The sequence below is a fragment of the Carcharhinus amblyrhynchos genome, unplaced genomic scaffold (assembly GCF_965287045.1).
Source record: "Carcharhinus amblyrhynchos unplaced genomic scaffold, sCarAmb.v2.hapA chromosome_267, whole genome shotgun sequence".
NCBI classification, from domain to species: Eukaryota; Metazoa; Chordata; class Chondrichthyes; order Carcharhiniformes; family Carcharhinidae; genus Carcharhinus; species Carcharhinus amblyrhynchos.
The window spans coordinates 140,905-208,319 of NW_027650007.1; the positions used below are offsets into that span (position 1 = coordinate 140,905).

The following is a 67,415-nucleotide window of genomic DNA, read 5'->3' on the forward strand; positions in this document are numbered from 1 at the left end:
ACCTTCTCCCTACTGTCTGCCTTCTGCTCCAAGGCCTCCAGAGCATGTGGTATGTTTCAATCACATTCCTAATTGTTGCTTCAATAACATATTTGATTTGAATTAATTCTTGCAGCATTCTTTGTTCCTGCAATTGACCTTTGTTAACAGAAACTGCAAACACAATGATCCATAATTACAACCCTCCTACAATTATTACACCTTATACTTTCAACCAAAAGAGTTCCATGGATGCTGCGCAAAATCCCTGTGTATTGTTTCTGACTAGTTGTAGTGCTGTGTGTAAATAGTTGTGTTTACTCCAGAGGAAGGAAGAAGTGGTGAGTTCTGTTGGACGAGGAGCAAATTTGACTCAAATTTCGACAACTTGCTGATGCCCATCGCCTGGGCTCATGTGGAATGAGGTATTGATGCCAGTGCAACCATACCATAGCAGCAGATTGGCACCTGGAAGACAGGAAAACATTGAATGGAAAAATAGACAGATGCCATTGCAACCTTACCAATTAAAGTTAAAACACATAGGCTTGAGCATATTGGTGTACGGGAATAACAAACAAATACCATTGGTTATAAAATTTCAAAGTTTCCCTAATCTGTCAGTACACAGCCATCTGATGAGGAAATTAAAAACTGCATACAATACAAAATGGTTTCTCTGAAAAACCATTCACATATTTTGCAACAGGCAAACTTTTAGGTAAGATCTTCACCAGGTCCAGTGTGAGTACCTGGAACTGGATGTTGTTAATACTTCTTTATATCTTGTTTTCTGTTTGCTGCTTATCTTCTCTTTTTGGTTTTCACATGAACTAACTTCCCATCAGACCATGGAAACATTCAAATAGGCATCACATCTTAACTGTTGCTACAATTTTTTTCAAAAATGTTATCTCACCAAGATCTAAAGACTGCAATAAGGCAGGAACATTACAAAATAATCATGTTACAAAATCCAGTAAAAACACCCCCTATCACTGAAGCTTTCGACACGGTTCTGCGTGATGCTCTATGGAAGACACTTATAGACTTTGGGGCACCCAACTGTCTTGTGTTAAATACAAGAGCTATCCAGAAGTGAAGTGCTTCAGAAGTCATCTGAGTTGGAGATGGATTATACAAACCTATTCCAGTTTGAGAAAGGAATCAGGAAGGGATGTTTTCTGTCATCCATGCTCTGGGAATGAAGATAACGAAGATGCTATAGGAAGAGTTACCAGAGAGATATGACTATACCATGGGAGGTTGTAGCATATGGAATCTCAGATGTGCAGATCACATCACACACATAACCAGAACAAAGGAAAGCTAGAGACAATGGTAAAGCCCATTTGAAAGACATAGTCACTGGAATTCTACTGCCGCTCTGCCATGGGAATTGGAGTGGATGAGGGGCGGATAATGGGAAGGTCCATTGACCTCGGGAGGGATGTTCCAGCCTTGGGTTGACTGAGGCTGCAAAATACCACCAAATAAACACCAAAGTTACATCCAAGAATGATATCCAGGTTAGATTAATTATAGCAAGAAGGCATGAAGACATTTGGAAATCTCAAACCATCGGCACATAGCTTAAATAAACATCCAATGCAGTCGCTATTGTGTACACTCTAACTACGTGAGAGTTGCATTCGCGATGCGAAGTGGATGAAATGTGGGTATGGCGGAGGGTGCTCAGAATCAGCTGAATGCACAGAAAAACAAGAATTGAAAGAGAAATTGAGGGTGGAGGAAGAAAAATTGAACAAATGGAAAACATTGAATGGTGGATACCAAGTGGAGGGAGTCAAAAAGAAGAAAGAAGTGCCTTGCCTTCAAACAACCACACAGCCTCAAATAGGTTATTGTCCACAGCAAACTACCCAACCTTCAGGAAAACAATGACCACAACACCACACAAGATGTGCCAGATCATCGACACGGATGCCATCATCTCACATGAGGACACCATCCACCAGGTACATGGTACATAGTCTTGCAACTCGGCCAATGTTGTTGACCTGATACGCTGCAGGAAAGGATGCCCCAGGGCATGGTACATTGGGGAGGCTACGCAAACGCTACCACAACAGATGAATGAACACAACTTGACAATCACCAGGCAGAAATGTTCTCTTCCTGTTGGGGAACACTTCGGCGGTCACGGGCATTCGGCCTCTGATCCTCGGGCAAGAGTTCTCCAAGGCGGCCTTCATGACACACGACAATGCAGAATCACCGAACAGAAACTGATAGTCAAGTTCCACACACGAGGACGGCCTCAACCGGGATGTTGGATTTGTGTCACACGATCTGTAACCCCCATGACTTGCTGGAGCTTGCAAAATTTGACTAACTGTCCTGTCTGGAGACAATACGTACCTCTTTAACCTGTGCTTAACCCTCTCTCCACTCACATTGTCTGTACCTTTAAGACTTAATTACCTGCAAAGACTCACATTCCAACCATTATTTTGTAAATTGAGTTTGTGTCTTTATATGCCCTGTTTGTGAACTGAAATCCCACTCACCTGATGAAGGTGCAGCGCTCTGAAAGCTTGTGGCTTGTGCTACCAAATAAACAGGTTGAACTTTAACCTGGTGTTGTGAGACTTCTTACTGTGCTTACCACAGTCCAACGCTGGCATTGCCACATCATGGCAATCCACCTAACCCACACTTCTTTGTACAGTGGGAGGAAACCCACGCAGACATGAGGAGAACATGCAAACTCCACACAGACAGTGACCCAAGCCAGGAGTCAAACCCAGATCCTTGGCGAGGTGAGGCAACAGTGCTAACCACTGTGCCACCGCTCCGCCCTATAGAACCAATCTGCAGAACATGAATGTACTCTTTCAAAAGCATTTTTCATACTACTCATTATGCAACAAAACCTCTTAGTGACTCAATCTTAAAACTCCACAAAGTAATAGTTATGCAATGATGATTAAAAATTCTTGCCTATCCAACTTTCTCTTGAATTGAACTGAAAGTGAAAATATGAGTGAAATGCATAGAATTTATTCCACTCATACAGCCTTTAAAGAAAGAACTGGCAGCCAAATAAGTCCAATGACATGTTGGAGCATCATAGAATCAAAGAATCATAGAAACCCTACAGTACAGAAAGAGGCCATTCGGCTCCTCGAGTCTGCACTGACAACAATCCCACCTAGGCCTTATCCCCACTACCCCACACATTTACCCCACTAATCTCTCTAAATACATATGCCAAGACACTAGGGGTTAATTTAACATGGCCAATCAATCTAACCCGCACATCTTTGGAGCACCATGTACATAAAACTGCTTAACACGCAGACACTACCAAATCATCCAGATGTCATACATCTATCAAAGTTCAGGCTTTGTAGAATTTGATAAGCACTTAGAGTAAACCTGTTTAATTTACAGACCAAAAAGTCTAGCCTATTGTGTAGCAAATCCATCCCCATAAGACTATAAGACACAGGACCAGAATTAGCCACTTGGCCTATCAAGTCTGCTCTGCCATTCAATCATGGCTGCTATTTTTCTCTTCACCATTCTCCTGCCTTTTCCCCAAAACCCCTGATCCCTTTATTAATCAAGAACCTATCTATGTCTATCTTAAAATAGAGAATGACCTGGCTTCCACAGCCTTCTGTGCCAAAGAGCTCCACAGATTCACCACTCTCTGGCTGAAAAAAATTCCTCCTCATCTCTGTTTTAAAGGATCGTCCCTTTAGCCTGAGGTTGTGTCTTCTGAGTTTAGTTTTTCCTATTAGCAGAAACATCCTTTTCACGTCCACTCTTTCCAGGCCTTGCAGTATCCTATACGTTTCAATGAGATTCCCCCTCATCCTCCTAAACTCCAATGAGTATGGACCCAGAATCCTCAACTGTTCATCATACAACAAGCTCTTCATTCCAGGGATCATTCTTCTAAACCTCCTCTCAACTCTTTCCAAGGCTGGCATGTTCTTCCTTAGATACAGGGCCCAAAATTGCAAATGGGTCTGACCAGAGCCTTGTACAGCCTCAGAAGTACATCTCTGCTCTTGTATTCTAGCCCTCTCGATATGAATGTTAATTTGCCTTCCTAACTGACAACTGAACCTGCACGTTAACCTTAAGAGAATCTTGAACAAGGACTCCCTAGTCCCTTTGTGCTTCTGATTTCCTAAGCATTTCCCCATTTAGAAAATAGTCTCATGTCTCCATTCCTCCTTCCAAAGTGCATAACCTCACACTTTTCCACATTGTATTCCATCTGCCACTTTGCCCACTCTCCTAGCTTGTCCAAATCCTTCTGCAGCCCCTCTACTTCCTCAATACTATCTGTCCCTCTACATGTCTTTGTATCATCTGCAAACTTATTAACAGTGCCTTCAATTCCTTCTTCCAAATTGTTAACATATATTGTGAAAGGTTATGGTCCCAGCACCGATCCCTGAGGCACAGCACTAGTCACCAGCTGCCATCCTGAAAAAGACCCCTTTATCCCCCACTCTTTGCCTTCTGCCAGTCAGCCAATCCTCTATCCATGCCAGGATCTTACCCTTAACACCATGGACTCTTAACTTATTTAACAGTCTCCTATGCAACGCCTTCTGGAAATCTGAATAAATCATGTCCACTGATCCTCCTTTAACTTCCTTGTTACCTCCTCAAAGAACTCTGACAGACATGACCTCCCATTGACGAAGCCACGCTTACTTAGTCCTATTTTATCATGCACTTCCAAGTATTTCACAATTTCATCTTTAATAGTGGACTCCTAAACCTTGCCAGTGACCAAAGTCAGGCTAACTGACCTATCATTTCCCATCTGCTGCCTCCCTCCATTCAGTGATGTTACATTAGTTACTTTCCAGTTCTTTGGGGCCCTCCCTGCCTCAGATGTAAAAGATGTCTGTCTTGAAGTGGGAAAGGAATGCCATTTCTATTTTCACGCTGGTTCAGTTTCACATATTGGGCTGCCCCATCACTGAAACAAAAGGATTTCTTTTTCAGCTATAGTTAGTTGAGTAAATTTTTAAGTGATTTTTGTAGCCCTGAATTGCAGGGATCCAGCACCCACTTTCAAGTGTTTTGATTCTAATTGAGATCTGAGCTGTATATTTATAAAAGTGTATGTTGCAGCTATATAGCCCATTGTTCAAATTATTCATCCTGGCCTTCAATTATCTCTTCCATTATTCCTCAGCATTCTTTGGAAGTTCAAAGTGCTGAATATTTGAGTGCAGTGTAGGCAACTTTTCTCTTCCTCCTCCCCCGGCATAGCCATGCCGAAAAGTGCTATGTTTTCTTTCCTTTCCAACATAATTACTTGGGCTGTGTTGCAATTGCTGTCCTTTTTTCTACTTTTGTGTTTCTCCCATGATGACCTCTTATGCGGTAGCGCAGGTAACAATGAGCAATTCCCTGCACCCAACTACTATCATGCAAGTAATGAGTTTGAGAAAGGGTCACTGGGTATGGCCCTTTTCATGTGATAGAATCACTACAGTACAGAAGGAGGCCATTCAGCCCATCAAGCCTGTACCAACCACAATCCCACCCAGGCCTTATTCCTACAGCCCTACTATTTACTCTGCTAATCGCCTGCCGCTAGGGTCAATTTAGCATGGCCAATACACCTAACCGACACATCTTTGGACTAGAGGAAAATGGGGCACCTGGACGAAACCCACACAGATACGGGGAATGTGCAAACTCCACACAGACAGTGACCCGGCCAGAATTGAACCTGGGACCTTGGCGCTGTGAGGCAGCAGTGCTAACCACTGTATCACCATGAATTTCATCCCACCTCCTATCTTTTTCCATTTCAATCTACCAACTTTCCATTGACTTTATTCCATTTCTCTTCATACCCTTGTTTAGCTTACCCATAAATGCATCTATACTATTTACTCCCATCACTCCCAGTGGTGACAAGTTCTACATTCTCACCACTCACTGGGTAAAAAAAGTTTCCTTTGAATTCCCTACTGGGTTTCTTGATGATTATCTTACATCGATGGCCTGTAGTTTTCCTCTTCCCCACAAAAGGAAACATTCTCTCTATAACCAATCTGCCAAACCTTTCATCATTTTTAAAGACCTCTATTCGGTCAACTCTCAAAATTATTTTTTCAAAAGAGACACAGCATGTCATAGAAACATGCAACATAAAAAATAAGGGTAGAAGTAGACCATTCAGACATTTGAGGCTCCTCCAACATTCATCAAGGTAGCACCATGGCACAGAGGTTAGCACTGATGCCTCACAGCAGCAAGAACTTGGGTTTAATTCCAGCCTTGTTTGACTGTGGGGAGATTGCATGTTCTCCCCGTGGATTTCCCCCATCTATGTGGATTTCCACCAGGTGCTTCAGTTTCATAAGAACATAAGAAATAGGAGCAGGAGTAGGCCATCTAGCCCTTCGAGCCTGCCCCGCCATTCAATAAGATCATGGCTGAGCTGTCGTGGCTCAGTTCCACATTCCCGCCCTCTCCCCATAACCCTTAATCCCCTCTCTTATCAAAAACCCATCAACCCGCTTCTTAAAAATATTTAGCGAGGTAGCCTCCACCACTTCAACGGGCAGAGAATTCCAGAGATTCACCACCCTTTGAGTGAAGAAATTCTTCCTCAACTCCATTCTAAACCGCCTCCCCTTTATCTTGAGGCTGTGCCCCCTAGTCCTACTGTCCTTTCTGAGCAGGAAGAGTCTCTCCACCTCTATCCTATCCATCCCATTCATCATCTTATACGTCTCAATGAGATCTCCCCTCATTCTTCTAAACTCTCATCAGTACAAGCCTAGTTTATTCAGCCTCTCCTCATAGCTCAACCCCCTCAACTCCAGCATCAGCCTAGTAAACCTCCTCTGCACTCCCTCCAAGGCCAAAATATCCTTGCGTAAGTACGGCGCCCAAAGCTGCACACAGTACTCCAGCTGCGGCCTCACCAATGCCCTATACAGCTGCAGCAAGACCTCCCTACTTTTATATTCAATCCCCCTCACTATGAAGGCCAGCATTCCATTCGCCTTCCTGACCTGCACCTGCAAGCTGGGTTTTTGCAACTCATGCACAAGGACCCCGAGGTCCCTCTGCACCGTCGCCTGCTGCAGTTTTTCACCACATAAGTAATAATCCTTCCTACCATTATTCCTACCAAAGTGGACCACCTCGCACTTGCAAACATTAAATTCCATTTGCCAGTTCCTGACCCATTCGCCCAGCCTATCTAGATCCTTCTGTAGACTCTCCACACCCTCCACGCAATTTGCCGTTCCACCAATCTTGGTGTCATCAGCAAATTTCGACACCATACACTCGGTTCCCTCCTCCAGATCATCTATATAAATGGTAAATAGCTGAGGCCCCAGCACCGACCCCTGGGGCACTCCACTAGTCACCAACCGCCAATCCGAATAGCACCCATTGACCCCCACTCTCTGCCTCCTATTTGACAACCAATCCTCTATCCACGCTAACACCCTACCCCCAACTCCATGTCCTCTGACCTTCTGCAGTAACCTCTTGTGAGGTACCTTGTCAAACGCCTTCTGAAAATCAAGAAAGACCACATCCACTGGCTCTCCTCTATCCACCGCCCTAGACACATCCTCATAGAACTCCAGTAAATTTGTCAGACACGACTTCCCTTTAACGAAACCGTGCTGTGTCTGCTCTATCAAGCAATTCCCCTCAAGATGCCTCGCTATTTCCTCCTTGATGACGGATTCTAACATTTTACCTACAACAGATGTTAAACTAACCGGCCTATAATTCCCTGCCTTTTGCCTGGCACCCTTCTTAAACAACGGTGTAACATTAGCCGTTTTCCAATCTTCCGGCACTTCCCCGGAATCCAGCGACGTCTGGAAAATAACCACCAAGGCATCCACTATCACCTCCGCCATTTCTTTCAGAACCCTCGGATGCATTCCATCCGGTCCTGGGGACTTGTCCACAATCAGTCCCTCCAGTCTGTCGAGCACTGCCTCTCTAGCAACAGTAATGTCATTGAGACCCTCCAGTCCTACCACCTTTCCATCGCTAACACCTGGCAAATTATTCACGTCCTCCTCCGTGAAGACCGAAACAAAAAAGTTATTCAAGACCTCAGCCATATCCCCATCCCCTACCACTAAGTCCCCCTTCTCATCCTCTAAGGGTCCAACGTTCACCCTAGTCAGCCTCTTCCTTTTTATATATTTATAAAAACTCTTGCTATCCTTTTTTATATTAAGCGCTAGCCCAGCTTCATAGTTTCTCCTACCCTTCTTTATCAAATTCTTTGTCAATCTTTGTTGACATTTAAACCTCTCCCAATCCTCTTCTCGCCCACTACTCTTAGCTACTCTAAACGCCTCCACTTTTAATTTAACACTTTCCTTCACCTCCTTCGTTATCCACGGCTTATTACCTCTCCTCCTACGGTCCTTTTTGACCATCGGAATAAATTTCTGCTGAGCACCAAGAAAGATCTCCTTAAAGATCCTCCGCTGCTCCTCAGCAGACCTACCTTCCAATGCGCTCCCCCAGTCAACATTCGCCAATTCTTCTCTCACCCTTCCGTACTCCCCTCTGTTCAAACAAAGGACGCGTGTCCGGGAACCCACTTTCTCCTCCTCCATCTGCACCAGAAACTCCACCATACAATGATCACTCTCCCCAAGAGGATCCTTCACCGCAAGGTCCCTAATTCTACCCGCCTCATTACATAATACCAGATCCAAGATAGCTCGCTCCCTCATCGGCTCCAACACACACTGTTCAAGGAAACTATCCCGGCAGCATTCCAAGAACTTCTCCTCGAGCCCACCGCGTCCATCATGGGTCGACCAATCAATATGCAGATTGAAATCCCCCATAATTACGGCCGTCCCATTCCTGCATGCTGCACTTATTTGCACGTTAACAGCCCGCCCCACCTCCAGATCATTATTTGGGGGCCTATAGACGACACCCACCAGCGTCTTCCTCCCTTTGCTGTTCCTAATCTCCACCCACAATGATTCCACTTTCTGTTCTTTGGTTCCTATATCATTCCTTGCTACCACCCTGATGCTATCCTTAATCAGCAGAGCTACGCCCCCCCCCTTTTTCCTCCCGCCTATCCTTCCTAAACACTTGATACCCCTGGACATTCAGCTCCCAGTCCCTGTCACCTTGCAGCCACGTCTCTGTAATGGCCACCAGATCATATCCATTTGTGCTGATCTGCGCCACCGGCTCATCCACTTTATTCCGAATGCTTCGTGCATTCAGATAAAGTGCCTTCATCCCAGCCTTCACCTGGACCCTATTTGCTGGAACGCCACCAACCATACTCACGCCCCCTACTCCCTTTATTACTGGGACATCCTCGGCCTCTTCCCTTACCTGTACCCTCTCCTTAACTTTAGACCCCGTAATGTCACCTACCCTCGCACCCTCCCCCCCCTAATTAGTTTAAAGCCCTTTCTACAGTCCTCTTTACACGATTCGCCAGGACTCTGGTCCCAGCACAGTTTAGACCAACCCCATCCCACCTGAACAGGTCCCACCTACCCTAATACTGATGCCAATGCCCCATAAATGCAAACCCATTCCTCCCACACCAATCCCTGAGCCACCCATTCACTTCCTTAATCCTATCAACCCTATGCCCGTCTGCACTCAGTTCAGGCAGTAGCCCAGAGATAACCACCTTGTCGGTTCTACTTTTTAATTCCATTCCCAGCTTTTCATACTCCCTCCCCAGATCCTCACTTCGCATTTTGCCTACATCGTTGGCACCCACATGTACCACAATGACCGGATTCTCACCCTCCCACTCCAGGTTCCTCTGCAGCCCAGATGCGACATCCTGGACCCGAGCACCAGGCAGACAACACACCCTTCTGTGCACTTTGTCGTTGTGACAAAGGACAGTGTCAATACCCTTCACCCCACTATCCCCAATTACTACTACATTCCTTTTCACCTTCTCTATGCCTATGCCCTGCTGCATCACTGTACCGTGTGCAGTTTGCTCACTGACCTCACCTCCCTCGTTCTAGTCCAGACTGGAAGCAAGAACCTCAAACCTGTTATGCAGATTGAGAGGCTGAGGCCTCCGCTCCCCACCCCCCTTCCTCCTCTCCTCAGCCCCCTCTTGTTGCTGACCCTTAGAGTTAGCCAGTCTAGGGGGGGTGGATGTCACTTGCACCCCATTGACAATGGCTCCCTCTCTCCCCATTATGAGCCTCAGCGTCCGTAGCTCAGAGGCCAGCTCATCTACCTTGAGCTGGAGCTCCTCCAGCAACCTGCACTTACTGCAGACATGGTCACTGGGAAGGACCCTGGGGTCCACCAGTTCCCACATCATACAGAAACAACACATCACATGCCCCTCCATTATTCACTGTAGTAGTATTGAAAATTTCCACACGAACTTACTTGGCCCTTTTTCTCTCAAGCCTTTTTGATCTTAAGCCCTAGTAGCTCACTCTGCTGCCCGCTCCAACGCTGCCCGCTGTCTATACCAGGCCTCCTTTTAAACCTGGCGCTGATTTAAAGCCTGCTGGCCCACAACTCCCTTCTAACCACTCCCTCAGAATTGTTAAAGCGGTAAATACAAAAAGCCCGCAAAAATGCTTTTAAATGATTTAAACAGTTCTACAAGATAAGTTCTTACTACAAAGTGCTTTAAACTTATTTAAGCAGGTTTTTAACAGGTAATTTCTTATCTGGCTCTCTGCTCCTTCTCGTCTGCTCCAGCAAACAATGGAAGGCTTTCCTCCCACACTCCAAACATGTGCAGGTTAAGTGGATTGGCCATGGTAAATTACCCCTTCGTGTCCCAAGATGTGTAGATTAGGGGGATTAGCAGGGTAAATATATGGGATTATGGGGATAGGGCTTGGGTAAGATTCTCAGTCAGAGAGTTGGTGCAGACTCGATGGGCCAAAAGGCTTCCTTCTGCACTGTAAAGATTCTATGAATCTATGACTATGATCTTAGCTGATCATCGTAGCCTGATCTCACCTTCCCCCATATTCTTTGATTCCCTTTTGCTTGAAAACATACAATGTCAATCCTTTCGGATATGTATATCCAGATATTACTGGCATCGCCCCTGTACCTCACCTCCTACAGTGCCTCTATGTGCATTTTTCCATATGGCAACCAGAACTGCATACATTGATTTAAGTATGGTCTAACCAAGGTTTGATACAGGTTTAACATAACTTTTTACTTCTATTCCACTAGAAATAAGGCCTAGTTTTTTATTTGATGACTTTATGGTCTTGCTTAACTATTGTGTAGCTTTTTAGTGGTTGGCGTATTTATGCTGCGAGATCCCTTGTTTCTTCTACCTGCACCTGGACTTGCACCTTCCAAGTGATAAGTGAGCTCCCTACTCTTCCTACCAAAATGTACTACTTCATGTTTATGTTCATTTACTAATGAATTGCCTATTTTGCAAGTTTATTGATATCCTCCTGTAATTTGCTGTCCTCTCAATGCTGACTACCTCACCCTCATCTCCCTGCCTCCACAATTTTGGTGTCATCTGCAAATTTATAAATTGTAGTTTTGATTCTGAAGTCCAAATCATCATTTGATTTGATTTATTATTGTCACATGTATTATGGACAGTAGTGTTCCCAGCCCTGATCTTAACACCACTTCCCATCTTCTGCTAGTTTGAATAACTAACTGCTGTACCCATCATTCCTTCTCCCTCTGCTTTCTGCCCTGAACGCTGTGGGCTTAATCAAGTTTTGCAAATGGCAACCAATCAATTTGAGACAGCGAGACACAGAGGTAATATTTTGAATCTGTATGACTCTTCTTCAGAGCTAATTCTGCTATCTTACCATTACGCCACTATCAGCACCTTCTATAGTCCTGAGCACTGCTATTAACACTTGCCTTTGTCCTGTGCCCTAAATGTCTCCCCTAGTTCCCACCCATCACTGACCTTCTCTCTAACTCTTCCATCCATTATATAAAACAAAATCCACTATATTTCACCCTATGGAGAAGAGTCATATGGACTCGAGGGGTTAACTCTGTCTCTCTCTCTCTCTATAGATCCCACATTGGAGGTCTCTACTGCCTCCTGAAGATACACAAGGCAAACACAGCGGGCCAATGGGACCCTGTGTGAGAACCTCTCCAGCAGTGTCAAGGACGTCTTGAAACCCATTGTTCAAAAGAATCCTCAGCTTTGTTGCGACACTACGGACTTCCTACAGAAGCTCAGCATGGAGCAGTTGAACCAGGAGCACTCCTCATCACAATGGATGTCTCGGTACTCTACACCAGCATCCCCCATGACGATGGCATTGCTGCAGCTGCCTCAGTACTCAATGCCGATAACTGCCAATCTCCAGATGCAATTTTACAACACATCCACTTCATCCTGGACCATAATATCTTCACCTTCCACAACCAGTTCTTCAACTAGACACACGGAACAGCCATGGAGACCAAATTCAAACCTCAATATGCAACATCTTCATGCAAAGGTTCGAACAAGACCGCTTCACTGCACAGGACCTTCAATCGGTGCTATACACTAGATACATCAATGACATTTTCTTCCTTTGAACTCATGGTGAGCAATCACTGAAACAACTATATGATGACATCAACAAGTTCCATCTCACCATCAGGTTCACCATGGACTACTCTCTGGAACACACTCATTTCCATCAAAGATGGTCACCTCAGCACTTCACTGTACCACAAGCCCACAGATAACGTCATGATGCTCCACACCTCCAGCTTCCACCCTAAACACATTGTCCCCTATGGGTAAGCCCTCCGTATACACAGATCTGCTCAGATAAGGATCATTGCACTAGACACCTCCAGAGGCTGAAAGATGTCCTCATAAGAACAGGATATGGCGCACAACTCATCAATCGACAGTTCTGACACGCCACAGCGAAAAACCACACCGGCCTCCTCAGAAGACAAACACTGGGACATGGTGGACAGAGTACCCTTCGTCGTCCAGTACTTCCCCAGTGTGGAGAAGCTACGACATATTCTCCCGAGTCTTCAACATGTCATTGATGAAGACGAAAATCTCGCCAAGGCCATCCCCACACTCCCACTTCTTGCCTTCAAACAAATGCACAACCTCAAACAGACCATTGTTCGCAGCAAACTACACAGCCTTCAGGAGAATAGTGACCATGATACCATACAACCACACCACAGCAACCTCTGCAAGACATGCCGGATCATCGACATGGATGCCATCATCTCATGTGAGAACACCATCCACCAGGTGCATGGTACATACTCTTGCAGCTCGACAAACATTGTCTACCTGATACGCTGCAGGAAAGGATGTCCCGAGGCATGGTTAATCGGGGAGACCATGCAGACATTACGACAACGGGTGAATGAACACCACTGGACAATCACCAGGCAAGACTGTTCTCCTCCTGTTGGGGAACACTTCAGCAGTCATGGGCATTCAGCCTCTGATCTTCAGGTAAGTGTTCTCCAAGGCGGCCTTCACGACACACGACAGCGCAGAGTCACTGAGCAGAGACTGATAGCCAAGTTCCGCACACGAGGACGGTCTCAACAGGGATCTTGGGTTCATGTCGCACTATCTGAAACTCCTACAACTTGCTTGGGCTTGCAAAATCTCACTAACTGTTGCAGCTGGAGACAATACACATCTCTTTAACTTGTGCGTAACCCTCTCTCCACTCACACAGTCTCTACCTTTAAGACTTGATTACCTGAAAACACTCGCATTCCAACCATTATATTGTAAATTGAGTTTGTGCCTTTATATGCCCTGTTTGTGAACTGAAATCCCACTCACCTGATGAAGGGACAGCGCTCCGAAAGCTAGTGGCTTGTGCTACCAAATAAACCTGTAGGACTTTAACCTGGTGTTGTGAGAGTTCTTACTGTGTCCACAGATTCTCTAAGAAGTCTCACAATGCCAGGTTAAAGTCCAACAAGTTTATTTGGTGGTAAAAGCCACTAGCTGTCAAAGCGCTGCTCCTTCGTCAGGCAAGTGGGAGTTCTGTTCACAAACAGGGCATATAAAGACACAAACTCAATTTACAAAATGATGACTGGAATGCGAGTCTCTACAGCTAATCAAGTCTTAAAGGTACAGACAATGTGAGTGGAGAGAGGCTTAAGCACAGATTAAAGATGGTCTCCAGACAGGGCAGTTAGTGAGATTTTGCAATCCCAGGCAAGTCGTGGGGGTTACAGATAGTGTGACATGAACCCAAGATCCCGGTTGAGGCCATCCTCATGTGTGCAGAACTTGGCTATCAGTCTCTGCTCAGCAGCTCTGCGCTGTCATGTGTCATGAAGGTGGCCTTGGAGAACACTTACCCGAAGATCAGAGGCCGAATATCTGTGACCACTGAAGTGTTCCCCAACAGGAAGAGAACCTGGGCGACCTGGATCTCCAAGGAGGTCTTCACGCTTCCTGTTGGGGGATTCTTCTGCAGTCACAGGCATTTGGCCTTTGATCGTCGGGTAAGTGTTCTCCATGACGGCCTTCACGACTCAACAACGCAGAGTCGTTGAGCAGAGACTGATAGCCAAGTTCCGCACACATGATGACAGCCTCAACCAGGATCTTGGGTTCATGTCACACTATCTGTAATCCTCACGACTTGCCTGGGCTTGCAAAATCTAACTGTCCCAGATGGAGGCAATACACATCTCTTTAATCTGTGCTCAACTCTCTCTCCACTCACGCTGTCTGTACCTCTAAGACTTAAAGACTCACATTCCAACCATTATTTTGTAAATTGAGTTTGTGTCTTTATATGCCCTGTTTGTGAACAGAACTCCCCCTTACCTGACAAAGGAGCAGTACTCCAAAAGTTAGTGGTTTTTGCTACCAAATAAACCTGTTGTACTTTAACCTGGTGTTGAAAGACTTCTTACTGTGTTTACCCCAGTATAACACCGGCATCTCCATATCATAGCCACAGATTCTGCCAGACCTACTGAGTATATCCAGTATCTTTTATTTCTTTGATTTCAGATTTCCAGCATCAGCAGTATTTTGCTTTTAATTTAGCAGTTGGAATTCACTCCCCAGGTCGAGATTGGTGGTTAAGGGTTCCTGGGAGTCCTGCCTTTCGCCTGACACCTGCAGGTAGGGAACCTGTGTTCTGTGTTGGAGGGGGAGGTGCGTGCAGACTCATCTGGGAATTGTAGTCTTTGGCCGCCTCTTGCCGGAGATGAAGCAGTGTCGGGGGGCGGTTCTCCAATTGGGAACTCCAATTCCCGGCTTGCTCTTGCTGATGCAATGTGTAGGTACTGATGTTGATGCTCTTTGTTCAGTGAGAGCCGGGAATGGGAAAGAAGAATTGAGTAAAGAGTGGCTGCAACAGTGTAAACAGCTGTAAACAAACCGTGTCAACATCACATCTGTCTCTATATCTAGATAGAGAAAACATAATTGTATAGTGGCATTATCCGTGAGCAAAGCGGGATCAAATTTCCGTTAATCTAGAAATCAACAAACAAAGCACCAGGAAATTAAGAGAAAATTTATCATTGCTGGTGAGAGCCGTCTGTGGAGGAGAAGGAAGCCCTTCATCGGTAAGAATTGGTTATCATTGGAAAAATGTGCTCTCCACAAGAGAGTATAAACTGTTTAAAAACACCGGCAGATTTTTGTACATGGATTTGATGTGAAACCGGGGATGTACGGAAAGAAAAGGATTTTTTTCTATCTCTTTCCTCTCCATTACAACAAGAAAAACAAAAAAGTGAACTTGCGAACGGTTTACCGGATGGCCGGTTTAAAGAATGTTAATCCTGTTTGGATTGATTCCCGGTTTTCTATTTTTGTGGAGGCGGGGATGGAGATGGAGAGAAAATCTGATTCTTTAAAGCTTGGAGATGAGTGTCCAGCTGTGTGGGGAGCTGTGTCAGTCAGTGCGGGGATTTGGGGGTCGGTGGGGAATATTTTAGCAGCCCGGAGAGCAGCGGAACAGACAGGCACAGCAAAGTAAAGATGGTGCTGACGCCGAATGTTATTGTTCCTTCCATGTGATCGGGGGTGGAAGAGAGTTTTGTTTACATTGTGTATGAGTAGCACGTTTCTGAAAAAAATGAAAACAGATGAAACTAAAGGGGGAATCACAAACACTCAGGGGCGTGGATCTTCACTGCAATGGTCCACTTTGATCCACTTTTAAAAATAACATATTAGTATATAAACTCGGTATTTTTGTTAAAAATAAACAAAGCAATGTTTTCCTGGTGCCATTCCCGGAATGATCAAGAGAGGGCGAGTAGTCTCTGCTCACTCTGACATGACTGTTTACCAGCTGACGCTCAGCTTCCAGGCGGAAATGATGGGCTTTTTGTTCATGTCCTTTGCTGACTCGAACTTTCCCCAAACAGCTGAGAGCTGCTGCTTCCAGCCTGGCATCAGCCGAGTGTTCATGTCCCAGTGTCCACCCAACCCCCCCGGACTCGCCTCCTTTCTCCCTCAAACCCATCGAGGGCACTTCGGTTCTGATGCGCTGACCCGCTGTTGAGGGACATTTCAGCGAAAGCAATATTTTTGCCCCCCCCCCCCACCGGCTCCCCAAGAACTCGGCACCGAGCCATCAGCCCGGCGCCGGGCCTGTCCCGACTGGGTAAAACATGGCTAATCGTTTCTTCCGTGTTGGAGCCGGAGCATCGTCCTCCTGGCACTTGCTGAAGTCTGGGAGATTGCGGCTTCCTGGGATTTCGGTGGTGCAATGCACGATCGCTTCTCTTTATTTTGGTAAACATTTTAGGGGACGCTGTCTTACGTGCTTGTCTGTCAAATGTTACGCAAGTCTAGTTGTGTGTGTTTTGTGTGGAATGCAGTTCTGTTTGTGTGTGACTATAATACTTATATCTGTGTCGCTGTGTGTAGTTCTGTACGTGACTATTGTGGGTAGAATCAGACATTTACGGTACAGAAAGAGGCCCTTCAGCCCATCTTGTTCGTGCCGGCTATCAGGCCCCTATTTACTCTAACCCCATTTTCCAGCACTTGGTCCGTGGCCTTGTAGTTCTGTGTATGGGATGTTAGTGTGTAGTCTGTATGTCATCATGATTGTGTGCAGTTCTGTGTGTAGAGCTATGTTTCTGTGTAAAAAAGAGGCCTGAATAATTCCCAAACACCGCCACTCTCCTCCACCTTGCTGAGCTCGTTCTATCCCTCAATAACTTCTCCTTTAACTCACCCCACTGTCTCCAAATTAAGGGGGTAGCAATGTGTCTGAGCTATTCTTGTCTTCTTATGGGGTATGTAAAACATTCCTAGTTCCAGGCCTACCTGTGTCCTCTCCCACACCTCCTTTACTGGTACTTCGATGACTATTTTGCTGCCACTTCATGCTCTTGTCTGGATCTGGAAAATTTCACCAACTTTGCTTCCAGTTTCCAACCCTCCGTCACCTTCACCTGGTCTGTCTCAGTCACTTCCCTTCCCTTCCTTGACCTTTCTGTCCCCATTTCCGGCAATAGACTATCTACCAATATCCATTTCAAGCTCACTGACTCCCACAGCTATTTGGACTACAGCATTTCATATTCCACATCCTATAAAGACTCTATCCCTTTCAGCTCCTTAACCTCCATCGCACTTGTTCCAATGATGCCACTTTCCAAAGTGCTGCTTCTAGTATGTGCTCCTTTTACCTCAAATGTGGTTTCCCATACAGTTGACAAGGCCCTCAACAGCGTGCAGTCCATCTGCTGCGCCATGACCCTCATCCCCTCCCCTCCCACCCAGAACTTGGATAGAATCTCTCTTGTTCTCACATTTCACCCCCACCATGCAAAGCATAATCCTCCACCATTTTCGCCAACTCTAGCATGATGCCACCATATCTTCCCCGCAGTCCCTCTGTCAACACCTCTCCCATCACCCCTATGCAATTGCAGAAGATGCAACACCTGCCCCTTTACCTCTTCCATGCTTACAAGGTCCAAAACAATCATTCCCGGTTAAGCAGCGTTTCACTTGCACCTCTTTCAATTTGGTGTATTGCATTTGCTGCTCCCTGTTTGGTCTCTTCAGTGTCAGAGAGACCAAGCGTAGACTGGATGGTCGCTTTGCTGAACACCTTCAGTCTGTGTACAATCAGGACTCTGACCTTCCCATTGCTTGCCATTTTAACACACAAGCCTGCTCCCATGCCCACACATTTGTCCTTGACCTGCTGCAATATTTCAATGAAGCACAACGCAAACTGGAGGAACAGCATCTCATTTTCCAGCTAGGCATGTTATAGCCTTCTGGTCTCAATATTGAATTCAACACCTTTAGATGATTAGCTCTACCCCATCTCAATCCCTTTGTTTTCACATTATTTTATTTTTAACTGTTCTCTACTTTTATTTCTTTATTGTCTTTTTCTTTCTCTCCCCAGTCTTTCCCCCTATTTTATCCTTCTTTCCTTAGCCGTTCACCCCTTCCCCATTTCACCCCTTTTCTCAATATTAGCTCTCTCCCACCCATGCCCCCACATCTTCATCTGTAAGCTTCACCGCTTACCCTCCAATTTCAGCTTCTCTGCTGTTTGACCATTCACACCTTCTATTCTCTCTGTGGACTGCCATTAGCAGCCTTTCCCCTTGTTTTTATGGCTATGACTCATCTTTCAATCTCTCATCCGACAGTATAAATATCTCCCACTTTCTATGTCTTTTAGCTTTGACAAAGGGTCATCTGGACTCGAAACATTAGCTCTTTTCTCTCTTTACAAATGCTGCCAGACTTGCTGAGATTTTCCAGCATTTTCTCTTTTGGTTTCAGATTCCAGCATTTACAGTAATTTGCTTTTGTTTGTGTGCAGTTCTGTGCATAAGCTATGTTTGTGTGTAGTTCTGTGTATAGAGCTATGTTTGTATGTAGTTTTGTTTGTAGAGCTATGTTTGTGTGTAGTTCTGTGTATAGAACGATGTTCGTGTGTAGTTCTCTTTGTGCGTCATTCTGTGTGTAATTATGTCTATGCACACACCATGTGATCAGTTGTTGGTTTGTCTGATGCTGTGGTTAACACTTTGATCATTGCAAGTTGGCAGTGAAACTTATGGCCATTATGTAGCGCACTCACCTATAATATGACTAGAATTTGAACTGAAACAATGGAAGTGTTGCCAATCTATAAATCTCACCTTTGCAGACCCTGAGTTTAATGTCACGCCTTTGCAATTAAGCAACATAAATGCCATCACGAGAGTTCTACTGAAACCTCGCGTTATGGTTCATTGTTTGGAAGATTATTCAACAGTTTCCTGTTTCGTAACATCCTTGTTATTTTCCTATTTTTGTGGACTGATTTGCATTTTATCTCACCTCCAATACCAATATATACATTCCTATTAAATAGTTTAATATCTATAGGTAGTCTACCCAGATAAACAAAGACAAACTGTTGCACAAACTTACAGCTTCATTCAATAAATCACAGATCCCTCTCACTGCTTGGTTGATATTATTGAACACTGTATATCAGGAGGATACATTACTGGGCAATACTGAATTTATTTAAAGAATCGAAGAATGGCACAGCTCAGAAAGAGGTAATTCACCTCCTCAGCTCTTTGGTAGAGCAATCAACCTAATCCCACCACCAATCCCAAGCTTTCCCTATGCCTCACAGTGCCAGAGACCCAGGTTCGATCCCCTGCTTGGGTCATTGTCTGTGCAGAGTGTGTACATTCTCCCAGTGTCTGGGAGGGTTTCCTCCAGGTGTTCCGGTTTCCTCCCACAGTCTGAAAGATGTACCGATTTGGTACATTGGCCATGCTAAATTCTCCCTCAGTGTACCCGAACAGCCTCAGAGTGTGGCAACTATGGGATTTTCACAATAACTTCATTGCAGTGTTAATGTAAGCCTACTTGTGACTAATAAATAAACTTTAATCCTGTAAATCATTTCCCTTCAAGTATTTACCCAATTTTCTTATTATCCCACTTTCAGGCAGTGCCTTCCAAGTCATAACAACTCGCTGCAGGTCATAACAACTCACTGCATAAAAAATATTTCCTCATGTTCACCTCTGATTCTTTAACCAAATACCTCAAATTTGTGTTCTCTGATTACCAGTCTTTCTACGACTCCTCATTCTTCCCATCAAAACTGGGGCTGGGGTGGGAGTGACACAAAGTGTCCTCAATGCTGTAAGTTAGGAGAGAAAATAGGCCAAACAACCAACCTTTAATCAGTTCCCACTGAAATCTTCTGGAAATGGGACAGATGGGATTGCTCTGGTGCTGGCATGGTCTTCATTACCACTGTCTGCATCACAATGGGTTGAATTTTCAGTCACCCCTGGGGTTGAGTTCATGTCTGAACAGGCCTGAAGAATTGCACATTTGGAAGCAGTCACTGCTGCCTCAGTCACACAATTAGATTTTCTAAGGGGTGGGAAGAACCAGCAAACCACATGCCTCCAATTAATTGTTTGTTAAGCTTGTTAAGCTGGATGGAAGGCAACAATTTTGAATTAGCCAGCATGGGGAAATGGAGGCACTGGGGCAACTTTGAGCATCACCGTCACTAACATGGAGCAAAGCCATTTGTGCTTACAACCACAGTGTGAAAGAGTTGTATAAAAGGGAAGAGTGAAACTCACTTGCTGGTATAATGAACTCAGAGATACCATCACTAGAGCTGAGAGGTTTGATTTGGTAAGGAGAGAGTGTTGGATTCCAGAGATGAGCACGGGGCTGCTGGCATCCATGGCCACCTCCAGCCTGATTGGAATGGCTCCCTGGAGCTCTGACCTTTCCCCAGCAGGGGAATTAGAGCTCTCCTGTCTATCACAGTCTTGATCAGGACCTCAAGGGAGGAATTAGAAAAATATGGAACTGCCCAAACCATTGCTGGTCATCTGCTGTCCCTGCTGATCCATTTCCAAAGAGAACGGCAAGCCCAGTTTTGGCTCCAGTTGATCGTTTCGATTATCGTTCCATGTCTTCTCCTGCTTCCCACCCAATGTCCCTAATTAAGCATTGATTTCACGTCTGACCAATTGGTGGTTGCCACTTGAAAACTAAGTTGTATCACTGTTGATGACACGATGCAGGGTCAGGAACTGGAAATGTTTCGGGTATTGGGTCCTTGACCTCAGAATGATAATCCACCCATAAGTATGGAAGTGGGACAACGTTGTCCCATGAATTTATCAATGACTGTTGGAATACATTCTCTGTGGACAAAGATCCAGTTACAGGCGTGATATTAGGTTCTGGGGTGGAATGGTTCACGCAGCAACAGTCTGCTTGGCTCACCCAGATGACTGCTCTCTGAGTAACGGTGCTATGGTGAGGAAATGGAACACAGCACTAAAGGTAAAGTCTGCATAGTCCCAGATGACCAAAAGCCAGTCTCTCCTTTGAGGAGGAGAGCTGACTGGTGGTGATTTAAACTGAGAATCATCATACCTCAGGCGAGGGGCAAGGTTGAGAAGGCAGGGCCATCATGAATAACCTCAGCTGGTATGGGAATGGAACCCATGCTGTTGGCATCGCTCTGCATTACTAACCAGCCAACTGAGCTAAGCTGCCTTCTAAAAGAACAGGGAGTACTGTTCTCAAAGGAGCATCAGCACTTCGAATGCTACCCAATGGAGAATCAATTCCCCCAGTACTGTATGCAATGGAGAATCAGTTCCTCCAGTACTGTACCCAATGGAGAATCAGTTCCCCAGGACTGTTCCCAATGGAGAATCAATTCCCCCAGTACTGTACCCAATGGAGAATCAGTTCCTCCAGTACTGTACCCAATGGAGAATCAGTTCCCCAGGACTGTTGCCAATGGAGAATCAATTCCCCTGGACAGTACCCAATGGAGAATCAATTCCCCTGGACAGTACCCAATGGAGAATCAATTCCCCTGGACAGTACCCAATGGAGAATCAGTTCCCCAGTACTGTACCCAATGGAGAATCAGTTCCCCAGTACTGTACCCAATGGAGAATCAATTCCCCAGTACTGTACCCAATGGAGAATCAGTTCCCCTGGACAGTACCCAATGGAGAATCAGTTCCCCAGTATGGTACCCAATGGAGAATCAATTCCCCAGTACTGTACCCAATGGAGAATCAGTTCCCCAGTACTGTACCCAATGGAGAATCAGTTCCCCAGTACTGTACCCAATGGAGAATCAGTTCCCCAGTACTGTACCCAATGGAGAATCAGTTCCCCAGTACTGTACCCAATGGAGAATCAGTTCCCCAGTACTGTACCCAATGGAGAATCAGTTCCCCTGGACAGTATCCAATGGAGAATCAGTTCCCCAGTACTGTACCCAATGGAGAATCAGTTCCCCAGTACTGTACCCAATGGAGAATCAGTTCCCCAGTACTGTACCCAATGGAGAATCAGTTCCCCAGTACGGTACCCAATGGAGAATCAGTTCCCCAGTACGGTACCCAATGGAGAATCAGTTCCCCAGTACTGTACCCAATGGAGAGTCACTTCCCCAGTACTGTACCCAATGGAGAATCAGTTCCCCAGTACTGTACCCAATGGAGAATCAGTTCCCCAGTACTGTACCTAATGGAGAATCAGTTCCCCAGTACTGTACCCAATGGAGAATCAGTTCCCCAGTACGGTACCCAATGGAGAATCAGTTCCCCAGTACTGTACCCAATGGAGAATCAGTTCCCCAGTATGGTACCCAATGGAGAATCAGTTCCCCAGTACAGTACCCAATGGAGAATCAGTTCCCCAGTACTGTACTCAATGGAGAATCAGTTCCCCAGTATGGTACCCAATGTAGAATCAGTTCCCCAGTATGGTACCCAATGGAGAATCAGTTCCCCAGTATGGTACCCAATGGAGAATCAATTCCCCAGTATGGTACCCAATGGAGAATCAGTTCCCCAGTATGGTACCCATTGAAGAATCAGTTTCCCAGTACTAGAACAAAGAACAACCCAGCACAGGAAACAGGCCCTTCGGCCAACGAGCCCGCGCCGCCACATCCTCCTACACCTACCCTGCCCTGTGTGTATGTGAATGGAACCCCTAATGTCGCCAGATTCAGGGGAGAATAGTGTCAATTTGGTAAAACCAATCAGCCTAAGAGCACATCTTTGGGGTGTGGGAGGAAACCGGAGCGCCCGGAGGAAACCCACGCAACCGCAGGGAGAATGCGCAAACTCCCACAGACACAGGCCCAAATCCATATATCTGCACAGCTAGCAGTGATAGTCACTGAGCTGTTGCGGCGCCCGTCTACCGGTCCAGGGTCAAGCACACACACCGACACGAAGTACTAGGCCACTCCTGGAACCTCCAAGAGCAGCCCACGCACGACCCACCGTGTGCATGCCCCTCGTTTGACAACAAGGTGGACCGACACCTGCAGAATAAAAAGACAAAAACGTTAACATGTAAGTCTACATTTCCGGTGTCCCCGAGGCTGTGACCCTATTTAATACCCTCTACTATAACCCTCCATCCTTGTTTCGCTCATGTGTCTATCTAAGTAAACCTTAAACAAGTCCAACGTGCCTGCCTCCACCACCCTACTCGGTAGCGCGTTCCATACCCCCACGACCCTCTGCGTGAAGAACCTTCCTCTCATATCCAAATTATACTTCTCCCCCCTCACCCTTAGATCGTGACCTCTCGTAATTGTACCCAGTCTAGGGAACAGCCTACCACTATTCCCTTCAGTATTTTATATACCTCTATCATGTCCCCCCTTAATCTCCGTCTTTCCAAGGAGAAAAGTCCCAGTTTCTCCAACCTTTCCTCGTAACTCAGTCCTTCCATGCCAGGCAACATCCTGGTAAACCTCCTCTGCACTCTCTCCAGAGTCTCCACGTCCTTCTGGTAGTAAGGTGACCAGAACTGGACGCAGTACTCCAAATGCGGTCTAACCAACGTTCTGTACAACTGAAGCATTAGACGGCAGCTCCTATACTCTATACCCCTTCCTATAAAGGCTAGCATTCCATAAGCTTTCCTCACAACCTTCTCTACTTGTGTCGTAACCTTCATAGACTTGTGAACCTGCACTCCCAGGTGCTTCTGTATTTCTATACTCCTAATCGGTCTACCTTTTATCACGTAGCTCCTCTCTGCATTATTCCTTCCAAAATGCATCACCTCGCATTTGTCAGGATTAAATTCCATCTGCCACCTATCTGCCCAATATACCAACCTATCTATATCCTGCTGTATCACCTGACATTCCTCCTCAGTATCCGCCAATCCTGCCATCTTGGTGTCATCCACAAACTTGCTGATCACACCACGTACGCTCTCTTCCAAGTTGTTTATATATACTACAAAGAGGAGAGGTCCCAGTACTGAGCCCTGCGGCACACCACTGGTCACTGGCCTCCAGCCCGAAAAGGAACCCTCGACAACTACTCTCTGTCTCCTATTGCCCAGCCAGTTTTCAATCCACCTAGCTACCTGTCCTTGTATTCCATGTGCCTTAACCTTTTCTACCAGCCTACCATGAGGGACTTTGTCAAACGCCTTACTGAAATCCATATAGATGACATCAACGGCTCGCCCATCGTCAACCGTTTTTGTCACCTCCTCAAAGAATTCTACCAAATTTGTAAGGCAAGACCTCCCCCTAACAAAGCCATGTTGCGTATCCCTAATCAGATCGCAACGCTCCAAATGCTCATACATCCTACCCCTAAGAATTTTTTCCAATAATTTTCCTACCACCGATGTCAAACTCACTGGTCTATAATTACCAGGGTTATCCCTACTACCTTTTTTAAACAGCGGTACAACAGTAGCTACCCTCCAGTCTTCTGGGACCTCACCTGTGTCCAAAGAAGAGACAAAGATTTGCGTCAGAGGCCCAGCAATTTCATCTTTCACCTCCCTAAGCAGCCTGGGATAAATACCATCAGGCCCCGGAGCTTTATCCGTCCTTACGCTACCTAAAAGCCCTAGCACTTCCTCCCTCGTAATGGAAATTTCCTGCCACTGATCCATAGCTCCCTCCAAGACACTGCACGACACCGAGCCCCTCTCCTTCGTGAATACCGACGCAAAGTATTCATTCAGGATCTCCCCCATTCCCTCAGACTCGATTCATAGCTCCCCTCCTTTGTCCCTAAGAGGACCAATTTTCCCTCTAACCAGTCTCTTGCTCCTAATATAAGAGTAAATGCCTTTGGATTTTCCTTAATTCTATCAGCCAAAGCCATTTCATGCCCTCTCTTCGCCCTTCTAACTCCCCTTTTTAGCTCCCTCCTACTCTCTCTATATTCCTCCAGCACACTCTCCGTACCCAGTTGTTTTGACCTAACATATGCCTCCCTCTTCTTCCTGACCAAGTCTTCGATATTTCCTGTAATCCACGGCTCTCTAATCCTACCTTTCCCATCCTTCCGCTTAACCGGCACATGCCTTTCCTGCAACATTTTCAGTTTGCCCTTAAAAGCCTCCCACTTGCCAACCGTGGACTTGCCAGCTAACAGTCCCTCCCAATCAGTGTCCTTCAGCTCCCTCCTAATCCGGCTATAGCTCGCCTTCCCCCAGTTTAGCACCCTCCCCTTCGGACGGCACTCATCCCTTTCCATTTTTATCCTAAAGTAGACGGACTTGTGGTCACTGTTAGCCACATGTTAAGAACATAAGAACATAAGAAATAGGAGCAGGAGTAGGCCATCTAGCCCTTCGAGCCTGCCCCGCCATTCAGTAAGATCATGGCTGATCTGTCGTGGCTCAGTTCCACTTTCCCGCCCTCTCCCCATAACCCTTAATCCCCTCTCTTATCAAGAACCCATCAACCCGCTTCTTAAAAATATTTACCGAGGCAGCCTCCACCACTTCAACGGGCAGAGAATTCCAGAGATTCACCACCCTTTGAGTGAAGAAGTTCCTCCTCAACTCCGTTCTAAACCGCCTCCCCTTTATCTTGAGGCTGTGCCCCCTAGTCCTACTGTCTTTTTTGAGCGGGAAGAGTCTCTCCACCTCTATTCTATCCATCCCATTCATCATCTTATACGTCTCAATGAGATCTCCCCTCATTCTTCTAAACTCTAATGAGTACCTCAACCTCAACCACCTGCCCTGGCTCATTTCCCAACACTAAATCCAGTATAGCCCCTTCCCTAGTCGGGCTAGCTACGTACTGCTCTAGGGACCCTTCCAACACACATTTTACAAACTCCTCTCCCTCCGTACCCCCAGCTCTAGGCTCCTTCCAATCCGCTCCAGGAAGATTAAAGTCACCCACTACAACCACCCTATTCTTTCGGCACCTATCCAAAATGCCCCTGCAAATGCCTTCCTCCACTGACCTAGGGCTGTTGGGTGGCCTATAGTATACCCCTAGCATCGTAATCTCTCCCTTTCTATTCCTCAACTCCACCCACAGCGACTCAATCCCTAACTCCTCCATATTGTCCTCCCTCTGCACTGCTGTGATGTGCTCCTTTACTAACAGTGCCACCCCTCCACCTCTCTTCAATCCTCCTCTGTCACACCTAAAACACTTGTACCCAGGAACATTCAGCTGCCAGTCCTGCCCTTCACGTAACCACGTCTCCGTTACTGCCACCACATCTAACTTCCTCACAAACATCAAGGCCCTAAGCTCATCCGTTTTTCCTGTCACACTCCTCGCATTGAAACAGCCACAGTCCAACCCACCAGTGTCCCTCGGAACCTCCTTCTCCCTGATAATTTTCCTTTCACCCAACTCACTCCCGGCCCCAGTGTCTAATGAGCTATCAGTCACATCCCCACCCCCCCTCCCTATTAGTTTAAACCATTCCTAAACACACCAGCTAACCTCCCTGCTGAGACACTTGTCCCCCTCCCATTCAAATTCTCTCCATCCCTCCTATACAGTTGCCCTTCTCTCATAAATACCTCCCAGTGGTCTACAAAAGTAAAGCCCTCTACCCTGCACCAATCCCTCAACCACGCATTCAGCTGCATGATCTCATTATTCTTAGCCCTGCTGGTACTTGGCAGCAACCCAGAGAATGCCACCCTGGAGGTCCTGCTCTTCAGTTTGGACCCCAACTCCCTAAATTGCCTACGTACATCTACCCTATTTCTCCTTCCTACGTCCCTCTCCCCTACGTGTATTATTACCTCTGCCTGGGTCCCCTCCCCTTTCAAAATTCCCTCTACCCTTTCCGTTATGTCCTGTACCCCTGCTCCAGGGAGGCAGACCACCATCCTGGAGTCACGCCTCTGCCCACAGAACCTCCTGTCAATGCCTTGGACCCTCCCATCCCCTACCACTATCACATTGCCAGCCCCCTTCTGTCCCTCTGAGTCATTCTGGCCCTCCTGCCTATCCTTTTGTGCCCCTGTCGATGAATCTTGGGGGGCCACTGGGGAGGTCTGAGGACCATGACTATTCTTCTTCTTCCTCTTCTTCTGCCTAACAGTCGTCCACCCCTCCTGCTCTTCAGCCCCTGGGACCTCTTCCTGCTCATGGTTCCTAGCCATTATCTCCTCGTTTTCCCTGACCAGAAATGCATCCTCTAAACGCCCCTCGAGTTGCCAGACCCGGGCCCTCAAGCGCTGCAACTCAAAACATTTAACACAGATGTGGACCTTCGGGAGACGTGATGCCACCAAGAACTCCCACATGCGGCACCTAACACAGCTTATGTTCCTCCCCATAGCCGCTGCCATGTCCCAACCTTCTGTATGTGTCAAAAGTTAGAAAGCTGCAACTCACCTCCTCTGTAAGCCTGCTCTCGCCTAAGCCCAGCGAGCCAAAGCCCTTCGCACTCAGCTCCCACTCACTCCGCTGCCCGCTCCCGACACTGCCCGCTGTATGCCGCTACCTCCTTTTTATACCTCCCGCTCCCCCTTCCCGACAATCCCCAAGCCTAACTTCCGGTATGGAAGTAAACTACACTCTCACAAACCCCACGAACCGGAAGTGCAGTCAGAAAGTGATTCAGAGTAAATCCAGTACTCACCAAATCAAATGTACCCAATGGAGCATCAGTTCCCCAGTACTGTACCCAATGGAAAATCAGTTCCCCAGTACTGTACCCAATGGAGAATCAGTTTCCCAGTACTGTACCCAATGGAGAATCAGTTTCCCAGTACTGTACCCAATGGAGAATCAGTTCCCCAGTACTGTACCCAATGGAGAATCAGTTTCCCAGTACTGTACACAATGGAGAATCAGTTTCCCAGTACTGTACCCAATGGAGAATCAGTTTCCCAGTACTGTACCCAATGGAGAATCAGTTTCCCAGTACTGTACCGAATGGAGAATCAGTTCCCCAGTACTGTACGAATGGAGAATCAGTTCCCCAGTACTGTACGAATGGAGAATCAGTTCCCCAACACAGTACCCAAAGGAGAATCAGTTCCCCAGTCTGGTACCCAATGGAGAATCAGTTCTCCAATACTCTACCCAATGGAGAATTGGTTCATAGTACTGTACCCAATGGAGAATCAGTTCCCCAGTACTGTACCCAATGGAGAATCAGTTCTCCAATACTCTACCCAATGGAGAATTGGTTCATAGTACTGTACCCAATGGAGAAGCAGTTCCCCAGTACTGTACCCAATGGAGAATCAGTTCCCCAGTACTGTACCGAATGGAGAATCAGTTCCCCAGTATGGTACCCAATGAAGAATCAGTTTCCCAGTACTGTACCGAATGGAGAATCAGTTCCCCAACACAGTACCCAATGGAGCATCAGTTCCCCAGTACTGTACACAATGGAGAATCAGTTCCCCAGTCTGGTACCCAATGGAGAATCAGTTCCCCAGTACTGTACCCAATGGAGAATCAGTTCCCCAGTACTGTACCCAATGGAGAATCAGTTCCCCAGTATGGTACCCAATGGAGAATCAGTTCCCCAGTACTGTACACAATGGAGAATCAGTTTGCAGGACTGTACCCAATGGAGAATCAGTTCTCCAATACTCTACCCAATGGAGAATTGGTTCATAGTACTGTACCCAATGGAGAATCAGTTCCCCAGTACTGTACCCAATGGAGAATCAGTTCCCCAGTATGGTACCCAATGAAGAATCAGTTTCCCAGTACTCTATTCAGTGGAAAATCAGTCCCCTGGTACTGTACACAGTAGAGAATCAGTTCCATAGTACTGTACCTAATGGAGAATCAGTTTCCCAGTACTGTACCCAATGGAGAATCAGTTCCCCAGTACTGTACCCAATTGAGAATCAGTTCCCCAATACAGTACCCAATGGAAAATCAGTTCCCCAGTACTGTACACAATAGAGAATCAGTTCACCTGTATTGTACGCAATGGAGAATCAGTTCCCCAGTACTGTAGGCAATGGAGAATCAGTTCCCCAGTACTGTAGGCAATGGAGAATCAGTTCCCCAGTACTGTAGGCAATGGAGAATCAGTTCCCCAGTACTGTAGGCAATGGAGAATCAGTTCTCCAGTACTGTATATAATGGAGAATCAATTCCCCCATTTCTGTAATCAATGGAGAATTAGATCCCTGGACTGTAAATGAATTGGGAATCAAAATGTAAAGAATAGGCTGAAACTGATGGGCAAGAAGCAGAGTAAAAGGTTTTCAGCAAACAATTGTATGAAATGAAAATTGTGAATATTCTAAATATTAATTCAGTTTCAGTAAGGTTCAAAGGAAACTTTGGTGCCATCTGACAGATGTTAAATGATACACCTGAACAAATGCAATATTCTTGTCCTTTCTTTTAACAGGTCTTTCTTAGGGAAATCAGTGCCCATGTTGCCTATGTACTGCCCGCAACAAAGATTATACTACTCCATTATTGCTGATAACACTGTCCTTGTATAATGGTATTAATACCCCTTTACTCCTGATAACAAACTACTGTATATAGTACACAAGAAGTGATGAAATAATATCCTTACTGTATAATGTGTAAATATTATCATTGAAATTTTAATTGAATTTGTCTCTCTCTACTTTCAGGATTATATAGAAGTCTCTTGTTGCAGTGAGTGTTTGGATAAAGCCATGGTGTTGATCCTGGGACGACGCATTAACAGGGACGATACTCATTTCCATGACTCACCTGTCACCAAACGCAAAGTCTTTGAAGTGGACCAGAAATCCATGGTGAACCAAGAAGTATTTGATTTCTGCTCGGGCCCATCCCATGCCGAGAGCATTCTGGCGATGCTGAATGAGTTCAGGGATAGCCGCCTCTTCACTGACGTAGTTATCTGTGTGGAGGGCCGTGAGTTCCCCTGCCACCGAGCCATCCTCTCCTCCTGCAGCAGCTACTTTAGGGCTATGTTCTGCAATGACCACCGCGAGAGCAGGGAGATGCTGGTGGAGATCAATGGAATCTTTGCCAATGCCATGGACCAATTCCTGCAGTATGTCTACACAGGAAAGGTGAGGATCACCACGGACAATGTGCAGTACCTCTTTGAGACCTCCAGCCTCTTTCAGATCAGCGCCATCCGAGATGCCTGTGCCAAGTTCTTGGAGGAGCAGCTTGACCCGTGCAACTGCCTGGGCATCCAGAAATTTGCAGACACCCACTCCCTGAAGTCACTTCACTCCAAGTGCAAATGCTTTGGCCTGCAGACCTTCTCTGAGGTAGCCCTGCATGAGGAGTTTCTGGGACTGGAGAAGGATGAGCTGATTGACTATGTCTCCAGTGACGATCTGGTCATCAGCAAGGAGGAAATGGCATACGAGTCGGTGATGCGTTGGATCTATCATGACATTGACCGCAGGAGGCCCATGATGAAGGAGCTGCTAACTCACGTCAGGCTCCCTCTCCTGCACCCTAATTACTTTGTGCAAACAGTGGAAGGGAACCAGCTGATCCAGAATTCTCCAGAGTGCTACCAACTCCTGCATGAGGCTCGGAGGTACCACGTACTTGGCAATGAGATGATGTCACCACGGACAAGGCCTCGCAGGTGAGGGATGGGAACAAAAACCTGATTTTCTTGTTTGAAATGGCCAAAGACTCACTATGCTCTGTGATAGGCTGGCTGGAGGTCTAACCATGGCAGAAATACTTGGGTGGCCACTTGTTAGGTGGGGAACAGGGCAGTAAGTATTATAATGGGTAAATGTGGTGAGCTGATGTGGTTCAACCATATTGGTCCAGGTCGTGACAAATGGACCCATCTAAATCAGGTCCACTCTTATTGATTGGCTGCAATTTGGTAACTTGGTCTAAATGACATATAGCTGGTAAATAGGGGGGTTCAGATTGCAATTGGACTGAAAATGTTGAGAAGACCTCATAGTGGGAATGGAGCAGACACCGATTCTGCCTCCCAACACATGGCAGCAGGTACATGGCCACACTTGGCTTGCAGGTGTTTTGCAGTATTTTGCTATCCTGTGCAAGAACCCATTCTAAATTTCTACTTTTACCTCTCCTCCCCACAGGTCCACAGGTTACTCTGAGGTGATTGTGGTGGTGGGAGGCTGTGAGCGAGTGGGAGGCTTCAATCTGCCTTACACTGAATGCTATGATCCGATGACAGGAGAGTGGAAGTCGCTGGCCAAACTCCCAGAATTTACCAAATCTGAGTATGCCGTGTGCGCCTTGAGGAATGACATTCTCGTGTCAGGTAAGGAAATCCATCCACAGGGACATTGAGTAGGTCAGACACTGTCCTTTCACACTCTGGACAGAGTGGGACAGTGGGTCAGACACTGTCCTTTCACACTCTGGGACTGGGTGGGACAGTGGGTCAGACACTGTCCTTTCACACTCTGGGACTGGGTGGGACTCCTTTTCATCCCCTTTACTTCTGTTTTAACATTTTTCACCCTCTCAATTAACACCTTCTCTGCTCACTCTGAGATGACACTTGCTATCTCTCTACCACTCGCTACTTTTGTCTCTCTCCCCCTCTGTTTCTGTACTGTTCACTCTCTCTCTTCTCCACCCTCACTGACCTCACTTCCTCTTATCCTCCCATTCCTTCCTTCCCTCCCATACACACATGTCCTTAACAATAACTAAAGAGACTCTTGTATAACAGTGAGAACCTGCATGCCCAAGATTAAATTTGCAGATGACCATTTCCAGCAATAGGAGGTGGGTGGAGTGAGTCCGCTGGCCACCTACTGGTGGTGGTTGGGGGGCTGAAACATTTTAGTGGCTGTGCCTCATCTGCATTGTATCAGCGAACTGCTCAGAGGAAGCAAGAAGTTTGGCCAACGGCCCGGGGAGCCCAGCAAGGGCAGATACAATACGGAGCTGGAGCTGGGGCAAGAAGAGGCAATCCAGAGAGGATGAGCTTATTGTAGATGGAGATTAATTCACAAAGCAGAACATGAATGATCACTGTCACTAGAGAGGTAGCGCTCGATAGACTAGCGGGACTGATGGTGGACAAGTCCCCAGGACCGGATGGAATGCATCCCATGGTTCTGAAGGAAATGGCAGAGGTGATAGTAGATGCCTTAGTGATTATTTACCAAACCTCGCTGGATTCCGGGCAAGTGCCAGAAGATTGGAAAATGGCTAATGTTTCGCCGCTGTTTAAAAAAGGTAGCAGGCAAAAGGCAGGGAATTATAGGCCGGTTAGTTTAACGTCTGTTGTAGGAAAAATGCTTGAATCCGTCATCAAAGAAGAAATAGCGAGGCACCTAGAGAAGAATTGTTTGATAGAGCATACACAGCACAGATTCGTTAAGGGGAAGTCGTGTCTGACAAATTTATTGGAATTCTTTGAGGATGTGACTAGTGCAGTAGACAGAGGGGAACTGGTGGATGTGGTGTTTCTCGATTTTCAGAAGGCGTTTGATAAGATGCTGCACAAAAGGTTGCTACAGAAGGTTAGGGTGCATGGAGTTGGGGGTAAGGTGTTAGCGTGGATAGAGGATTGGCTGCCTAATAGGAGGCAGAGAGTGGGTGTCAATGGGTGCTATTCGGATTGGCGGTTGGTGACTAGTGGAGTGCCGCAGGGGTCAGTGCTGGGGCCTCAGCTATTTACCATTTATATAGATGATCTGGAGGAGGGAGCTGAGTGTAGGGTGTCGAAATTTGCTGATGACACAAAGATAAGTGGAAAAGCAAATTGTGCGGAGGGTGTGGAAAGTCTGCAGAGGGATCTAGATAGGCTGAGCGAGTGGGCGAGGACATGGCAGATGGAGTATAATGTTAGCAAGTGTGAGGTTATCCACTTTGGCAGGAATAATAGTAGGAGGGACTACTATTTAAAGGACGAAAAGCTGCAGCATGCTCCGGTGCAGAGGGACCTGGGGGTCCTTATGCATGAGTCACAAAAACCCAGCCTACATGTGCAGCAGGTGATCAGGAAGGCAAATGGGATGCTGGCCTTCATAGCGAGGGGGATTGAATATAAAAGTAGGGAGGTCTTGCTGCAACTGTACAGGGCACTGGTGAGGCCGCAGCTGGAGTACTGTGTCCAGTTTTGGTCGCACACTTGCGCAAGGATATTTTGGCCTTGGAGGGAGTGCACAGGAGGTTCACTAGGCTGATACCGGAGTTGAGGGGGTTGAACTATGAAGAGAGGCTGAATAGACTGGGCTTGTACTCGTTGGAGTTTAGAAGGATGAGGGGGGATCTTATTGAGATGTATAAGATGATGAAGGGGATGGATAGGATAGAGGTGGAGAGGCTCTTCCCGCTCAGAAAGGACAGTAGGACTAGGGGGCACAGCCTCAAGATAAGTGGGGTGCAGTTTAGAACGGAGTTGAGGAGGAACTTCTTCACTCAAAGGGTGGTGAACCTCTGGAATTCTCTGCCAGTTGAAGTGGTGGAGGCTGCCTCGCTAAATATATTTAAGACGCGGGTAGTTAGGTTTTTGGTAGGCAAGGGGATTAAGGGTTATGGGGAGAAAGTGGGAAAGAGGAACTGAGCCACTTCAGATCAGCCATGATCTTATTGAATGGTGGGGCAGGCTCGAGGGGCTAGATGGCCTACTCCTGCTCCTATTTCTTATGTTCTTATGAATGCTTTAAAACAAAATATTATTTTAAATCCTTTTTGTGAGTAGCTTCCATCAATTTTTGTAAGGACTCTTTATGGTCAAGCAAAGTGTTTTGACACCATCATGGAGCCTTGAGTTTCAATCCCAATTCTCATTAAAAACCCGTTATCTCTGGTTGCTGTTACCCGCAGTCCCTGGTGCTCTAATTTCAAGGGGATCCACCAATGACGCAACAATGCTAAGAATAGCCGTTTCCTTCTCTATGACAATGCCTCTCCCAATCAGAGGCCACTTGCCAACCAATCAGCACCCCTTTTCTCATGCAGTGCAAGTTGTTGTTCCTTTTGAAATTTGGCATTCTTGCATTTGTTCTGATGAGCACATGATGCAAAGCTTCAGAATCAAGTCACTCTTTTCCAGGACACATGTTGTGTCGGACCATTTTTATGTGTTTATGGGTGAATTCAGACCACAGTTTCAGAATGGATCAGTGTTTCTGGAGTTGGAAGCAGTTCTGGTTCTGAAGGGAGATTTTTGACTTTTTTAAGCAGTTGATTTGCATGACAGTTTTTAAGAACTTTGAAGTGACAACACAAACTGTAGAATTTGCCTTGGGGATTCTCCTGGGATTGGAACAGAACAGCGGGAGTTTTCCAAATGGTCCCTCTGAGCAAGTGTCATTCATTTTGTTTTAGTTTTCTCCTTGCTGTTTCCAGACCAACAATAAATTGCATTTATGTAGGGCTTTTAATATCTTCTAAGATGTGTTATGAAATAAAATGTGTCGCTGAGCAAGATATTAGAGCAGATGACCAAAAGCTAGTCAAAGTGATGGATTTTAAGGAATGTCTTAAAGGAAGAAAGAGATATTGACAGGCAGAAAGATTGCGGAAGGAATCCCAGAGCTTAGGCCCAAGGGAGCTGAAGGGAGGTTAGTGATGGGACAGTTTGTTTGCAAGGACTGAGTGACTTTTATGAGGAGAGAGTAACGATGAGAAAGAGCAAGAGAAGAAGCTAGTTACACAACTTTGAATGGATAGAATTGATAAAACAGTATGTCTGTTGAATAGCGATATACTTAAGGCCTCAATACTGATGTACTAAAACTATTATTGTTTACAAGAACAGTCAGGTACCAATCATTCTGAAAGGTTATAATGGAATATGAACCATGTATTCCTGAACTTGAATCAGATCCTGACATGATACCAGTGGTTCACATTGGGGGAGGGTATGTTACCTTCCCCAAGCAGGAAGCATTTAGAAATCAAGCAAAAAAAGGTTGCAAATCCCACTTGGTGTTTTTATCTCAGGACCAGAATCGCTATATGAATCAGCACCACCACAATGGGCCTGGAAAAAGAGCAATGTGGTAAAGTAAAAGTGTGGCAACAGATTGAGCTCATGAGGCCTGGGAGTCTCGGCCTCATGACCAGTCAGCCTGAGGCCTAAGTATCTGGAGAGAATTGCTATATTTAAATAGCACCTTTCACATCCTTAGAACAGCTTTACAGTGCATTACAGTCAGTGAAGTATTCTGTTACCTAGTTATTGGTTTATAAGCAAACAGAGCGGTGAATTTGCACTCAACATGATTTTACATATGGCAAACGCATGACTGATTATCGCCATTTGGTGATATTAAAGGAGAGATTGGGCATATTAATAATGAATAATAGTGGCCTTAAGAGATGGTAACCCTCAACATTTAACAGATAGTTGGGTGGGTGGGGGTGGCAGTGAGGTGGTGAGTGCTTTACCATTTGTGGAACAGATCAATGGAACTAGGGCCCACTCAGCCCAGTCCCTCTATCCTGAACTTATTGACTAATAGACAGGTGTACTACACCTCTTGATACACCAATAGTTTGGACTACTGTCTCTATGGTCAGGATGGAAATCTCAGCTAAAAGAATATCGAGAGGAATTATGGGAGTCTGTTTGTGCTTCAACTCACCAAACATGGATGGGGGCGGCTGAGAAAATGTGAATGTCAAGAGGAGGGGAGAGATGCTTGTCGAGGTGACAAGGAGGGTCAGAATCTGAGGGGAAAAGACATACTGCATTGTTAAGGGTTGAAAGGTAGAGGGGAAGAAAAGTAGATGACAGGGAATGGGACAGAGTTGGAAAGCAGTGAAGGGAAGGTGAAAGAGGAAAATGCAAAGGAGAAGGAAAGAGGAAATCCATGACAATGGCCAGGAATTTATTGCTGTGATACGACGTGCATCATGGCAGACAGGAGGGAAAATTTTGGAGACCCGTGAACTTTTAAATAGCTCTTCAAATTTTCCATTTCACCTGCAACAATGCTCACTGATGTTGGGGCCAGAAAACCCCACAGAGAGATAATAGCTAAATAGATATAGGTATACGAACCAGCACATGGATAATAGGAAGGGTGAAGGGGAAGGACCAGAAGCTGGGATCGATGATTTGTTAGAAGGAGGTGGTAGACTAGGAGTAGGGTCTTAGGGTGGCAGAGATTACTAACATTAACTGAAGGAGTAAGGAAGGTGACTAACAGTATGAGGAAAGGAGAATGGAGCAGGAGTAGCTGTTTAACTAGTATGGCGAAAAAGTGATTAATGGTGAATTTTAAAAGTGGAAATTTTAACCAGAAGGTACCGTGAAATTTGAATCTTTAATTTCCCTTCAGCAATCATATGTTTAGAGTTGTATACCTACCATAGAAGGGAAGGAATCTATGCCCTATGTAATTCCTTGTTTTCATGGGGTCAGAAAGGGGGCCTCTTGAGTTGTGAGTTTTTTGCAGCTGTTGGTCAGTGTTTCTAACATAAGGGAAATTCTGACAAAGACCCCTTACTGATCAAACCAAGGCCTGCAAAAACAAATGAAATATTTTCAGAGTACTTTAGGAGAGTTGTGAAGCTGTTAGTTTAGTGTACTGATGGGGGGGTCTTTTCCAAAAAATCCTGATGTTTTGCTGACAATGTAACTGTCTATCTCCTACCTTGCAACTGAACATAATCCTTGAAGATTGTATAATGGTTCTTATCATCTTCTTCATCTTTCCATGCATAATGAAGACCTAATACAGGTTTCTTCTGCAGTTCAGATGAGGCCCATGGACTCATTAAAAATCCGCTAATGGCCCATCTCTAGTCAAATGAAGGCTTGAGGCTAACAATTGTGAATAGTCAGTTTATGCTTGATGTCTAAAGGCAGTTAAAGCAGAGCATGAGCTCTATTTCTAGCCTAACCTCAAGTCTTGTGTTCAGTTTCATTCTTTGTGTTTAACAGGTGGCAGAATCAACAGCCGTGACGTGTGGATGTACAACTCCCAGCTGAACATCTGGATGCGAGTAGCATGTTTAAACAAAGGCAGGTGGCGCCACAAGATGGCTGTCCTTCTTGGCAAGGTAATAGAAAATTTTAAACCAACCAGAATTTTTAACTCTAACTTGGCTGAACACCAAATAAAACTTTTCAAACACATGTTTGATCCAAAATATATGATGATTCAAAGAAATTAATGTTGTAGTGAATGAGAATTAATTGGACCTGCTGCTTTTAAAACCAGCTTTGAACAAGCTCCTTTGGTGGCTATGTGAGATGTGCACTAACTAGTACAGTACAGAAATGATCCATTGTCGGTTTTCAGTTTGTGCCTTGTCCCCCCACCCACTAGCTTTACTACCTCCCCTAGTGTGACCATCCTTTGTTCCCTCCAAACTCACAATTCTGCTGACTCTGGCCTCTCCTGCAGTCCTACATCGTGGGAGTGTCTGTAGCCACCTAGGTCTAGTCTCTGCATTCCTTCTCTAAATGCCTCACTTGTCTCAAAACCCACCTTTTCAGCTACATTTTTGGTCGCCCATCAACATCACATAGTGCCCCCCCGCAACAACTTCCTAATTCCTATTGAATGTAGGAGAGTGGATATTGGAACATTCCAAAATTATCTGACACCTTCAAGACCAGGATCAGTTTATGTTGCAAAAGTGAAAGCTGCATGACATGCTAGCTCACAGACTGGATGGAGTGAACGAAGAAACTATGTCAGAGAATGATTCCCGTGGCAGCGCAGATCCAGACATCAATTATGAAGAGAAGAGGATAGAATGGAGCAACCTTGACAAATACTCACCTGGACAGGAAAGTCCTTGGATTCCTCACTAACATTATGTCAGCTCTTAACAGTATAACTGACGTGCTAGAATTACATCCCTTTGGCATCTTTTACAACTGCAGGATATCATAAAGCATTTTAAACAATGAAGTACTTTTGAAGTGTTGTGATTATTGGTAGGAAACACATAATGTAATAATGACACGATAATATGTTTTTGTGATTTTGGTTGTGGGATAAATATTAGCCAGGACAGCGAGGATAAGTCCTCTGCTCTTCTTCACAATAGTGCTGAGGTTTACCGGAGGGGACGGCCAAGGCCTTGGTTTAAAATTTCACCAGTAAGCAACACCTCTGTTAGGGCAGCACTCCCTCATTATTGCATTGAAGTGCTAACCTTGATATTTGTGCCCAGACCCTGAAGTGGAATATGGAGTCACATAGGGAGGGGAATAGGTCCTTTTACATTGCAGCAAATACTTTTCAAAATTAACTGTGCACCGCCATTTTGACTCTGTCAATTCTGTATGGCAATAATGCTCTCACAGTGCTGTTAGGGAGGGAGTTCTAGGATTATGGTGCAGTGACAAAACAATGATGAGGTAGAGTACAAGAAAGAGGTAGAAAATCTGGTGAACTGGTGTGATGACAATAATCTCTCCCTCAATGTCAACAAAACAAAGGAGATAGTCATCGACTTCAGGAAGCATAAGGGAGGACATGCCCCTGCCTACATCAATGAGCACGAAGTAGAAATGGTCAAGAGCTTCAAGTTTTTAGATGTCCAGATCACCAACAACTCGTCCTCATCCCCCCATGCCAACACTACAGTTAAGAAAGTCCACCAATGCCTCTATTTTCTCAGAAGACTAAGGAAATTTGGCATGTCCATTACAACTCTCATCAATTTTTACAGATGCACCATAGAAAGCATTCTTCCTGGTTGTATCACAGCTTAGTATGGCTCCTACTCTATCCAAGACTGCAAGAAACTTCAAAGGATTGTGAATGAAGCCCAGTCCATCACTCAAACCAGCCTCCCATCCATTGACACTGTCTACACTTCCCACTGCCATGGAAAAGCAAACCAGCATAACTGAAGACCCCATGCACCCCGGACATAATCTCTTTCACTTTCTTCCAGTGGGAAAAAAGATACAAAAGTGTGAAAACACATACCGAATGAATCAAGAACCGCTTCTTCCCTGCTGCCATCAGACATTTGAATGGATCTACTGCACATTAAGTTGATCTTTCTCTACACGCTAGCTGTGACTGTAACACTACACTCTGCACTCTCTCCTTTCCTTCTCTGTGTACAGTATGCTTTGTACAGCATGCAAGAAACAATACTTTTCACTGTATACTGATACATGTAACAGTAATAAATCAAATCAAATCAATTAGGGAACGTTGATATAGTCCCAGACCAGGACGGTGTGTGATTTGGAGCTAAGCGTGGAGGTTGTATTGTTCCCACAGGCAACAGAGGTGATGGGTTTGAGATGTGCTGGCAAAGATCTCTTCGAAAGTTGCTGCATGTAGGAGGACAATGAGTGGTTAAGATGATGCTCCAAATATCACCCTGCAGAATTGTGAAATTAAGTATGAATCTACTCATTCACGGCTGCCTCCAGGAAAAAGAGATCAGGAAAGCTTTTGTTTCATTATTAAAATGCAACTGGTTCACTAATGTCCTTCTGTCAGCCCCTCCTGGGGTTGGCAGAGATATAACTCCACTCCTGCACTGTCTGGTTAACTGGCTAATACTGTCTTTAAAAAGCCCAGATGTGTGGCTGCCATTAACTGACCAGTTAAACTAAGGCAGCTTGTACTGCTTGCAAAACCAGCCCCTTTCTCTCCAGATCCTGTTGGGAAAATAATATTGGGGAGAACAAGTGGACATTAGGGGGTTAAAACCCACAGTTGTGAAGCAGGAGCCCGAAGCTGATCATAGATTTAGTAGCCCTGCCTTGCTCGCTGCTCCCAGGTCACGAACCTCCTGGCTAACTTGCTTCCCTGTGCTGACCCAGTTTAAAAATCAGCAGGGAAATTTTGGCAAGTTGTCGTGAACAGGCCGCTGCAGGTTCAGTAAGTGAGGCAGGAACTAATTAAGGTTTGAAAGGAGAACTTCAACACCTAGCAACAGGTATGCCAGTAGCTCCCTGATAGGCTTCTGCACCAGCCAATTGTATGTGTCAAATCACCTGGAATATTCTAGGTTCTTTCTGGGTTATGTAAACCTGAAACACCAACTAGTTCAAACCAGTTACCACGGCTTTGAAAAAGATTTTAGGTGTACCAAGGTAACTTAATAAACGTTTAAACAATAGCATGCATACATTTATCCTTACCTGCCTTACAACATTGGCTGTTTGTCAGCTAGTCCTCGATCTCCTTCCTCACTGTTTTGGCAAACAGATTGTCTTTGTCTTCTGAACGTTGCTCAGTTGCTCATGCCCTGTTGATCCTGTCTTTGTTCTCAGCCCTGTGGTATTTGCTACTTCCTGACATGCATGGAGCATTTTGAGCCATGGGGCAGCACAGCAGCAGTTCTGCCCTGTATCTAACCCCTGCTGTACCTGGCCAGGGAATGTTTGATGGATTTGAATGGAGAGGGTCCCTTACCTTCTTTACCTTGAAGATTAAAGAAACTTATTAAAGTGACTGTATTGTTGGCTCTTCCTGTTGGAAGCCTCTGTCAGAAAGAAATTACACTACAGATGGAGGCCATTCCACTCTTCAGTTGGATGTATCTGTTTGCATGCTGCTCCCCTGCCCTTTCCCAATTTTTCCACTGGGATATAAAAGCAGATATCACTGAGATTGAGCCACTAGGACTGACATACGTGGTTGTGTTTTCCTTTTAATTAAAATAATTGGATATTTGACACTATAGTGATGTAGTCATGTGATGATGTAGTACATGGTGCTGCTGCATGCATTGCCATGGCAACATCCCTTCCCACCCCATACATATCCACTCTGTGAAGCACCCCTCCTCAACTACCTCTAATATGGGAGAAAGATGATATGCTCATACCTGCTCCAACATTCCCAATGGGAAAAGGCACAAGTAAGCAGATTAAACTGTAACAAAATGACATCCTCATCTGTCAACTATACCATGAGAATCTAGAGAGCCAAAGTTCCAAAGAGTAAAACCTTTAAGTTTCATTGATCGTGAGAGCCCTCCCCAATAAGACCAGCACACATGTTCCCTCCCCATCTGTACTGAAACAGGAACCCTCACCACAACTGCACCAAGACATAAGTCTCCTGTCTAACTGTGCTGGAACACAAATCTCCTCCCCAAAAGTATTGGAACAAGAACTCCTTCCCCAGGAGAGCAGGAACCTTTATCTGTAATATTGGAAGGCAAACTCCTTCTGCCATAGTACTGGAAAATTGGAACCTGTCTATTGTAGCTGTGAAAAATTCTTGCCTAAGTATTTTAGTGCACCCAGCAGGAAGTGTGGTCTATTTACTAATAGCTGTAGCTTGCATGAAATTTGGGGTTTGAGGTGCAGAAATAGGGGGAGGTATTCCTGGTTTTTTCAAGGATCTTGGTGAAAGCTATTTTGAAACATTCTCCATTGACTTGAGCAATTTTTCTTGATTTTTCCTTGCTCCAGGTTTATGCTGTGGGAGGCTACGATGGTCAGAATCGATTGAACAGCGTAGAGTGTTACGACTCTTTCTCCAACCGCTGGGTTGAGGTTGCCCCACTCAAAGAGGCAGTTAGCTCACCAGCAGTCGTCAGCTGTGTCAGTAAGCTCTTTGTGATTGGCGGAGGGCCTGATGACAACACATGCTCTGATAAGGTATGCACCAACCTGGGAGATTGCTCTGTTTAAAGAGACTTGCATATTAGGCATTTGATATATCACCATTTTGTTGATAACTTTTAAATCTCATGCCCAAATAATGACTCGCATACATCTGGGGAGACAGTGGGATAGTGGTAATGTCACAGGGCTAGTAATCCAGAGACCTAGGCTGATGCTCTGAGACATGGGTTCAAATCCCACCATGGCAGCTGCTGGTGGAATTTGTATTTAATTTGGGATCATAGAATCTTAGAGCCCCCTACAGTGTAGAAGGAGGCCATTCAGTCCATTGAGTCTGCACTGACACTCCAATGGGGTATCTTACCAAGGCCCTATCCCCATAACCCCATGTATTTACCCTGCTAATCCCCCAACCTACACATCATGGGACACTAAGGGGCGATTTACTGTGGCCACTCCATCTAGCTTGCAAATCTTTAGACTGTGAGAGGAAACTCCGAGCACCTATAGGAAGCCGATGCAGATACGAGGAGAATGTGCAAACGCTACACAGTCACCCGAGGCCAGAATTGAACCCAGGTTCCTGGCACTGTGAGGTAGCGGTGCTAACCAATGTGCCACCACTTAAAGCTAGTCTCAGTAATGGTGCTTATGAAAGTACCATTGATTATTGCTAAGCTATCTGATTTACTGTTGTTCTTTAGAGAAGAAAATCTGCTTTTCTTAGCTGGGGAGGCCGACATGTGTCACCAAGTCTACAGTATCGTTGTCTAAAAATTTCTGAGCAAGCTACTTGGCTGCATTCAAGAAAGTAGCACAGCAGCACTTTGTCTGGGACAATTAGGGATGGGCAACAAATGTTGGCCATACCGATGTCATATAGACAAAGTTGCAGGAAACACTAGCAAGCCTCTCAGCAGCAAGCATGGGAGAGGAGCAGCCTTTGACTGGAGGAGCAATCCCTGGCAACTCATTTCTACAAATGGGGTAATGCTTCTTTAATTGGTCATCTGCATCATTGAATTCTCCTGGGTAATTTGGGTCTTTCAGGGACAAGTTCACCCACTGTCCCCATGTATTTTGAACGCTGGTTACATGCTCATGTGCTTGTTGTATGTTATATGTACTTTCACGTTTCTTACAGTAACCGTATCTACTAATTGACTTTCCCACTGCTCTCTGGCAGGTTCAGTGTTACGACCCAACCACAAATGTTTGGCTGTTGCGAGCGCCCATTCCCGTTGCTAAACGGTGCATCACTGCAGTGTCTCTGAACAATCTTATATATGTGGCCGGGGGTCTGACGAAGTCCATCTTCTGCTATGACCCAGTGGAAGACTACTGGATGCATGTGGTGCACACCTTCAGCAGACAGGTACTGATGTCAAACCGTCCTCAGCACCTCCACTATGAAAGTGACCAGCATGTGGGCGGCATGGTGGCACAATGGTTAGCACTGCTGCCTCACAGCACCAGGGACCTGGGTTCAATTCTGGCCTCAGGTCATTGTATGTGTGGAGTTTGCACATTCTCCTCGTGTCTGCATGGGTTTCCTCCGGGTGGTCCAGCTTTGTCCCATTGTCCAAAAATGTACGGGTGAGGTTGATTGGCCGTGCTAAATTAACCCTAGTATCAAGGGGATGAGAAGGGTAAAAATGGGGATTGCAGGAATGGGACCTGGGTGGGATCTGTGATCAGTGCAGACTCGATGGGTTAAATGCCTCCTTCTGTACTGTAGGGATTCTATGATGTCAGCCGACCTTGCTGTTTCTGAAATGATCAGAAATAACAAAGTACAGATGCCCTGTACTGGGTGTTTGCTCTCAGTCTGCCTCCTTCTGTGCTGAATTAGCTGATATCAGCCTAATGAGAGTAGAGAACTAGGTTCAATAAATGGCATTTCTTGCTGCTGTGCTTCTGGTGAATACTGGGAAATATAGGGTGAGATTCTCCCAAACAAATTCTAAGTGTTGAATTTGCATAAAAACTGGGGTCAATCCCTTTTTTTTTCAGCAGGATTTTCAAATGAATCTCCCACATTTGCATCACAGTGTGCCCTTACTTGAGTCACACTGAAAATCAATGAGTGGAGCCTATTTCCCGCTGGAGAGGCTGGCAACATAGCAATGAGTGGGCCACTGCACATGTACCGATCTGTCAGTGCTGAGATTGGCAAATGTGCAGTGGCCCTGCAATGTCAGCCTCCTGATTGATGGCCAGACCCGTGATCCTGCATCGCTGGCTTACTGACATCCCCCCCCCATGGCCTATTTGCTGGTCCTCCCGGGCATGTCTGGGCAAGTCTTGCCCACCCCCCTGGTCTGCCTTGATCTCCCCTTCCCCATCCCACAGTCCCAATCTCCTCCCCCTCCCCCTCAGTCCCAACCTCCCGCACCCATCAGCTCCAATCCACCCTGAGTCCCAACCCCATGCAGCCCCGAATCCCACCCATCCACCAACTCTGATTGCTGGCCTCCCTCCCTCTGTCACCGATCTTGACTGCAGACTGGCAGCAGGACCACCCCCCCCCCCCCCCACCCCCACAACTTCCACCAATCCCCTCCCCCATATGCCCTGCCACCCATTAGGCACCACCCCTTTGGCATTGCCCAATGCCTGATAAGTAGTGCCAAAGTGCCCCCTTGGGCATTGCCACTTTGCCCCTTGGACAGTGCCAGGGTGCCAGACTGGCAATCCAAGGGGGCACCCCCATCTTACCCTGACGTCTCGGGGGGGGTGGTCTCCTTGGCCCCCTTCATTCCAGCTGGAGTGAACTACTCCTAGCGGGGAGGAGACTCTAGTGGCCCAGAGATTTCAGTCTTGGGTCCCCTAATGCGACGGGAATCCTAATTTCAACAAATTATACAACTCTATGCCAATTTTTGGGGTGGAGCTGATGGGTTTACCCGCTGGGTGTATGCCCTCTGCGAGTGTCTGGGCACTGGATTTCCAGCGCTGTCAGCTCTGTGTATAGGTTAGGGGATTAGTGGGGGGGGGGGGGGGGGGTCACAGGGATAGGGCGGGCAGAGGGCCTGGGTAAGATGCTCAGTAGGGTTGTTGGTGCAGACTCAATGGGTTGAGTGGCCTCCTTTTATACTGTTGGGATTCTAAGGAATTCTACAGTCCTGTTAAAGAGGGGTGTGGAGGAAGGATGCTTCATGTCATTTTTGTTTCAATGTCCTGAGCTAGTTTAGCAAAAGAACAGTTAGCTGAGGTGGTCCAGAATTGTGTGCACCCCATGTGTGCAGCAGATGAGCCACATGTGAGTCAACTATTTTTGATTCCAAATGCTGGCATTGAGGATCCACAACACATATTCTACCTCATCTCCCAAAAGGCTGAGCAGTGTCCTGCCACTTGGTAATACCATTTTAGATCCTGGTAATCATATTACAACACAACAAAATCCTGGTCAGACCCCACTTGGAGTACTGTGCTCAGTTCTGGTCATCTCATTGCAGGAAGGATGTGGAAGCCATTGAAAGGGTGCAGAGGAGATTTACAAGGATGTTGCCTGGATTGGATGGCATGCTTTATGAGGATAGGTTGAGAGAGCTCGATCTGTTCTCCCTGGAGAGAAGAAGGATGAGAGGTGATCTGATAGAGGTATATAAGATGATGAAGGTACTGATCGGGTGGATTCTCAGAGGCTTTTTCCAAGGGTTGGAATGGTTGCTACGAGAGGACACAGGTTTAGGGTGCTGGGGAGTAGATACAGAGGAGATATCAGGGGTACGTTTTTCACTCGGAGGGTGGTGGGTGCGTGGAATCGGCTGCCATCGGTGGTGATGGAGGTGGATTCGATAGGGTCTTTTAAGAGACTTCTGGATGAGTACATGGGACTTAGTAGGATTGAGGGTTATAGGTAAGCCTAGTAGGTAGAAATGTTTGGCGCAACTTATGGGCTGAAGGGCCTGTTTGTGCTATAGTTTCTCTATGTTCTAAAATGCTGTACAACCCGGTTCAAGGTCAGCTTTTAGCAGAGCAGTGGGCTGGAAGGATCACTCTCATAAAATGAGACATTTAGGATTTTCTGCCTTTGCTTTTCCTACTATTCCTTTCAACATGGAGAATATCTGTTAGAGCATAAGACATGGAAGCCATTTGGTCCATCGTGACTGTTCAAGCATAAAATGAGATCATGTTTGTTCTGATATAATCTTCACCTCCACCTTCCTGCCTTATCCCATTAATCCTTGATTCCCTGACTAATTAAACATCTGTCTATCAAGGATATACATTCCAGAGCTTCCCTATATCTGTCCCAGTGTCAGTGAATCAGAAAATCCCAGCCTGAATTCCAGGATTAGGGAGCAGAAGTTCAGCCATGGCCCTGTTAAAATGGGATCCGTGTTAAGGGAGGCGAATGGGGAAGACCAGGCCAGGCCCTGGAAGAACAGTCAGTCACTATTGACTGTCTATCTGTTACATTTGTGCAAGGTACAGCGAACAAGATTGTTTAAAGTTGAAACTCAGATGGGCAGAGAAACAGATAATCTGAGGGTAATGGACAAACAGAGAGAAAGGAAAAGAGAGAGAGAGAGAAACACTGAGGAATGCCTTCATTAGAAGCTTTTGAATCCTTCTGAAGAGCTGCATAAATTATTAAAGCTTGCACCTCTGCTCTGTATTTTTCTTTCAATTCAATTTTCTTACAGTATATTTATTTTGTGTTGTGACGAGGCTGCTGGGATTGAATAATTTTGTGGGTGGAATTTTAAAATCCTGTCACAGTGGGGGTGGGCTAGATTATTGGGTGAGTCATTCAAAACTCCATTGCATTTGACAGGAGTGGAAGGTCCAGACAGCGAGAGGGGCTGTAAATTTCTATCCTGTAACCCCTCTCCCCCAGCACTCTGTGCTACTGACTGCATCTCTACTAATGTTAATCTAGCTCCCTCACATAGTCACTCAGTAACCTTCTCCCCCAGCACCCTGTGTTACTGACTGTATCTGTACTGATGTCAGTCCAGCTCCCTTACATTGTCACTCAGTAACCCTCTCCCCCAGCACCCTGTGTTACTGCCTGTATCTCTACTGATGTTAATCCAGTTCCCTCACCCTGTCACTCGGTAACCCCTCCCCAGCACCCTGTGTTACTGCCTGGATCTCTACTGATACTATCTGCTTCAGGAACTCCAGTGTGGGTTAGTTACTGCTCCAAGGAATGATAGGAAATGCTGTTAAAACCAAACTACGCAGTGTCAGTGTTTCCTGTTCATAGAATCATAGAACCCTACAGTGCAGAAAGAGGCCCTTCGGCCCATTGAGTCTGCACCAAACACAATCCCACCCAGGCCCTATTCCCATATCCCTACATATTATACTCACTAATCCCTCTAACCTACGCTTCCCTCGACATTAAGGGGCAATTTCTTAGCATGGCCAATCAACCTAACCCGCACATCTTTGGACTGTGGGAGGAAACTGGAGTACTCGGAGGAAACCCACGCAGACACGAGGAGAATGTGCAAACTCCACACAGACAGTGACCGGAGCTGAGAATCTAACCCAGGACCCTGGAGCTGTGAAACAGCAGTGCTAACCTGTTGGTGCATTCTCTGTTACCCCAGTAATAAATAATGTGATAGCAAAGGTTCTGATCTACTATATGCTTGTTCTTGATGCAAGTTCCTTTCTACTGTGTCACACAGGAGAGTTGCGGCATGTCTGTGTGTAATGGCAAAGTCTACATCCTGGGCGGCAGAAGGGAAACCGGAGAGGCTATTGACACCATCACGTGCTATGACCCAGCCACAGGAATCATCACAGCAATGGCTGCCATGCCGAGGCCCATCTCTTACCACGGCTGTGTAACAATCCACAGATACAATGAGAAGTACAGGCCGTGAGTCAAGGATCTCCAGCACCCACCCAATACTGAGTGGCAAAGAGGCACAACCACACTATAACTTCCTATGGAGGGACCAAAGTCGGCCTCTGCAGGTTCTATATTAGACAATTGTTTCACTGTAGCATATTTTCCAAACATTGAGCCTTTTTAAAAAATGTTTATTGCAATACTAGAGTTATAGATCAACAATCTCTTTCTTGCGTAATGCTGAGGTTGCAGTGGTAAGCATACCGAAGCTGTGGCATTGCAGGCAAAATGATGCCATTTGCACATCTTCCGGCATCCCTCAGATATTCATAGCTCGGTATTGGACTGCCAGCTGTGTGTTTAGTGCCCCGATCCCATACCATAGGATTCAACACCATCCATCAGAAAAAAATTAATTAAAAAAGTACAAATACAAAAAAAACTTTCTGGCATAGCTCAAGGAACAAGGCCCAGAAACAGGAATTCCAAGCAGAAGTCTTTTTTTTGAGTCAGTGGGAGGCAACTAGGAACTGTAGAGGTCGAGGCCTTTTCCAAGATCAGGATTGGGGCCTTCATATCTGAGCATCTGCGTCACTTTGACATTAGCTAATGGCTGCTATGTGGCCTCGTCCCAGTGACATGGAACTGTGTCATTATCTTCTTGTAAAAGTGCACTGAGTTAATATCCTCCTGTTTCACTATTGACGTCTATGAGGAGCAAACTCTTTAAACCCTGCACATGACTCAAAATAAGGCATTGGTATATACTGCATGAGACCTCGGCGTTGGCTGTTTTAAGATATAAAGAGCACAAGGACCAGTGGCCAGGTTTGTCCCAAGTGTGGACACCAGAATGCAATCCTTCCAATTCGTATCTCTTAGGTTTTTCATGTTCTCAAATGTCCAATAAAAGGATTTCCAGAGGATTTCTGAGTGCAGAGATGATGCACTCCACTAAATGCACAGGAATTGCTGCAACTTCATTCTGTAAAAACATCAGTCTCTTACACAGGAGCGGCAGTGTTTACATTTGTCATTTATCTCTTAGAGGAGGCATGCTTGCTGTCACTTGAGAGCTCAAGTTGTTTCGCAGGGCATGCGCCTTCTGGTTTTCATCACCCAGGTATTGGTATGAATAGGATTTATGCAGGCATTTTTTCAGTCAACCATATCTATGTACTCATGTACTTTCCGAGTAGAACAGACTTAAAGTGAATAGATTGGTCAGATTAAATGTAATGAGTGCTGCCATGGTGTTGATATTTACAATGAACAGTATTGCAGCTGCTTCACTTGAAAACTGAGACCCAGGGCTCCATTTCTGCAAATTGCTTTGTCAGGCCTAACTGGACTTCTGGCTTCAGATCATAGATCCAACAGTGGTTCAGTGCATTGAAGTAAATGTATATGGGTTATTTTCCATACTATGTCGAGTTTGAGTTGGTTACATACTGTATATATCCTGCTGAGTGGGTTATAGCCCAGCAATATGTATACAGCGTATGGTATGTATATATACCATGTATGTGTACCTTTGCTGGATAGTATGTGAATTCTTCCCCAGAAACATAGAAAGGATGTAATGGACATACTACCGGAATGAGAGATGAAAGTTTCAGAAACCAAAAAAGAAAATGGAGAGATATGGAGCTGATTATCATGTCTTAAACAATAGATTGCACACTTTGACTCTGGGTGGAATTCTGGGTCCAATGGCAGGCGAGGGGCTGAATTCAGCAGAAGGCCCAAAGTCAGTTTTAAGTCAGTGTGAATTTACAGCAGGATCTTCCACTGGTGCCTGGCCACAGTGAATGAGGAAATCCACTGGAGTCTGACATGAAACTCATTTCCATTCCACTAATGGGGTGCAGATGAACGTCCAACCACCCACACCCAATTCTCCACAGTATCAGCAGGAATACACACCGGTGAGAAACATGTCTGAAACAAAGATGTCGGGAATATCTTGAACAATGCCTGGGCCAATTCCAGAGTTTGGGATGGAGGCCACCAGCAACTCTGGATATGGAACACCACAGCAGTGGGTGAGGACAGCATCTGCAGGCAGATGTTCCAGATTGGGTGTCCTGAAGGGCTCCATCCTCCAGCTCAGAATGCTCCTGGAAATCCATCTTAAATTTTCAGGAGGTCCATCTCCTTTCTTCGATAGTGGATCAATGACGTTGGGTGCCTTTACGATATGGCAGCTGATAGGATGGTGGACTACGTGCCATAGAAAATGGTGCAAAACACCCAATTGCATAACCAAATAAGGTCAGGGCTAGAAGATTGGGTGTGTTTCTATCTCCGCCACGAGGCTTAGTCCATAGGTGGAAGAATTCTACTCCCTGTGCCCCTGCACAAGTGAGCTGTAATGCTCTGCAAAGTTAGTGTAAGATGTTAATGCGCCTTTGAGAAGAACAGGCCTTTGCAGCATTTCCTAAAACAAAGGGCTGGAATGTGCATACAGAGGTACCTGCAGCTCTGTGGCAAACTCCCCTCTAACCCCCTGCCCCTTCTGTTCTTGAATCAGTGCACATTTGAGTGGATCCTGACTTTGTGTGTACCTGTAGGGTTTTTAAATCTCCCATTGTTTTATTTCCAATAAAGTCAAACAAAAGGAAGTGAAGAGTAATATGAAGCAAGTTGCTGCATTATTGCTTATTTCACATTGCTGCACAAAGTTACAATCTACCCCATTAACCTCCCAGCAGTCCATCATCAGAGCAGTCACAATATCAGGGTAATTCCATACTATTATTTAATTGTTTTACAGTTTGAGGAAATTCCATCAGTGCCTCATGGAATTCAACGATCTAACGTATGGTATCTCAAATTGACCTAATTCATTTCAATTTGCTGTAAGTCTCTCATTTATTGCATTCAATTCCCTGACTCTGCAAGGGAGATTTTTTTGGGCAAAAAAAATTGCAATAAAGTTAGCTAAAACCTTGCAGCACTGTGAACTTTAGAACGATTGCAGCTCTGGATCTCAGAATTGTAAAATTGAGACATTACAGGTTGAAAAGTGAGTGATTCAACGGACCTGTGCGTTTGAAGGTAGGATGAAAAGAGGTGGACTTAAAAGTAATCAGGGCAGGATGGATAATCAATTAAATTGACACTGGCACTCTGGTTTGTGCGCATATCTATTTTTAAGAGGAGAAAATCAGTATTTTTGAAGCGATTTCTTCTGTTAAATGAGATTAATCCAACATGTTCAGCCAGGATGTGCCAAAAAGTTCTGATTTTTGGAAAAGATCAACAAATCACAGATAATCCAGTCAGTGTCCCCCTCTCAATCAACCCAGAGAGCTTGAGTAGCCCCTGCACATTCACCCTGACCGTGAGGCAGTTAGGATGTTCACCACCAACACAAAACTTGCAAGGCACAAAGTTTTACCTGTGGCAGAAACATCACCAAGTTAATGTCTGTGTTTATCTGAGTGGATTACCTTGTTCCTGCAACCAGTGCAATGTGTGTGTCCCGGCCTTCACTCTGTAACGCTCCCCCACGATCTTCTGCCTTTCCCTCAGCCTTCTGCTCAGTCAAAGAAGCACCCCGAATGCACTTTGTTGGGCTGCTGAAGACTTGAGTTTTTTTTGCTCTTCATGTGCATTAACTATTTGGTGCATTTATCTGAGATAACTTCATTTGTTTCATGAAAAGTTAAAGGACTGTTTGTTGTAAATAATACATCTCACTGTCTATTCCTATGTCTCTATGTTTCACTGTATCAGCGGGCACTGTTTGCTGAGGGAGCAGAGGTTGAAGAGTTGAAACTATCCAAAGTTCTTCACTGAGGAAGCAGTAAGATTCACTGTGAACATTGCACTAGTGTGTAAAGAACAGAGTATGAGTGAATAGGTCACAAGGACAAAATAGAAATCCCATTCTTGAGAGACGGCAGCCATGGCAAACAACCAGTCTGGCCTCCGTTTTCTATCTGTTCAACATATAAAATGTACTATGGGAAGATGCAATTTCTCAATAGGAATAAAATGCCCACCTGGTAAGAGGGTCCCTTGGTCTAAACAAAAGACCAATCAGCGGGATAGGCCCTCAGCCCAGACAATCAGCCTATTAGTGAGGTGGATTCCTTGGCCCAGGTTATCAACCAATCAGAGAGATGGGTCACTCAATACCAATGAGGAGTTGGACAGGGTCTGGGACCTTCAGCTGTGACAAAACAGGACACAGAGGACCAGTTAAGTGAAGACTAGGGAACTAAAAGCTTAGGCATGAGAAGCAGAGAGAGAAAAACTGTGATGTTATTCACACTCCAGGGTCATACTTCAGTTCTGAGCTCAACCAAGGATAAATACAGAAGGATCTCATCCTAGACCCCATGGGTGGGATTTTCTGACCTCACTCGCCCTGAAAATGGAAAATCTCGCCCGACCTCAACAAACCTTTCCATGGTCCGTCCCTCTCCTGATCTGATTCCCATGGTGGGTGGAATGGGCAAATTCACCTCCATGTATTTAATAAGGGACTTTCATAGCTGGAATGCTGGTATGTGCCTGCCTTCACAAAGGCATGGATTTCTCTTGCTTATCAGTGAAGAAAAGCTTTTGGAATTCCCTTGGCCAAATAGCTGCTGAGGTGAGTGAGAAATAGAACAAGAGAGAAAAAGGAAATTGGATAGAAAGAAAATGAATGGGAAAGGGGCAACATTAGTGCCAGTTATCGCACTAGCCTTTATGGTGGACACCTTGAGCTGTTTGTATGTCATGTTTCTGTTCTTGGTGTAACCCAAAGGCCCAGGTATATGAGTCACAGCTGAAAGTCTTATTGCTCCGAGTATTTCTCACATCCACCAATGAGTAAAAGCCAAGGTGAAAGCGAGAATTCAGCTGCGGTCAAACTCTGCACAGAGTGGTGCGACGGAAAAATATTACCGAGATTTCACTGCAGCTTCTTCCCCAGTCGATGAGATCTGGCACAGATGAGGTTTTACACACAACCACACAGCAGTTGAAGTCTGATTAATGAGTGTAATTGCCCAAGACTGCTGAAACCCTGAACTGAAAACAGGCTTACCAGGTAATAGGGAAAATGGCCTTTGTATGAGCAGTCATTCCCACTATCAACTCAGGATCGCATGGGATTATTAAGTATTTATAAGTTTTCTGTTGTTGTAAGCTGTGCCTTTATTAATTAATCTATTTATTCTTCAAGTATGTTCTTCAGAATTATTATGCTGAATGAATGTTGCCATTTTTTGATGTTTGCTCTGTACAGGAAAGGAGGATATGGTGGGAGTGGAGGAGGAGTCCTTTTGATCACCATTATTGGCAAGTGAACAATACATTGCTGTGTGCAGTCTGCCTGACGATTGCATGATCCAAAAGGTAAATCAGCATTGCAGTGATTGATGCGCAGTGCAGCTATAGCTGGCACACAATCCAGGAGTAACTCCACCTGTCAGCTGACCTTCTTGTACATTATTTGAAAACAGAATTAAAAGTGTATTGCAGCCATAGTAGATGGCAGCTGCTCTAAAAGGTGTGTTTCCCCCCACCCCGACCCCCATTGAAGAGCTCCTTGTTTTGTGGATTTATTACATAACCCAGACCCCTTAGTTAGACCCCAGCCTGTAACTTGCTGCCGAATTTCCATTTTACATAAACTACCTAAACACATTTTAACCTGTAAACCACCCACTAACCAAATGGTATTCTCTCTGTGAACTGAGAGACCTGTACAATGAGTGTCATCATTTGGTGAGCGCCTGACTTGTTTCATGGTTTTGATTTTGTACGTGAGGAGCAGTGAGTGAATAATTTTCAGTCCAGATGAGACATTTTTAATGCTGTAAGTAGCCGGCGAACCTTTTTTTTGTAATTAAATAATTGTAAAGTGGTTGTGTTATTTTTGTAATATTTGGGTTGTCCTGGAGACAGAAAAATGCTTTTGTTTTATGCCTATGTTGTACAGTGCGAGCTGAATATACATTTGAATCCAAGTTGGTGTAGCATTTTTAAAACTTGATCACAACGATGAAATGTATAAAATGCATGGTTTAATAATGAAATGTACCACTACACAGAATTCTGACAGTGATCTTGGATGTCCTGGGATTTATGGTGAGTTGAATTATCTGACTATGTGGCTTCCATTTTTCTTTAACTTTCAGAATTCCTTCTCTAAAAATTCTGCCTCTTCATTTCTCTCTCTCCTCTAAGATTATTTAAAACTGACCAAGCATTTGACTACCCAATATCTTGTCTTTTGGCTCAGTGTCAACACCTTATTTGTTTACACTCTTGTAAAGTGCCTTGGGTCATTTTACTATAGGTACTATACTAATGCACATTGCTGTTATTGCCTTTGGCCATGATGTGGAGTTGCTAGCATTGGACAAGGGTAGGCACAGTAAGTAGTCTCACAACACCCAAGTTAAAGTCTAACAGATTTATTTGGTACACGAGCTTTCGGAGCACTGCCCCTTCACTGCTTCACCTGATGAAGGAACAGTGCTCCGAAAGCTCGTATTGCCTTTGGCATCAGTGATGCCAGACAGCAGATCCTGAGACACAGGTATCAGCATCAACAAAGAGGACTGGCCTCTGGGGACAGTGCACATTATGGAAGCTCTTGTATGGAATGCAGTGACAATGATTAATATCATCACATTTGACCTTCATTTTAAAATATTACTTTAAAATAAACACTGCAGTTCAAAATCAGAAGGGGATTTGATTAAGTATGTAAGATGAAACATCTTGCACTGTCAGGAGGGTTGGTAATCAGAGGACAGATTTAAGATAGTTGGCAAAACAACTAGGATGTAGGAGGAGATAAGTTGTTTTTATGCAGTGGATGGGTATGTTCTGGATCACACTTCCTGAAAGGATGATGGAAGAAGATTCAGTAGCAATTTGCAAAGGGAATTAGAAATACATACATAAAACGGGAACATCTGCAAGTTAATGGGAAAAGGAAGGGGAATGGGACCAATTAGAGGGTTCTTATAATGGATGGAATGCTCAATTTGGTGATTCTGTACCTTTAGTGAGTGAAAAACAGCTTCCTTATGGAGAGAGAATAATAGTGGTCACATCTATAAAACCATAGAATCCTTACAGTGCTGAAGGAAGTCATTCAGCCCATCAAAGCTGCATTCTCTGACAGATCATCTTATCACCACACATTTACCATGGCTAATCCACCTAACCTATACATCTTTGGACACTAAGGGGCAATATAGCATAGCCAATCCACCAAACCTGCTCATCAACCCCACAGAACTCTTGAACAAGCCAAGGCAGACCCCTGCCTGCCCTGACCCTGGTAAACTTGGCTGGGATACTGCTGTAGTGCAAAGGACCCAACTGACGACAGGAGAGAAAGCAAATTGGAAAGAGAGCAAGAAAGTAGAAAATGATTGTAACATTCATTCGAATGCACCAGAATTGTACTCCTGTCTGTCAATGTATTTTTCTCCCTTTGTTTTTACAATGATTGCCACAAACTGGATTTTTCAACCTACTTAAAATGTGTTTTTTTTTCTTCTTGAGTTTGTTTTTGTGGGAGTATCCTTTTCTGAATCCAGAAGGACTAGTGTTGTTGGAGAGCTTGGCCAACTGTTTCACTTAAAACACCAGCTCTCATCAAGTGTTAAGATGGCAGTACCAACTATGATTGTGTGTAATACTGATTGTTATATGGAAATTACTTTTTACTGTATGTATGGATTTCGATTGGTGACTTTTAATAAACATTCTGTTCTCATCAAGCTATTGCTATTCCTACATTTGTGTCGATGTACTGCACCATACAAATAGGCAGAATTTAATTCACACTGCACCTTGGGGCAGGCTGAAAGAATGGGCTGGTTTGGGAGAATCAGGAAGGAAAGGCCATGATGTGGTGCCTTTCACCTTCCTGACACCCTTAATTAAGTCGTGGATGCAGAAGATCAAGGATAGAATTCCTACCTGGAGGCCAACTGAGGCTGTTAAGTGGCTGGCTCCAATCTTAAAGGGACTCACAGTAAGAGCAAGAAACAGACTACGACACAGCAAAGGGAAATTGGAGGAAACATTGGCGATTTCCCCTCCCTTTTAATCCCTCTCTCTATCCCATCTGAAAATGCTGTAAGCAATGAGCTTGAGGCACCATTCTTATCCTCCTTCAAACCTTGTTTCAATGATAGCTGTGATAAACTTCCAATTGTTCCCTCAGCTCATTTGTCTTTTCAAAAAAAAAACTAGATTCCTTTCATTGAAGTATACACCTTTGTCTCTGCACCATAGCCTCAATCACACATTAAGGCATAGCATTGGCTGATGAAAGATTTGGTGAGTTTTGGCTCCCTAATAAATGGGGCCAGGTGAATTCAAGATGCATGTCCATTGCCATGGGCACCTACATGCAATACACGGTGACCTCCCTGAGACCCAACTTCATATATTAGCAATTGTCTACTCGGAAGATGAAAATGGCAAGGGGGAGTTCTCTCATCAGAGTTTGCCACCCATTAATATGTTCAAGATTAGAGACTTGGTTGTGCAGAACTTGACTATTGTTGATAAATGCTGTAGCAGCCTGTGACTGCTTGAGAAAGATGGAATCATTGGGGACAGGCCAGCTGCGGATGAGCAACAGATTGGGGTACAGACACAGCAAGACACAACAAAATGACATAGAGACTGAATTAGAAATTGGCCTAAAAGCAAGATATGCTGGGATTATCTCAGTCTAAAACAGTCTGAGTGGAGACGGGCCCCTTGCAAGATTTGAGCTTAAACAACTGAAAACCAAAGATGCACCAGGACACAACTGCACATGTAAAACGATAGTTATACATTTTCTGAGAAACAAATCACCACTAGATACACGGGGCAGACAGTGAAACAAAAGATTTGATGCATATTAGAAGCTGAAACTAGACATCTAGTATACAGCACACAAACACAAAGGATCCACCATTGATACTCATTAACACCCATTGAAACCCATCAACAATGATGACCTAAAAGAACACCACCAAACCCCCACCGCCCTCCACATCAACAATGATGTGAAACTAATCAGACCTAAGCATTGGTAGGCCAAATCCTCGGAAGATTCCAGAACATAGTCAGACAGGTATAAGAAACCTATGCTAGCAGCATTCAAGAGAACCCACCTCTCCAATCTCTCAGAAGTGCATCAGGACACAGCAGTAACAAGAGCAGCTCATCTCCAGATCAGAGACAGAGTCAGACAGATTTGAGAGTTTGATGTACTAACGGAGTCATGTGGATCCAGGGTAGTATACAGATTTCCAAATGATCAATAACATATAGAGATACTTGTTAAAATTGTAAAACTTAAGTCTTTTGCTGTTTGGAATAAAGTTGTGATTTGGTTATTTACTGTTGGTTCATATACGTAGTCCTTTTGCCTGATACATACAGAGTGTTTGAGTAAAATCCATTATACACAGTGCTCGTTGAGTCTTCAGGATATTAGAAATACACCAGGCAAGCTTTTCACCTTTCATTCATCAGGATAGATGCAAGAATGCAAATTTCAGAGGAAGCAATTTGTACTGAATTAGAAAAGTGTGCTGATTGGTTGCTTCGTCAAGATTTTGTCTTGGGGAATGCAACAAGGGGCTAGTGTCCACTATGCTCTTGTTAAATTCAAAAAAGTGCCATGTCTGGATATAATCATTTTGCCTGCCACTGGGACACATGACCTACATACTGTATTGGCATCACACTACTACTGAAATTCTGACATTGTACTGACAATGCACCTCTTTTAAGACATTCCATAACATTTACCTCTTTGACCAAGTTTTTGATCATCTATCCTTAACTGGCTCAGCCTCATGTTTTGTTTTATAATACAGCTGTAAAGCACTTTGGGACACTCTTATTACGTTTATGATGTTATATAAATCAAAGTTATTACTGTCATTCAAGACTCCGTACTGACAGTACAAAGATAGTTCATTGTATTATGAACATATAGAGTAGATGGGAGTAGGCCCTTAGTTTGGAATCTCACTTAAAGCATTTGAAAAATAAAATCACACATCCATTCCTGACACAAGAGCCAGTATTTCCACAGCCAAATTACACTTAACAGCCCTCTTCATTTTCTTAGCTTCTCAAGCTAAAGGACAATACTTTCTATTTTTATTCATCAGAAATATTTGATTTATTATTGTCGCATGTATTAACATACAACGAAAATTATTGTTTCTTGTGCGCTATACAGACAAAACATCATAGAGAAGGAAACGAGAGAGTGCAGAATGTAGTGCTATAGTCACAGCTAGGTTGTAGACAATAATCAACTTAACAGCGGCATGGAAGAAGCTGTTCTTGAGTCAGTTGGTATGTAACCTCAGATTTTTATATCTTTTTCCTGAAGGAAGGAAGTGGAAGAGAGAATATCTGGGATGCGTGGGGTCCTTAATTATGCTGGTTGCTTTGCCAAGGCAGCAGGAAATGTCGACAGAGTCAATGGATGGGAGGCTGGTTTGTGTGATGGATTGGGCTACATTCACATTCTTTTGTAGTTCCTTGCGGTCATGGGCAGAGCAGGAGCCATACCAAACTGTGACACAACCAGAAAGAATGCTTTCTATGGTGCATCTGTAAAAGTTGATGAGAGTCGTAGCTCACATGCCAAATGTCCTTAATCTTCTGAGAAAGTAGAGGCATTGGTGGGCTTTCTTAATTGTAGTGTTGACATCGGGGGACCAGGACAGGTTGTGGTGATTTGGACACCTAAAAACTTGAAGCTCTCGACCCTTTCTACTTCGTCCCCATTGATGTAGACAGGGGCATGTTCTCCTTTAGGTTTCCTGAAGTCAATGACAATCTCTTTCATTTTGTTGACCTTGAAGGAGAGATTATTATTGCCGCATCAGGTGAAACCAGATGCATGTGAGTAGCCATTAGGAAGATTAACTTGTGACTTGCCAATAAAAATGATTGATGTTTCACGTTCTTTGGGTCACCTAAGGATGGAAACTTTCTCAGCTGTAGGATATTTGATTGAACCGATTTATTTGATAGTAAACTCACAAGTTTTCGAGGTTTCCCTCTTCGTCATGTGAATGGAGAGTTCTGGCCTCGGACAGAGCATATAAAGCACAGACAGTCTCTAAACTCTCCATTCACCTGGACGAAGAGGGAAACCTCAAAAGCTTGTGAGTTTACTATCAAATAAATCAGTTGGACTAAAACCTGGTGTTGTCAGACTTTTTACTGTGTTTACCCCAGTCCAACGCTGGCACATCCACATCATGGATATTTGATTGTCATACTTAACTCCAACATGTCAAAACTAGCATCTAGTCTGAGTGCACAACCATTTGACCAATAAAGCTTTGCAATTGTTCTGTCTTTTAAATGTAATGGCACCTTTCCAATTAAGAGGATGGGTGTTACACCCGCTAACTAGGATTGTTGATTTCATGTTATTCCAAACCTATTCTGCTTCACATATAAACCAATACATTAAAACCCCAGAAGCTTGATTTCCAATTTTAAGCTCTACTTTAATTTTTCTTTCGTGCAGGAAATCAGCACCTTCCATGAAAATGCCTGAAAGTTTTCCTTTCTGTTATCTATATCTGCTTTTAGTTGACCACCAACCTATTTTCAGGAAAATAGGTCTCACTGAAAAATATTACACCCTGAAAGCATCATTCAGGCTATGAATGTAGTTGTTTAGTGTCCATGGTTTCTTTTCTGTACGTGCTGCCTCTATGGATGATTTCAGAGACACTTCTCTCTGAAAAGTATTACCCTTCCATGAATATGTGGCTGAAAGAATTAAAAGTATTTTAAAGATTATTTTACCAGCTGTGGGAGTAGTCAATCCATCATCTTTATCAACCAGTCTATCTTCCAAAACTGCTAGCAATTAGTCTCTCTTTAGTCTTACAAGTCCCTCTGTAGGAATATTTTCAGTACAAATCCACTTATTTGACAATAAAATTAAAGGCAGAATACTGCAGATGCTGGAAATCTGAAATCAAAACAGAAAATGGAAAAACTCAGCAAGTTTGGCAGCATATGTGGAGAGAGAAACGGAGTTAACGTTTTGAGTCCATATAGAATGTTAACTGTGCTTCTCTCTCCACAGGTGCTGCCAAACCTGCTGAGTTTTTCCAGCATTTTGTTTTTATTTAATTTATTTGACAAGTTTGGCTGCCCCTCATCTGGTACTTCAAAATACACTTCAAACTTTCTCCAAATCTAAATCCTATTGCTTCTTGTTGGTTTATTGATAACTGCCAAAAATTCACCACATGGGGACTTACATTCCAAGACTGTTCTGTGGCCTTCATTTCATTGTGTAATCTAGTCAAGCCATGGACTCCAGGTGTACCATTATGTCCATTGGGACTATTACCAAGATCGCCTTCTTGTGCTATCAGGTTAGTCCTCCAATACACTATTTTTGACACAAGAATCACATCCAGACCCACTATTAGAACTTGTCCTATGCTTTCCTAATCTCCAATCTTTCACCCTGTTTCTTCCCGCAGATGTTGCTTCTTGGCTAACATCCTGGTCATTCGCCCAAAGCTATAGCTTTTCTTACACAACCCAATTATCATATCCCTCCATTTATTAAGATGTACGTCACCTGAGAACCCACTCTGGGTAATTGGCTTTTGGATGTGTTTGCTCTGCTATGCTTGCCATGACAAGCCACATTACCACTATCTGGTCCTTGATCTGCTGTATCCTGTTCTTTAGGACCTTGATCACGAGACACCTGAGCACTTGAGGCACAAAGTGGTGGGTAACATAAGATAGGACAGATGGCTAGACCATCCCTGAGTTGTCCTCCATTATATAGTAGGAGGTTTAGACATTTGCCAGCCTGTAAACTCTTTGACCTACTGATGCCCTTAATTGATCAATGACTTAGTAAACTACATATCTACTGACTTTCTAAATGGAATTTCTTGCCTTGCTCCATGTCAAGTTTTATTTGTACCTTTTTCATAGAAGGTTTACACAACAGCATAAGTATTTCAAGAGAGACTACATCAGTACTGATAAAAAAGCTTAATCCAGCATGGATTTATAATTCTCTTTAGCGATCTCAATCTGCTGTCATCACCAAACCTAAATCAAGAGTAATTTTATGCTCCTTGACATTGCATCATTTCTCACAATTGAGTTAATCTAGGTTAAATTTTAACTAATCTGTTACACGTCAGTTTTCTATCACAGCACTATTGAACAAATCCAGAAGTAACACATTCATCAAACGACTAAAACTGCTTGTGACTAGTACAATTCATTCAGATTCATAATTATTTCCATCCTCTTCCTCAGAATTCTCTGTCATTTGGAGGACCATACCTCTCTACTTTGGGAAGATGATTGCATAATTACTCTTCGATACATATTAAAGCACTTGTAAACTGTTCCTTGGGCATTCCAAGGGTTCATGTGCCTAATATTGCTGTTCTAATTCTATGCCTGTTGGAAGAGCCAATTCTGCTAAAGGTGTTGTCATCAGGACAGGCTAGGCTTGTGTCTGCTGGATTTTAGAAGAGTAAAAGGCAACTTGAAACATATAAGATCCTGAGAGGACTTGGCAGGGTGGATCTGGAAAGAATGTTTCCTCCTTTGGGAGGAACTAAAACAAGGGGCCACCCTTTAAAAAGAAGGGATCGCCAACTTAAGACAAAGATGAGGAAGAAATTTTCCCTCAGACGATTGTGAGAATTTGGAATTATCTTTCTTGAGAGGTAGTTGAGGCAGAATCTTTAAATGTCTTCAAAGATAGAAGTAGCTAGTGTCCTGATAAGCAACGGGGTGAAAGGTTATCAGGTGTAAGCTAGAATCTGAAGTTTAGGTTAAAATTAAATCAGCCCTGATCTTATTAAGTGATGGACAGGTTCGAGGAACTGAATGGCCGACTCCTGCTCCAAATTCATTTGTTCGTATGTTTCGTATCTGAGCTATTTCAAAATCCTGCAATCATTGAGTCCTCTATTCTTTGTGTTTCTGCGGAAGGTCCCACTTGTTCCATCAAGGCAACTAGAAATGATAGGTTCCCTTTTCTATTTTCAAGGCAGTGGACTTTTAATCCAAAATGGAGTCTTGCTCTCAGAAACAATCCCTGATTAGTACCAAGAATCCATCTATATGTGGAACCTTAGCACAATCCAGCAATTTAAATTCTAGCTTTGAATTGAATGTCCTTGGACTCTAAGAGACTGTGTAAAAGATTATGTACATTCCTCCACTGAATAAGCATCTGATTTTTGATATCTATCAATGTATGACTGTGCCCCATACACATCTTTCTTTCATCTACGAAGAACTAAACTTTCAGCAGCATCCCACTGATGGGCTCAGAGAATACTTTATTTGTGATTTTACTTCTGGAAGGAAGTGACAACACTGAGGCGATGGATTGTTTCTTCTTTGGTAAGGACGTAAACTATGCTTAGAAATCGACTTTATTCTTGCACTATGATTCATACTCCGAGAATATCAGAGATAGTCATACACCAACAAGTTACACTTTCTTTCTGCCAATTCATAGCTGCAGGTAAACTTCTTCCTTCTGCTAGGAAGATTGTACTTCTGCTTGACATTTTCTTTTCTTAGTTTTCAATCTTCATCTCTAGGCATCCATTCTCGACTAGCATGTTACATTCCAGGAAAGCAATTGGTGAAGGATGATATTGAAGGCACTCTTTATTCAGTTTTAAATTTATTTACAGAGTGAGACATTACAAGCATAAATTTCCAAACTCAATTCCACATAATTTTAGTAAGTGTTTATGTAAGTGTGCTCAGATAAAGCCCCAGGCAATGCCCTTCATTTGCATATAAATAAACATAATTGATATACAAGTAACATGTACCTCTGTACATTTGAATGCCTTTTTTCCATGGAAAATTCTGAAAATTGATAAGTCTTATTGACAAAAGAGGTCTCATCACTCAACACTAAAAAGGTTTAAAGCAGCACAATGATACTAACTATTATTATCCAGCCAAACTGGCTATAAGACTCGGTGACTCAGCTGTGTTTACCTGCAGCTATGAAAATAGACAGGGAAGAAATTCAACCTCAAACTAGTTTGGTGGCCTTGGTGAAGAAAACAGAAATCCACATGATGTGGTTTGGAAAGAATTAGTCTTAAATGACAGGAATCCAGGGTAAATAAACTGGGCTATATATTACCCATCAACTAAGGGGGAAGTAGAGAGGAACCATGAATTAATACTGGTAAACCAAGAAAGGGATTGGGAATATGCACTGAAAAATTAAGAAAGGGATTAGGAATTAGCACAAAAACAACAAAAGGAATAAAGAATTATGAACGTAAGAGCTTCAATTTTTGGATTGATGGTGTTGATGTGATCCAACTGCCTTATTACCATTTTACATTCTAATGAGCGTTGATAGGCATTAGATAGGATGTCCATCACTCATTGTGGCTCATGAGACAGTTTCCATGCGCAGGGTTGCCACATTCTGTTGATTTTTCTACTGGTATGGCTGAGGTAATACACACATAAAGCAAGAGCAAGTGAAGTGAGGTGTGTGTTGATGCACACATTGACTGTGAAAGCCATGTGTTCCCTCTGCACCCAAAGTGTAAATATTTATTTTGTTTTTACCATTTGAAGCTAATAGTTTAATTAATATATAAATGATTAAGCATTTTCCATAACTCAGTATGAAATATTTGGTATGGACTACACGTATTTAGTCTTATTCATGGGGTCACACTGAACAAGCCTGATTTCAATTTATCGCCCCATGGAGGGGGGCCATTCATGCAGCTCACTCAGTAGCCTAGGATGCTCATTGAGAGGACAGCACAAGTTGGGACTCCATGTTAACACAGCCTCAAGATAAGCCGGGGGGGCAGTTTAGATCAGATTTGAGGAGGAACTTCTTCACTCAAAGGGTTGTGAATCTCTGGAATTCTCTGCCTGTTGAAGTGGTGGAGGCTACCTCGCTGAATATATTTAAGTCACGGGTAGATAGGTTTTTCATAGACAAGGGAATTAAGGGTTATAGGGAGAAAGCAGGAAAGTGGAACTGATCCACTTCAGATCAGCTATGATCTTATTGAATGGTGGGGCAGGCTCGAAGGGCTAGATGGCCTACTCCTGCTCCTATTTCTTATGTTCTTATGTTTCATAATAATTAGTAGACACACACAAACAAGTTTCCTGTGCTTCTAGGCATTACTTGTGACCTGGAAAGAATGGCAGTGAGTCAAAATCACCATGTTGCAATACCAAATTGCAGTTATTTCATTCACAAGGAATCTGGTTCTGTCTTTGGCACATCAATGAATAACAATGCAAATACCAATCCACTAGTCTGGATGGACGAAGCTGCAACAGCATTCAAGAAGCTTGGCACCATCCATCTAACACCTTATTGGTCCACAATTCCCTCCACTGTTTGCATACCATAGTTGCAGAATCTATACTGTGCATTGTAGCAACTCACCAGGGGCTTCTTCAGCAACACCTCACAAACTTGTGACCTTCAAGCGCAAGAGCAGCAGGCGTATGAAAGCACCATCCTCTTCAATTCTCACAGTTGCCTCTTTTAAAAATCCATCACTATTTCTTCCTCATAGTTGGATCCAAATCCTGGAACTTCCTACCAACCACACTGCGTGAGTACCCTTGGCATGCAGACTGTTCAAGAAGGCAGTTCACCATTATTTCTTTAGGACTAGCAATGGGCAATTAAACTGGTCTTGCCAGTGATACTCACTTCCCAGGAATGAATATAGAAACAACCTGAAGCAGGGCTGAAAACTCCAACATCCTGTTTTAAAAGTGCGAGAACTGCCACATGTAAAGGATGCCATCTAATGACTCAAAGAAAACCATGGTTGTGGCTCATGCAGTATCAGATTCTTTACGTTGTCGAGGAAATAGGAAAACAACAAACAGGACAGGAAATGAGAAGTTCTTTCAAGTGTTTTGCTCTTCTACACTGCACCTGAATTTTCTGTGGCTTCCTCCTGCAGCCTAACTGGGCCTCCAGTTGGTGCAGTCATATATCAGTAGGGGTTAATTCTGACCCCCATTTCATTATCCCTTTATTTCAAGTGGAAATGTACTATCAAAACCTGGTCTAAGGAAGGGTGGGATAGGAGTGACACAGGGTCAGGATGAAGAACTCATAGGCAGTTGAGGGTTTTTTTCTTTAGCCCTTGGCCAATTGGTGATGACTGGGATATTTTGGTTGTTGTCATTGGAAATCCTGAATCTCAGGGGGCCCAGATCACATTTAGATGCATTCTCCAGTCAGGAGCTAGGCCTGCACCTGGAATCTGTGCACACCCTCTCCCCCCAACCCCTTGATCACATAATTTACTAAAGAGATCTTATAGAGAAAAGTCTCCCAAATATCTTTTCTCCATCACAGTACAGAACGTCTACGAGAGACTGAGAAATAAGGCTTGGAAAAACAAAATAATAATAGTCATAAATTATCATTCTACCTCTTTAAGCAATGTTTCTGGAGCATAGACAGCTTTAGTTGGCAAATGAGGAGACATCACTATGTTCTTATTGGAAAAATTGGACAAAGCTTTGAAGCAAAAGAAGGGCAGAGCTACCAGAGAGCAGCAAGGCAATTGGCTCAGTTTAGGATTAATTGAGTAATGAACTGGCACAGATACAAAGGACTAAATGACCTTCCCTGTGCTGTAAGTTACATGGTCTCTTCAATACCTACTGCAACAAATATACATGTGGCAAAGGTAAACCATAGAATCTGAACAGTGCAGAAGGAGGTCATCCGGCCCACCAAGTCCACACCAACTCTCAAAGAGCATCCCACCCAGGGCCCTCCCCTATCTCTGTAAGCCTGTTGTGTTTATTATTGCTAATCTGCCTTGCTATTTATCTTTGGACACCAAGAGGAAATTTAGCATGGTTAATCCACCTAACCTGCACATCTATGGACTTTGGGAGGAAATTAGAGTATCTGGAGGAAACACACACAGTCATGGGGACAACTTGCAAACGCCACACCGTCACCCAAGGTTGGAATTGACCCTGGATTTCTGGCGCTGAGGCAGCAGTGTTAAACACTGTACCACTGTGCCACCCTGAAAGAAAAGGATTTTTAGTGTTAATTCACTATGAAGGTATCGTGTAAGGAGCGGAAGCAGTGGATAATGTGACACTTAAGTTTTAAGTACAAAGTGATCCAGGGCCTCTGCCTCCAACAAGCTCATTCAGATCCATGGGCTGAAAGTTTTCTAAGAAATTCTAAAAGAACCTTCTCCCAGATCTCAATTGCATTTTCACTGTGGAGAAACATCAATTAAATAAATAAAAATGTAATTGGACCACTTGGGAATCTAAAATTCAGACTTGATCTCCTTTCAGTTATGACAACTGTCTGTTCAGAACTGGAATGGACTATGGTAGAAGTTGAATTCTGGAAGGGTTAAAAATCACACAAGTTTAAAAATAAGCTGCAAGCTGAACCTCAGTCACATAGGGAAAGCTATGTGCAAATAGTTTTGATCAAAGTAAGTCCAGATAAAGATCAAGACTATCTAATTGATGCGCAACTGTAGTTCATATCTGCCCATTAGAACAAGGAACAATGGAAAGGGAGGTTGAAATACCATTGGTCAGAAATATAGCTATAATTCCTTGATGATATAACATGAACAACTTTTAATTGAACATTATACCCTTATGAATGCATGATGTATCCATAACTATGGTTGGATAGTGATAACTCCTAAAAGTCTATTAGCATATGCTAATTACTTGTAATTGAAGCTGAGACTTTAATTGCCTTTGTACTTCCGAATTTTTTACTCTGAAGGCTTCATTCAGGGTCCTATAGCTAGCTATAGTTCAATAAATAATCTTGAAATCACTCTGTTACTTTGTTTGCCTAATAGAGGGGAATGATAGCTTTTAAATACAACAAGGCCTAACAGCCCCCTAACAGTAACAGCCCCTAACAAACTTTGAAGGAGCCTTCTGCATAACATCAACTACTGTACACCTTGATAAATAATGCTGTATAGTGACCAAATGTCCCTATTGAAGTTTTCAACAGGCCTTTCCAACCACCACTAATCCAAATCAGTTCTCTTGTACTCATCTATTTATACTAAATTTGGGTGAGAATGGGAGGAAGCTTCCAGAAAGAAAACCTGTCAACTGTAGATGGTTATTGTACAGCCTGGCACTTCTTGAACTAGTGGGAACATGAGGAACATGTGTATTCCTCAATTAGAAGAGTTATGAAATCATGCATTTACTCAACATCAGGCTAAAACTCTGTCTGCCTGATGTGTTGATAAGTAGTTCCACATTCCTTGTGAGGATAATAGTGGGGGGGTGGTGGCAAGGGAGAGATGACATGTCCATTGTTGAGCAACTTAAAGAAGAGATTAATGTTGTAAAATTAAAGGAATGTGGGGAGAGGGAGGATGACTCTTGTTGATGTTGATGCAACGTAGTGCAGTTTGCATACATTTTGTTAGAGTATTGTCTTAACCTTTTATCCATCTCAAGCCACATAATTTAGTAGCCTGTTGCACAGTGGATTTTAATAAACAACCTTGAAGCAGTGGCTCGTGATTGTGTACATGACGGCCAAGTCATTGAGCTCCATACTCAATGGGTGAGATTTTCCAGCTGCGCTCACCCCAAGGCCAATGGACCTTTGCATAGCCTGCCCCTGCCCACCATAATTCCCATGGTGGGTGGGATAGGAAAATTACATTCAATGACTCTAACATGAAGAAGCACAAAGAAGCAGTGAAAATCCAAAGGCTGTTATACAATCATAGAGGTTTACAGCATGGAAACGGGCCCTTCGGCTCAACTTTTCCATTCCGCCCTTATTTTTTTTTAAACCTCTAAGCTAATCCCAATTGCCTGCATTTGA

General features: G+C 44.4%; 1 protein-coding gene across 2 annotated transcripts; it reads left to right on the forward strand.

Annotated features, from left to right (window-relative positions):
- The first annotated feature begins 15,237 nt into the window (after nucleotides 1-15,237).
- klhl24a (kelch-like family member 24a) lies at nucleotides 15,238-55,260 on the forward strand. 2 transcript variants are annotated; one of them, XM_080183365.1, is made up of 7 exons: nucleotides 15,238-15,540; nucleotides 29,852-30,816; nucleotides 31,298-31,482; nucleotides 37,078-37,196; nucleotides 41,542-41,730; nucleotides 42,884-43,072; nucleotides 47,352-55,260. In XM_080183365.1, exons 2-7 carry the CDS (start codon nucleotides 29,897-29,899, stop codon nucleotides 47,547-47,549), a joined length of 1,800 nt encoding a protein of 599 aa, XP_080039491.1. In that variant the 5' UTR covers nucleotides 15,238-15,540; nucleotides 29,852-29,896; the 3' UTR covers nucleotides 47,550-55,260. The 2 variants fall into 2 exon arrangements, with proteins under 2 accessions (XP_080039491.1, XP_080039493.1); XM_080183367.1 differs by lacking the exon at nucleotides 15,238-15,540 and adding an exon at nucleotides 16,631-16,720.
- The last annotated feature ends 12,155 nt before the right edge of the window (nucleotides 55,261-67,415 follow it).

What these genes read in the sequence shown, in the direction of transcription:
- klhl24a (XM_080183365.1), top strand. Translation starts at nt 29,897, where the DNA reads ATGGTGTTGATCCTGGGACGACGCATTAACAGGGACGATACTCATTTC. An exon ending in GAATGACATTCTCGTGTCAG is followed by an intron (nt 31,483 to 37,077) that starts GTAAGGAAATCC and finishes TGTGTTTAACAG; the next exon opens with GTGGCAGAATCAACAGCCGT. An exon ending in TGGCTGTCCTTCTTGGCAAG is followed by an intron (nt 37,197 to 41,541) that starts GTAATAGAAAAT and finishes TCCTTGCTCCAG; the next exon opens with GTTTATGCTGTGGGAGGCTA.